At 39.6% G+C, this 67,913-nt stretch overlaps 2 protein-coding genes across 2 annotated transcripts; both read right to left on the reverse strand.

Annotated features, from left to right (window-relative positions):
* Positions 1-10,933: 10,933 nt before the first annotated feature.
* On the reverse strand, positions 10,934-43,834 carry SLC9A4 (solute carrier family 9 member A4). The gene is made up of 12 exons (XM_032681013.1): positions 43,479-43,834; positions 40,855-41,318; positions 35,285-35,544; positions 31,973-32,190; positions 27,548-27,750; positions 26,338-26,424; positions 25,038-25,108; positions 22,619-22,780; positions 17,671-17,767; positions 15,605-15,736; positions 14,794-14,881; positions 10,934-13,149 (listed from the first exon to the last, which is right to left on the reverse strand). The coding sequence occupies exons 1-12, from the start codon at positions 43,729-43,731 to the stop codon at positions 12,848-12,850; spliced, it is 2,337 nt and encodes a 778-aa protein (XP_032536904.1). The 5' UTR covers positions 43,732-43,834; the 3' UTR covers positions 10,934-12,847.
* A 1,828-nt stretch (positions 43,835-45,662) lies between these two features.
* IL18RAP (interleukin 18 receptor accessory protein) lies at positions 45,663-60,716 on the reverse strand. The gene is given in 12 exon segments (XM_032681014.1): positions 45,663-45,781; positions 45,783-46,117; positions 46,764-46,934; positions 50,698-50,835; positions 51,726-51,880; positions 53,632-53,752; positions 53,915-53,983; positions 56,127-56,301; positions 57,550-57,724; positions 57,829-58,096; positions 59,123-59,254; positions 60,380-60,716. Coding segments are annotated over 12 exon segments (1,845 nt in total). The 5' UTR covers positions 60,426-60,716; the 3' UTR covers positions 45,663-45,721.
* Positions 60,717-67,913: the final 7,197 nt, after the last annotated feature.

Here is a 67,913-nt window from a genome sequence, read left to right on the forward strand (position 1 = left end):
CCTTGTATTTTGACCTGCCTCTTATTACTTTCTTATGCAACAGGCTTTCTTGGAACATTGCATCATGGAAAAAAAAGGTGGAGCAGTTATATTCATAGTCATTAACTACCAGTATTTTTTTTAACTACTCCTGTGTGAGATTCCATATATATCTTCTGAGAAAGGAATATACTGCCAAAAAATGGAATTAGCAAAATTTCTAACAGAATTGACAAATCTATCATTTCTTGATACACAGAAATAAGTAAATCCCCTTTTCCATTTGCAGGTGCCTTGGAAAATGCCAGTTCTGAGGAGAGGAGCAGAGGCTGCATATCTGTCCTGTGCAATTAATCTCTGCTCGTCTTGTGGGGAAATAAAATTGTCACATAAGTAATTTGGTTCTCATCTTAGCTAGATCAGCATCTTGGTGCCAATCCTATAATGGTAGCATTAACCATCCCATAGTATTTGAAATAAACCAAAGTAGTTAGTAATCAGAAAAACCTTGGAGAGGAAAGAGGAATCTGTCTGACCTGTGTTTTCTATTGCAGAAGGCAAATACCTTAAAACTTGAAGCTGTATGAACTCCAGTAGTGAAGGGCTAACAATTTTTTGATCCTACATGTAGTCCAGTCCTAGCAGCAGGATTCCAAGACTCAGTACAATGCACATGTGAACAGATGCATTCTTTATGCAAAATAGCTGGGCTTCTTAGATGAACATGGGCACAAGGCTTATGATATAGGTGATGATACAGCTATTCTGATTCTGGAAATTGCTTTTTTAGAGTAAGTATTTGGGTACAGAACTACAGTAAAAAGTATCAGCATGCTTTTAACAACTGCTCACAAGTTCAGCCCTAGCATCACATAAAATGTATCCAGATGCTGATCACAGAAAGACCAAAATCTATTAAACCCCCTTCAACTCCTCATTAAACGTAGTCATAATTTTATTTTTAGGGTGCCTCATCTGTCCCTTAGCAATGGCACCCTGGGATCTATTTAGAGTTCCTAGAACACAGCAGGCACTTCAAAAGAGCCTACTTGTTGTTGCCCAGGCTCATTCAATCACTGCCTGTAAATGCTGCCTCACAGCTGAACATGAAAGACACCCCACCTTGATAAGCTGGGCACACATCTGAAGCCAGATGTGGTGGATTCCAATCCTATGTCTTCCCACTGCTGCTATTAAAATCACAGACCAATCTGAGCAAGGTGCCTCATCCCTCACTGGTCATTGCATGTACCTCTTTTGCTGAATATTTTCTTACAGTGCTGGAATATGGCTTTTGGTCCTTGCTAAGAGACTTGTAGTAGTGTGCATTCCCCAGGTATTGTCCAAGTGACTACTCACTAGAGGAGAAAGGAATCATGGATGAGGGACTGGACTGGATAACCTTCAGAGGTCCCTTCTCAACCATTCTGTGATTCTATCATGAGAAGGGACTTTCCCTATCAACCTTGCAGTGGTTGCCTCTATGGGAATTTTTGATGAAGCCTTCTCTCCTGGGATTGAGACTAAGGTTTCTCACACCTGCAGTATGCTAAAAGAGGTTGAACAGAGAGATAGAAATTGCCAAAATCACAAGGGTCAAAAGAACAGCAGGTTCAGATGCAGTTTTTGGAAGCGGGCATAATTGGTATGATTCAGAGCTGGCACTGAGCAGAGAAGCTGGCTTCTAACTCAGGAGGTCAATGGAACTCTGGGTTTGAACTGTCCAGTTTACCCCAAGAAATCATTCCTGAATGCTTCTGTGTCAGGCCAAAACCAGAAAGTATGTAATTCTCCTCACTGCAGAAAATCAAGCAATTGACCCAACCAGCAATTACTGCAGGATCCAGATAATCCCCACATACAGAGTGGAGGAGAATTTTGGGGCTGTTTGAAAGAGAAAATCCTGCCTTCTTGAACTCAATTGCAAAAAAATCCAAATACAAATGTGATTTCACCCTACATTATGCTATTGTGAGTGTGGAGATTTTTTGGTTATAGATAAGGATCAGCCAGGGTTTATTGCAAAGTTTATTTTGTAGTAAGCCTGTAGCAGCAATTAAAGTTCCAAAACAGTTTTCACATACTAGTAATTTAAAGAAAAGTACATCTCTGAAGATGTAATTTTCCATTTTTAATCTCTATCCAAAGATATTCATTAACTTTGAGCAAATTCCTGTCAAACAGTTATAATTGTATGAAAAAAGATACTTTTCCAGATGTTAAAAAAGATGACTGCTGACTTTTGCCTTTCTCTTCTATAAGATAAGCCAAAAGAGATGACCTTTGAAGACTGGTACATAAACACAACTCAGGAACTTGTTCACAAATGCACTATAAGATTAAACTGGTAAAGAACTAAATTATAAAACCTGAATGCTGAGTATTAAGAATGCACAGCAGAAAAAGTGACAATAAGGTATTTCAATTTCTTTTGAGTCACAACCTGCTTCCTCAACTATACCTGAGGTCACAAAACTAATCCATGTGGAACTGGGACTCAGCTTTAGCACAGACATCAGAGCATGGGTGATTTCAGCCTCAGTGCAAAAGCTGTAGCTATGTACAACCTTACAAATGTTCATTTTAGAATTATGTCAAGCAACCTAAAAAAAAAATTTCTTACCATAAGGTAAGACAATAATTGGCAGAAAATAATTATTCTTCATATAGAATGATTCTATGTGCTATTCTAACATAGAATTAATTTACTTAATATATAAACCTCCAGGAATAGAGCCTTTTCTTGGATTATATTTAGAAGAGTGAGTGTGTATCTGGACTCCTTTAACATGTAGTGATCTCTGTGGGATGATAATATATTGAGGAAAAGAAATCTTTTTTCCAACCTACCACCCAGCTATACCTCACATCCTGACCACTGTGCACAAAAATTTGTCAGATGCATGCAGAGAGAAAAAAAATGGACACAATTTCCCAGTAGTCAATGAAGATCTTTTCCAGGATAATTAATTTTATATAGAAGATAAATCAATAATTTCTTCATGCCTGGCAGCATATAGTTCTCAAATAGGCAGCTATAATATTTTGCTTTATGGCAAAAATTGTATGAAGATACCATTACATTTACAGCATCTATGACATGCAAACTAGGATTGATTTTAATTCTTTAAATTTGGTGTATCTTGATCTTCTTAGACTGACAGAACAAGTACACCTCTAATATCAAGTTAATAATATCATAATGTGCTGGTGAATTATTCTGGCTTTTAATTTTATCTATATCAAAATAAGATATTGCTTTATGTACAGCTTTTCATACTTTTTATTAAAAACATAATGAACTTGGTATTTTTCTCTCCTTACACTTGCAGAAATCATTCTCTACAAATCCTGAATTAAGATACCGTAGTAGATACTAGTAAAATGTCATTAGCAATATCCATTTGTCTCTTGTGAGAAGGATTTTTTAGGGACAGCAGTGGTTCTGGAAATATACTAAAAATAAAACTTCTCAGGCTTTGGTGAAGGCATTAACAAACTGGAATACCCGAACAGGGAAAACTTCCATCTTAGTGACCATGGCCAGATCTGCCAGCTGACACCTAAGGAAAAAGATACCCATTTGTATTCCTGTGGCTCCTAGAAAAGCCAAGCACTGTGGGTGCCAATTCTTTACTGGGCAGTTCAAAAACATAAAATAACTTTAAGAGCACAAAGCCCTATTCTTTATTTATGCCTTTGTTTAATACTGAGTAGTCCTTAGCAAAGGCACAAGTCTGAAAACACAGACACAATACTCCCATTTCCACATACTACTTAGCTCTTAATAGAAGATTTCTTATTTATTTCAATAACTTTATTCATATGGGACTAATTCTTAAATGCTTGCCTTTAATGAGACTACTCCCAACCTTGAAGTTAAGCATTAAGGTCCAGATCCTTGTGGGTATTTACGTGTTTAATCATTTTCCTGTATCAGAACTAGACCAAAAAGACATGTTCCAAATTCTTGGTCATAAAGGCATGACAGTTCCTAGATACTTCTTTCTGCCATAGGCAGCCTGCCAACTGGAAAGCTGCTTGGCCTCAAAACTTCAAGAATACCGTGTGTCAGTCTGGCACAGGGAACTGGTCGCTAAATTCCGATCATGTAATACATAGAGGCACAATGTTTTCCTTTGGTGATATAAACTCCTGGAATGCAGTATAGCACTGCAAAAAACCACATTTCCCCCTGTGTGTTACGTCTTCTGTCTTCATGCCAATGTTTTTTAGTTCCACACCAAAAAAAAAAAAAGGAAAAAAAATTTCAAAAAATAGTTTTTAAAAGGCAACTATCCTGATAAGGATTCTGACTTCAGTGAGTGTTGGGAAACAGCCTTTTTCATATGCAACATGAAAGCTGTTCCTTCTTAGCACAGCTTACCTTTGGTTCTATTAATATCCAGAAGGGGATTTGAAAGTGTCACCTTTCCCTTTTGGCTCTTTAAATACATTGCTTAATTCCATCAACAGAGGTCACTGCAGCACTTTTCCTCTTTGGTGAAAGCGTGCCTTTTCCAGCAGACAAAGCAGAATTAATGGTCTCATCTAGCAGAATTTTAGTTTATCAATTAGAGACTAGTACAGGAAGATTTACACATAGTGGGAAGCTGGGGAAAAAAAAAAAAAACAAACTGAAACAAACGAAAGCAAAAATCCACAAATAGTAATAACAACAATAATAATAAGGAGAGCTCATTTCAGCTTTGGAACTTAACTAATTAATGCAAACTTGTTTATAGTGATGTTTTGAGCTTTGTCACTATCTTTCTTTTCATTACCCAGAAACAAGACATGTACATCTGATCTTGGCACCAGCTGTTCTATTTGCTCTGTAGTGCTTAGTAAATCAGTATCAGGCATTTTTACATAAGAGAAAAATAAGAAAAAAAGCTCCTGAAAGATCTCCTTCAAATTAATAAGACTTGATTAACACATTTGTCAGCAGTCATGACTTTCATTTAAATCTATGTTTGCATACATATGGAAATGATGGGGAAAGATTTTGGGATATTTATCATTAAGAGGAACTCAAGCCAAAGGGTCCATTTGAGCCAGCAGTAATGTGAGCCTCTCAATTTTCTGTTGCTAAAGCCATTACAGCTGATAGAGCCAAATAAGTTTGCAGACAGAGTCTTTTAGAAATAAGCCAAACATAAGAGTTGTACACAGTCATGGCTAGGCTTCGCAAACAGTGAGACACTGTTTAATGTATATATATATATATATTCCCTTTTTATGTGTACACGTAGAAATAGCTTAGTTTAATGAGGAGGAAAAGAAGATTCATTTCAAAGCTAAACCAGTCATAATGCCTAGCTTTGAAAAGATGCTTTTCTTTCATAGGTGTCATAAGGATTGGGTCAGTGGAATACTGCTTCAGTGGAATACATTAAGCTGCACTCATACGTTCACCATTAGGGTGTCTACACAAGCAGTAGGTGTTTGAGCTCCCACTGGAGTCAGTGGAGGCTGAACTGTAGCCACCCACGTGTTCAACTGATTTATGCCCTAAGTGCCATTAGCTACCTTGAGCAGATCCCACCAACTTCAGCCCCAGGGGTGCCTTCCAGCTGCCGTAAAGGAGCTCCAAGGAGCCTCCCTAACCTCTGACTGCTGATCCAGGGAGTAAATGGCTCCTATGCCAAACCTGGCAACACAGATGGCTCGAGGCACCTGTGTATGACTTAGCCCCGAGTGTCTTTAGCCCTGTGCTAAAACATCTGCAGCCTGCCATCCTCATCAGATCAAAACAAAAAGGAGCAATTTCCAAGAGTTTCTGTTCCAGGTTCCAAGAAAAAAGTTTATTTACCATAGTATATTTACTTCTTAGAAGCCCCTACAATGTTACCAGCTTTTGGAACTAAACAAAACTTGCCAAACATATGTAATTTTTTAAAGGAACAACAGTGAATGTACTAGGGAAAAGTGAGTGAAAAAAGTATTTTTTTCACATTTCATGTGTTTTATACAGATATCTTAAATATGGCAACATTTTATGATATCTTTTAGGATACTGGGCATTTATAAACAGCAGGTCCTGATGTCTGGCTTGAAGCAGTGCATAAACAATACACAATTTTCTGTGCAGATTGTTTCGGTTTTTATGGTGAGAGATGAATGAAGACTTTCAGCTTGTTCTTCTGTTCCTTTCTGTAGGTTTCAGTCACCTGAAAGCTTAAAGGATACAAAAGAAGATTCTGGGTCAAGGAACCAGTGTCTCTTTTTCCTGGCACTGTTCCTGTAGTATGGGTACACATGTCTCATTTTCTTTGTGCAAGTTTTGCCACGTTACACATAGGGTTCTAACACTGGCATAAATCTCAGGATGTCCTGCTGCTGAACTGCCTGGACTTTGTCTTCATACAGCACCCAGAAGACACTGTGCAGCACTGCAAGTATTTTCAATATTCATCATCATGTAATATTGAAGCTGAATATATTTGGATAGCTGACTTTCATTTACATATTGTTTTCTCACCCATTGCAAGCTGCTGTGATGGGAAATTTACCCACAAATAAAGTAGTGAATAAAGCTAGCTAAAGGATTATAGGTTTTATTCCAAGATATCTTAAAAAAAAGTAAGAGCCCTTTTATTTTGACATTTGTGCATAACTCATTATTTTCACGCCGTATCACTGCTGATAGTATATTAGAGCAAGGAGCAAATGGTGTTAGGCTCAGTATCAAATAATGAGTCATAATTAATACTTGACATCAGTTTAACTTCAAGCTTCTTTTATGATAATTTTATATTTAGCAGAATAAGTTACTGATGGTTTCCCACTGAGCAGATGTCTAATGATCTGACTTGTGTTTGCATGTGTAAAGGGATGTTGCAGATGGCTAATACCTGTGCCCCCAGCTCACTGTGGCTATTCTTGACAGATACTTCCTTTTTTTCTAGCTTTCTCCTGCAAGACTGTAGAAAAAAAGTAAGGGATGATGTTCAGCTTGGATGTTTATTCCTTACCAGCTGTTCTCTATTGATGTGGTTGCAATCTGCCCTGCCAAAGTAAACTCTGAAAATCAGAGTTTGGCATAGTTTTCTTCAGTTCATATCTCATTTCTTATGACTGAAAGGTAGTCGAATTTTTCCATGCGGATGGGTGCATTAGAAGTAAACAAGAATCAATATTAACTTTTGAAATTTCACACCTGTGTAACCAAAGAAGGAAAGAAAAAGGAGTTTCACTTGTGATTAACATTGAGACAGATTCTCAAAACGAAATGAATTAGGAAGCTTAGCTAAATAGATTTCTAGTTTTTTAACTGGTTCAGAATATTACTCATATAACCTCACACCTTTAATTTTAAGGTTCTCCAGCATAGTGAGTTTGGCAAAACAATAAATGTAATTGTCCCGCCTAAAAAGCAGACAAAATATAAAGATAAGGTAATCTGGTTTTCCACTCTCAGTGTTTATATTTTATCCATATACAGAGAAAATTAGAAAAGGTACCTATAAAGAAAGGCAGCTTGGAAATATTTGTTATATTTTCCAGAGTCTCCCATAGGCTTCTAAATAGTAGTTTCCACAAATATATGACAATAAAATGTGAGTTTTGGGGATCTAATGGCTGCAGAAAAAAACTTTGAAAGTGTCAGTTCTCAAAACTGACACACCAGCAAGAAAGGCTGCTGGTGAAACACTTCACGATTATTTTCATCTTCTGTTACTTAAAAGTCATGGTTCTCATTCATAGCAATTTGACAATTTCCCCTGGAGAAATCATTGGTCATCTTTCTCTAACTACCTCTCTTATAAATATGGATTAAGCTATCCTTCTCACATTAAACATGGTCTTCTCTACCAGCCTCTCCAGCCTGAAATTCTGACCTACTTTTCTGAATCCCATATAACCTTCCCTAGCTGCTCTTAGTATATCTGAACTTCTGTCTTTCAAGCCGGCCTACTTCCTTGGCCCACACACACAGCACTAAATCAGTCCATCTAGAGCTCCCATTGGGACACTTGCTCTATTCCTATTGCAGCTCCTCCTCTCTGGCTCTGATAGACACATGCCTGCTCCACTCACTGGAGTTTTAAGACACGCCATGAGGTGAATTATCGCCCCCTGCTTTTGCACCAGTGTAACTCAGAAACTGCTTTCGAGTCTTTCATAGCATCCTTCCCCACCTCGCTTGCTGGCATTATTACATAACCAGCGTGTCATCTGGGTGCTGTACAGATGGCAGAGGCAGCCCTGACTACACAGGGGTGAGCACTATTGCCCCTGGAAGAGAGACCACAGCAATGCCATCTTCTGGTGCACTCTGGTATATCTGGAGGGCACAGCTTGGGTGCTCCCTGCGCTAGCTGCTATCATGTCCTGATTGCTGGCACTGCCCTTGCTGCAGTATCCCTGATGCTAAGCTCTCTAAGGAAGAGATTCTCCTTTTACTACACATTCTTACTTGCCAGGGGTATGAGTTGAAAAGCAATACCTGCAGCAAGACTAACAGGATCTAACAGTTAATTACACTGTGCAATAAATATGAAAGTATTGCAGGCTGCTCACAACATATTATTGACTTTGAAAACTCCTTCCTGTTTTCTGCAGTATTCTACAGAAAATATTGCAATATTTGACCATTACTGCTTTTACTACTAAACTCTTTTCTCATTATAACTGTTCTTATTGTCCTATTTCTCTCATCGATTAGCAAGTTCTGTTCAGGTGTGAGCTGGTTTAGGCTGGGATAGAGCTAATTTTCTTCATATTAGCTCATATGGTGCTGTATTTTGGATTTGTGCTGAAACAGTGTTGATAACAGAGGGATGTTTTTGTTGTTGCTGAGCAGTGCTCATGACGAGTCAAGACCTGTTCTGCCTCTCGTGCCACCCCACCAGAGAGCAGGCTGGGGGTGCACAAGGAGTTTGGAGGGGACACAGCCAGGACAGCTGACCCCAGTTGACCACAGGGATATCCCACACCATGTGGTGTCATGCTTAGCAATAAAATTGAGGGAATAGGAAGGAAAGGGAGGACATTCAGAGTGACAGTGTTTGTTTGGTGTTTGTTTGGTGTTCCCAAATCAGCATTACACATGATGGAGCCTGGCTTTCCTGGAGAAGTCTGAACCTCCACCTACCCATAGGAAGTGGTGAATTAATTCCTTGTTTCGCATTTTTTGTGTGCACAGCTTTTGCTTTACCTATTAAACTGTCTTTATCTCAAGCCACAAGTTTTCTCACTTTTGCTCTTCCAGTTTTCTCCCTCATCCCACTGGGGGGGAGTGAATGAGTGGTTGCATGGGGCTGAGTTACTGGCTGTGGTTAAACCACAACAAGGTTGTGGTTTATTTTGTCTGCTGTCAAAGGCAGAGGCTATTCATTATTATTCCTTCCTGAAACTCACCTGTCCTGCACTATCCTCCTGCCCAAGGAAATAGTCTGAATTGTTTGAGTTCCTGTTTCCTCTCTAGATTTTGAATAATAATTCTTCACCTTCTGGGCATAAATTTCCTGTTCTAGTTCACCTTAAATCAGTATACAATTTAAATTCCAGAGTACCAGGATAAAAAATAGGAGATCTTGAATTTACCTTTGTAAATTATCAGCACAAGGTTCCTGGATGTGACCCAGGTTAAAGAGTCTAAGAATGTGCACACACAGTGAATTTAAATTCATTCCCTAAATCACTTCAGTTTTCTTTATGGACAGGCCTGAAAGCCTATAGACATGGAGTAAATTACTTGTAATAAGATATTGCTGTAGTTATTGCTATTTAAAACATACGTAATGTGCTTCTTTAAGGAGAACTTTTTTGTCCACAAGTATGAAATAACAATGAAAAAAAATAAAATGTGTAAGTTTATATTTTAGAACATATTTTATACAGGCATCTGCAGCATTGCTTCTTGGCTGTTGGCCAGCAAAACCATTAACATCAATTAATGGCACAGAAGGAAATTTTCTTCCAGTCCTATTTACTAATTGCTAGGAAAGAAAACTAAAAATAGACTTTACAAGTTTGGGGGCCAAACTGAAAAATCTGAGAGCACTCTATTAACTTCTAGTTGCTCTACAGCTTTACACTCTCTGAAGTTCTGGCCCATTGGTTTCATTGAAGAAAAGATTAGAAATTAAGCAGAAGAGAGAGATTAATCTCCATCTATGCACTATTAGTATTTTAGAAAGATTTAATTATTTTTCTCTAATTCTAATATAAATCAGTCATTAGAAATGGAATGCTTTGCTGCCTACTTACAATGGGTAATTATATAATGGTCTATGACTTTTACAATATTTAAGGAATTTGGGAGTCAATTTTGAGTATGTTTGTCAAACATATACTGACCAAACTGCACAGACTCCTCTTTTCCAGGATGTATGTCTAGTCCCTTTCTATTCCACTCCAGACATTAATCCTCCTCATCTCCCAGAGTTTGTTTCAGTCCAGTTCCCCCAGACAAGCCGTTGATTAAATCTTCTTAAAGAGGAAATGCTGAATTTGCAGCTCACAGTAATTCCTCTGTTAAACCTCTCTCTTGAGCCTCCTTTTGAAGATGACACACTATATCTCTTCCCCCTCCTTTCAAATTTCCACTTTCTCTCCATCACTGTCCCCAAGGATTGCCAGCAATTCATATCACCCACCAGCCACTTTTGGAGATCCCACATCCTCACAACTCTGCAATGCAGAAGCAGGTTCCACACCTCTGCCACCCTACTCCATACACCTCTGTGGCCTATGGACCACATCTTATAGGTACTAATTTTGCCCTTAATTAAATATCATGTGGCAACTGAGTGGCTCACAGTGCAATTTAAGACCTGATTTTGTATGATAACTGTTTCCCTTAATATCACGTTTTAATTTAGATTTATGATATGTCAATATAACTTGCTATAGGACTGAGATCTGGCACAAGGCTTTTGTTTAAAAACTCTGTAGAGAACTTCCTCCTTTGGTGGAGCTGGGTTTATTTGTTGATTTTCAGGTACATAACTGTATTTAATTGCTAATTCAGTGTCGATACAAAAGCAAAATCCTACCCTGTTTTAATAATGTACCAGTGTTTTCATAAAAGGAAGTTGTATAATTTCTCTGGCACAATAAGGAAATACAAACAGAACTTGAGTTCCATAAAGCTTTGTACAGTTTCAATACAGATGATTCATTATGACCTGCTAAGCATAAAAGCTGCAATCATGAGAAAAGGGGGGAAAGGGCTTTTATTTTTTTCCTCTGGTGGTGCTTTTTAAATTTCTTAGTTAAATTCTACCTGTCCTGATTCAGAAATCCTTTGTAAGAAATGTGAAGTCATAACTTACGCTTATAAGTTTTTTATGGACCAGGACATACAAACGCTTAACAACAATAGAAAAAAAAAAAAGAAACATACAGGTGGCACCGCTCCCTCTAATTCATATCTCTCTGACTCTTAGACCTCGAGTTGGGCATTTACAGACCTCGAGTTGGGCAGCGAAGCATGCTCTGAGTGGAGGAGAGAGAAGGAAACTTGACAAAAACATGTCTGACCTTGGTGCATTTCTTAACCATAGATTTGAGCTGTAAGGGTGGGTTTATGGACTTCTGGATTCAATTCATCCCTCTGGATAAAATCAGCTCATGTACAGTTTCAAGACACAGGTGACAGTGGCAATGCTGCAGAAAAGAGCTCCATCAGAGGGACTAGGTGTCTTGGACTTAGCATTTATCTAAAATTACTCAAGACCATACTTCTTGCTTATCCTACCACTAGGGAGACCTACCACTGAGAGTAGAGCATGGGCATACTGAAACCACTTGGAAGGGAGCTCCGTAGAAAGGTTGGGAAGTCATGTGCTTCAGTGCATGACCTTCTGGTTATTTCTGCTTTTTTGGTAAATTCTTCTCTGTACAACATATAGACAGATATATTACAAAAAGCTGGGAGCAAAACACAGGGCCTCTCTTTCCTGCTAGCCAGCAGGCTACAAGGTTAGGTTCCCTTTACCTTTAATCCCAGTTTCTTACTTCCCACCTGCAGTGCTGGTCCAGTTTTAGTGTGAAGAATGGTCCACCCATTTTGGGCACACAAAGTGGGAGTGAGAAATGGAGATTAGATACTCTACAATGAAGCCTCCCACTTGCTGAATTACAAGAATATTGTGTATGTTCTTGCCATGCCACATTTACAAGTAAAAGGTATCCTGACAGCACCCTGCCTGAAGAGTCCTCTGGATTTGTGCATACAAGGATACCTCTTTTATTCATCCAGTGTAGGCGGGTGATAGGAAATTGGTTTAAGTAGAGGGAGTTACAGACCATCACAGCAACTAACTAGGCACTTTTTCAGAGCCAAAATCTGAGCTGACAAAAAATTCCCAAGTGCTGAAAATGTCCACTAAAAATCCTTTTGACTTAAGGTCTTGTTTAGGCACCTTCAGTTTAAAAGCCCTAAAAATGCCTTTCTGCTTTTAACTTTTTCCTGGAATATCTCAGCTACTCTGAGGTCAAAGGCTCTGTGCAAGTCATCAATCTATGCATTCGCGTGTCAAGGATGCCTTTACAAATTTCTTTTCTCTGGATGCAGGCCATAATATAGAACAAAGGCAGTATCAGCTTCTACCCATAGCATTGCCTGAGCCCTACTACTGTTGCTTAAATCCAGGTTCAAACCTCTGCAAAGATCATGTTCTCCTCTTTCCTGCAGTGTTTTGTTGGAAAGAAAGCTTGATATAAACATTTAAAAATTTGAGTCTTCTCTGAGCCACTGAGTACCTTGATACAGTGCTTGAAAGTGATACGAGAACAAGGACACTGGTCCCAAAAGGAAAATCATAGTTTGGTACATATAAGAAGAGCTTTGTTATTTCTTTTGGAGCAGTGCACAAGGGGCCCTAGAGATGCAAACACTGGTCTTCTCTGCTCCTCATATAACTAATGGCCTGGCTGGTGCCATTGTTTCTGTCTCTTCTTCTGACTCATACTCCTCTACTTCTCTCACAGTGAACGGAGACTTTGGCATTAGAGCTAGATTGTCTGCTCTGGTGAAATGATGATGGCTGATTGAATTTCCTCTTCGACCTGACAGATTGGATGGACCTGCTTGTCTATCTAAATGTGCCATTGGAATCAGCTCTTCTTGGTGGTGCTTTGCTTCGAGTGGCCGTAATCGGGGCTGGGGTCTGAACATTAATGGTAATGCAGCATCAGAGCCACTTCTATGCTGATCTAAAGGAAAATAGACAAATAATTAATATTTTAAAGAAGAGAAAAGAGAACTGCCATGGTATTGGCAAGAGCATTCAATAAAATACAGCATTATGGTTTTAAACTCTGTAACCGAAGCATTTTAAATAATTACTATAGAATAAGAAAGAAGTCAAGAACTAAAAATAACCCTATTTTTTTATTTCCATCCCAAAGCTGATGTTTAAAAGATTTTATTTATCTTGCCTCTACTCTGAAACCCCAGCAAATAAGCACATTCTGCTATCTTTTGATGTCTCACAGACCTGCCCAGTGCCTTCACAGGGCAAAAGTGCTCCTTTATGTAGTTCTCAATTTTCCACAAATTTCACAAGTATACATAGTAGGTACCATGGTTGAAAAGCATTTTGAAACTCACAGCAGAAAACAAAAATGTGACAAAGGAGAAGACTCTAGTGCCATCAGATATCAAGTTTACCAGTGACCTGTGATTAACAACTAGGAAGAAAAGAGTTTCATCCGAAACCAGGAGTTTGACTCTAGGGTGCATTGATTACACTGGGTGTGTCAGACCTGCTCCTACCAGCAATATGGTTTGCCTACACAGATCTCTTTTGCTTTCATCTCTTTCACAGTAAAACAAAAAGGCAGGAAAAAAAATTTGCACATGCAGAAGTTGTCCAAGTTTTTGATACAAATGTGAAGATAAAAATTTTGCCAGAAATTAAAAGGAATTTTTATAAGAACACCAATGCCTTTTAGGTTCACATAAATAATGTGTCCCTGTGTGTGAGGCAGGAGGAGACCAGGGGATCCAGGAATCTGCTACAGGGAAGACTGGCTGCTCAAGGCCAGCTACGGGAGGGTCCTACAGTGCACAGAGTGGAAGACTCTGCACGTGTTTGTGTGTGTGCATGTATGTAGGTCTAAGCACCAGCAGCTGCTGTGTGGCTGTCTCCCTAGGGGTTTACATGCCCAAGTGACATCAAATGGGCAGATGGAAGGTCCAGGGCCAGCTACTGAGCAGACTGTCTATCTGAGGCCAGCTACTGGGGATTCAGATAGCATGTTTGTATTTATAAATTTTCACTAATAGTCTATCAGCCTGATCAGCCAGAGACAGGACCAAAATGTAGCCATTGGTGCTGTTTACTTGTGTGTGAGCACTGTGCCTGGTCAGTGCTGCTGTTTGTGTCTGGCCATGTGTACATGTGCACATAATTACGGAATGAGGAGGCCTGCTGGTAATATCTGCCCAGTCTTGATACTTGGAGCACCTGGGGGCATGTGTCAGCCTTGCCTGGACTGGGCTACAGGTCCAGCAGCTCCTAACAATTTTGCATACAGTTGTGTCTGTGGGGCTGCAGAGAACAGATAATTTGCATTCATGGGCTTACACAAATGCCAGGTGGAAGTGCAGGGATCTCAGGAATATTTGTGCAAGAGGGAAAAAGAGAAAACTAGGAGGTGCTGGAACAAGACAGAAACTGCTGCAGTAATGACCATAAAAACAAGATAGATAAAACAGAAAGGAGAGAAGTGTGTAGCTCATTTAAAGAGGTGAGGGACTTACATGCGAGTATTAATTTAATACTGTTAAGGCCACTGAACAACTGCCCCAGTTTCATTACTGGAGTAGAATACAGAGTAAAGCAGTTCCATTACCTGTAAAAGTAACGTGCCTGGCTTTTCGCCTAGTGGTCTGTCTGGGGCCCTGAGGCAAAGAGAGGTAGCGTACTTCCGTGGTGTTAACCTGTGTATGACACAGAAGTGTGTTCAGTGTCCACAGCTGCCTCCACTTGGCATTTATTTGGTGGAATGGTAAAGATGGATGATTATATGCTGCACTTCACAGCCAGATTTTGAGAGGTATGAATAAGACCAGTGCTTGACTTGGATGGTTGAACTCAATGTCAGCTCCAGTGAAAGTGTCTGTCTGATATAATAGTCCTAGAGGGTTTTTTTACAGCCAGCAGAGAGAAATATGTTCTTCTAAGATTCACCTTTCCTATTTCAGGTGAGAAATTTAAATAAAATTAATCTATCCAGCAAAAACTTATTTCTTTTCCTTAACTGTGATTATCTCAGGTATAAATGTTTATGCTGTCCAATGCCTACATTTGGTCAGACAAATCTTTTATTGATCAAGAGTCCAAACTGTCAGTGCAAGGTGTCAGGGGCTTGGCATCAGGCTTTCTTTGATTATACTCTGTTTTGCATATGCAAAACCAATGCAAATTCTTTTACTACCTGCAGCCAGAGCAGCAGATCTCTGACCAATGTATAGAGGTAGGACCTAAAAACATTGCTGTTCACATGCGAAGTGAACCCCTTTCTTCTTAGGTGCTGCATGAGCATACTGGGGAAAGTATCCATTTTGATTACAGCAGAAAGCATATAAAAATGTGTATCTCTTTCCATATTTACAGATAAGCAGAGGCATTTTTACATAAATGAGAGTTTACACAATAGGTACCGGTCTACTCCAGGGCAAGCTGTTTCCCTTCCTGCAACTCTGCCTCAGGCTGTGCTGCCGGCGGATGAGGATTTCTTGTGCTTGTGTCTCAGTTGTGTTGGTAGGTAAGTTGTGTCGGTTGTATGGTGGTGCCTGAAACAGAAAGTGCACTCAGCTGATTTTTGTTGCATTTGCAGTGTTAATAATTCTGGTCAGTCACAGGGCCAAGGGTACATCTGCCTCAGCTCAGGCACCAACTGATCTCTTTGCTAACACACGGGAAAATGCAGCCTTGCACAAACCTCACTGCTGCACAGTAAGATGGGAGGAGGCATGAACACAGCTGTAAGTTTCACACCTCAAGGGTTACATTTTGATGCCATTTTTTATAGACTCTTGCCTGTTTGAAGTCCAGGTGTATAAAAATATAACCACCTGTTAAGAAGGCTGTTAACATCTCTGGGCTTGTCCTCCCTTTTTCACCCCTTCACACAAATTGGGAGCTACAGGTATGAGGCAGGTCTCAGAAGAGAGATAACTGGCTAACTCACCTCTGAGCTTTGGTACTAATATTACTGAGCCAGAAGCAAGTTGCAGATGTGCTCAGGAATGAAGAATACGTCTTCAGAATGAGGTGCACAGCTGAGTTTTCTTTCCATACTTTGACAAACTACAAATTAATATTACCCTAAAACTGAGCATCTTTTAAGGCAAACATTTTAATTTATCACATACATCTACTGAAATGGGGGAAATAATTATCTGCCTTAAAGAGAAAAATTCACTGAAGTTTATAAGCCCTCTTAGAAAGTAGAATCTAATCTCAGCCTCATTTGCAAGGCTTCATGTAAAGGTGGTCTGGTGAGCCAGAGCATTACCAGGCCTTCAGAGCGAAAAGGCACACATTTCCAAAACCACACAGTTCTCAATACCACATAGGAAGCAACTGGTTCAAATAATCATTACTGTAATTGATTTTGAAGAGACAGTTCATTTCAGTAATCTGAGATAACCATATATGCCAATTGTTTCTGGTAAGATAAGAAATTAATATCATAAGGATAATTAGCCAGGGAAAAATCAAACAATGCTAGGAATGAATATCATATTAATAATGCCACATTTAAATGAGCGGGCCCTAGCATTTTCTAGTATATGTGTCTTAGATGGGTTAGCCTCACTTATTGGTGTCATTTCAAGGTTACTATAATATATCCTCTACCACTCATTGCTGTGGGTTATTTGTCTATTCAGGGCCCAAGATTGGGTTAAAGTCCATACTACACACGGGGCTGCATCAGGATCAGTACGAATTTCTGCAAAACAAATCCCTACTGAGGTATTATCACACCAGCTTTATGGGGGCAAAGAACATCGATTGAGTACAATGAAGCTACGGAGGACGTGGAATTTTTCTTTTTCCTGCCGTGGTGCGGGTGAGCTGCTGCTCTCACGCAGGGCTGCGCAGTGTTTAGCGCCGCCGGTCCGCCCACCTGCGCAGGGGGGCTTCGCTGCCGCTGGAGCCCCGGCAGCCGCTGCCTCCCACGGGCGAGGCAGCCCTCCCCGAGAGCCGGGAGCCCAGGCGGCCCTCCCCGGGAGCCCAGGCGGCCCTCCCCGAGAGCCGGGAGCCCAGGCGGCCCTCCCCGAGAGCCCAGGCGGCCCTCCCCGAGAGCCGGGAGCCCAGGCGGCCCTCCCCGGGAGCCCAGGCGGCCCTCCCCGAGAGCCGGGAGCCCAGGCGGCCCTCCCCGGGAGCCCAGGCGGCGTCGTGGAGGCGGTTTCCCATCCGTATAGCTGTGCAGCGAGGGAAGCCTGACCTCTACAGCTCAGTCAGAGATTTTCCTGGCTTTTCGCGCTGCCATCAGGGTGAAAAGCTGATGGGGAAAAAAAATCAGCTTTCCTTTATTCCGCATAGATAGGGGGCCCAAGCGCAGGCTTTTTCCCTCTATCCCTTCCCCGGGCAGGTGCCGGCTCCCACCAGGTGCCCCTGGGGCCTTTGCTGGTGCTGCTGCCGCCGACGGTGCTGCGCTGCGGGGAGGGCAAACAGGGGCTTTGATTCTGCAGTGAGCAGCAGCCCGTGGCTCACCCACCCTTTGTCGCACGTGGTACAGATTGTGTGCCAGGACATCTCTCATGGACTCCACCTCTGCGGGGCACAGCCTGTGTGCACGGCGGTTCCTGCCACTCCTGTAAATAAAAGGGAAAATTAAATATGATGTTAATGAGCTGATTAAATACTGATCTCATGAAATAACACACAGTCTATTTTCAATGCTAGAACAGAAGGCTACAAAGAACCTTTCAGTGATCAGCAACACCAGAAAATCATCTAAAGATGAATAAAAAAAGGTCAGATTTTGCTCTTTCACAGATTTTATCCATATAGTGGGTAGTCAGATTGGGCCCTAAACCTCATACTCCTGGCAGCAGAAACTCTTCTCTCTCTAACCCTCATAAGGAAGTTCTTATTTAATTATTAGATTGGGCCACAACCAGCTGTACATTCAGGAAGGCACTGCAAGTTTCCTCCTGTCTGAATAAAGACCTCGGTATGGTCTGGCAGTCTGGGTTTAGCCATACTACTGGTTTTAACTCCTTTGAGAAAGTGCAGAAAATCCCTAAGAACTAAAGGATATGCCAGTTGTGGAGCCTGAAAGACCTGCCCTGTTGTGAGGAGAATGTATAGGGTTTCCTTTCTGATGACCCTGTTTCCCCATTTGAAATGAACTACCTAAAAGATAATCATCTTTGTATTTTTAAAAAAACTTCGACAAGAAGCCCACTGTCACTTGTAGCTGCCCAGTTTTTTTCACTAGCAAAACAATGGAGGAGGGCTGCTGTGAATTGTTAACTGGTTTTATTACAGTGGTCAGTCTCTGTGAGAGTTAGCATTCGGATGAATTCCCAAGGAAAGAAAGGGAAATAGATAGTGATCCTCCAGAATAAATCAGTCTGACTTCATCTTGTTGTTTCTGGGGTTTTTTTCCTTCATTTTGCTTTCCTGCCTCTTAAAAAAACCAGAAAACCAAACCAAAACAAAAAAGTGATTGCAAGTCTTTGTTTTCAGCTAAGTGGTGTCCTTAAAGTGTTATCTGTAAACTGCAATTAAAAAATTGATCATGATCAATGTACAGTATTGCCAAAGCTTTGTGTGCATTTATTTCATACTTCCTCTAAAATAAATTAAAACCTTTTAATGACAAAGGAAGATGGATTCAAGCTAATCTGAGATTATGCTGTAAACACAGGAAAAAGATTGGAATTTGCAATTACAGGTACTTTAACAATATTACCACTGTTTTGTTCTATGATATATCATGAACATCTTGAAAACTTATAGGACCAACATGAACTGCCTGAATTTTACATTTTACTGCCTCTTACCATCAAGTAGACAGTAAGCCTTGGTGTCCTGGCCCTGTCCAAATTCCCTGGAATATAAGACTTAATTTCTCATATATTTCAAGGTGCTGGAATGTGTTTTCATTCTGCATCAGACTAAAACTGAATCTGACAATTTTTTTGTCAAATAAAAACTAAGAGAGAAATTGATTATAGGTGAAGGTATAGTATTAGAGCTAGGACATACCCGACCTCCTCCACAAGCCAGCACAGAAGTGGTCAGTTCTAAGTCTTTTAAAAGCTTATTATTTTGCTCTTAAAATGAATTAAATAGAATAAATAAAATTCCCTGAGTTTCAGTTAAGCTGACGTAGCAAGAGAACAAACAGCATGAAGATAATCTGTATTGTTCTGCAGCACAAATAAAAAAATGTGTATTCTTTTCATAGAATTGGATATGAACCTACCCAACAGATAACAATGCACATATATAGTAATAAGGAACAGATTGCTTTTACAATGTGCAATATACAATACATTTAAAAAGAACTTTAAAAAAAAAACCAAACAAGTTTGGTATGTTACCAAACCCATAAAGTAATCCTTACTGAAAGTATTTCTTTGTTCTTATGGAAACTTCCAACATGTTACAACAAAGCACAGCACAGGAGATATATTTGTGGAGAAAAAAACCTGAATTTACAATACGACATGAAAACTGACTGTCTCTCTGTAATGAGTACCCTGACAGTACTTCTTTCTTTAGATATGGAGATGTGTAGTTGATATGATACATTATACTTGATACATTGATACCTCTACAAATGGTTTAATAATATTTTTTTATATTATATCAGAAATTTTGAACTTTGTAAGCTGCTCACCAATTTTTACTAGTCCTGTGAAGGAACTAACATTCAACAGGCACAGCTCTCTCACAACTACACCACCACAAATGACAGCACAACACTTGGTTCTCATTTGTACTGTATTGATTTTACCAAAGTCAGTATTGCACTAATATAAAGCCAACAATAAGTAAGCTCAGCATCAAACCATCTTTCTCTCTAATGAGCATACGTCCTCCAAAAAACAGCTGTAAACCCACAGTTTTGATAATATCTGTATGACTCTGCTTTTACCATTTCTCTCTTTATTTCTAAGGCTTATATTCTCCAAAACATCATAACCAAACGCTCTATTTTCATTCAAAATGGATTCTTTGTTGCACAATCCATAGGCAAATTTTTTTTCAGTATGCACTGAAAATACTTGCTGGACACCCATTCCAACAGCAGGAATCACGCCAGCATGAATGCAATTTTGCTAATTCACAGCAATGGAGATCTGTTTTGATTCTTGTAATGCAATTCCCCTTGTGTACATAAAGGCTGCAAAACTGATCAGAAGTGCAAGTGAGAGTTTTCTCACTACTCTGGCACTGCTAATAATGTTTTACATGCCATACACTGGAATTTCATTTCAAACCTCATCTTGTTCATGGCCAGAGTTTGTATCCTCACAGAAGACAGGGATTTTAGGTACAAGCTGTTTCAACAATAACAGTCAGACATTCTATAAATACATTTAGAAACCTTTTACATAGGTTCACTTAGTTGCTCAGGAAAATGGTGACAAGAACTTCTGCACTGGCCCTGACCAAAGATCCAACAACTAGATCACTATACTGTCTCCTGTAATGCTCCTGACAGCAGACATCTATCAATTAACAGAGTTGGGAAAATATGTCTTTTCCTAGAACACTCACAGTCTGTGAGAATCAGAATATTTTTGAGCCACAGGCTATAGGGTTTTTTTAAGTTGACACTTCACTTTTAAAAAGGCTTTCTCAGTAGGAGAAGCTGTGCATCAGAGATGATGCACAGTAAAATTGAATTATATCCAGAGTAGAGCTGGCAAAAATTACTCCATCATACCAGCCGTTTATTATAGAACATTTTTCAATCTAAATTCTCTGCTCAGGAGAGAATTTCTGAACTACACTGGAGCAATTTGTTTTATTTTCTCTCTCCCTCAGGAAAAGAAGAGGGACATGGTTTGATTGCCATGGATTGTCTAATAATTTTGCACATTTTCTCTTGGCTCAGAAGAGTTAAGGGAATACAGCAGACAGAAAGGAGTCTGACAGGCATGAGGTCTTTTAATATCATCCATTGAGCGAACAATGATTTAGAGAGAAAAGGGCTGGGTGTTACACTGCATGCTGACATCAGTTTCAAGAAAGCCGAAAGATCTTGACGTGATTAAGCCAAAGTTTCAAGAAGGATTTTAATTTAACATCCAGTTGGTATTTGGACTTTTGGGTATGGGTAGAGATGACCATTCACAAAGGAAAATATGTTGGACCCTGCCAGAGACTGCTGCAAAATGCAGCAGGCAAGAGCAGGCAGTAGCAGCAACAGTGGTCAGCAAGACCCCAGGAAAGAGTTTGTGAAGGCAAATGCCTTCAATACCCATACTCTGGACAGCGTGTTGCAAAATGAAGAGAAATATATGCATGTCAATTATAGCATGCAGGAGTCAAGATTTGTGCAGACTTCTCTCCTAGAGGATAGTTTCCTCATTGATGGCTCTGGTCTGTCTGATGCCAAATTGCATTACTGTTTCCTAGAATCATAGAATGATTTGCATCTACTTCCAACCCCCCTGCAATGAGCAGGGACGTCTTCAACTTGATCAGGTTGCTCAGAGCCCCATCACACCCAACCTTGAATGTTTCCAGGGATGGGGCATCTGCCACCTCTCCGGGCAACCTCTTCCAGTGTTTCACCACCCTCATTGTAAAAAAGTTCTTCCTTGTTTCTAGTCTAGTTCTCTTTTAGTTTAAAACCACTACTTCTAGTCCTATTGCTACAAAGGCTACTAAGAAAGCCCGTCCCCATTTTTCTTGTAAGCTCCCTTTAAGTGCTGAAAGTTGTAATCCGGTCTCCCCAGAGCCTTCTCTTCCCCAGGCTGAATAACCCCAACTCTCTTATCATTTCTTCACAGGAGAGGTGCTTCAGCCCTCTGATCATCTTTGCTGGCCACACTCCTTTTGATGCAGGATATGGTTGTTTTTCTGGGCTGCAAGTGCACATTGCCAGCTCATGTTCAGCATTTCATCCACAAGTACCCTCAAGTCCTTTTTGACAGGGCTGCTCTCAATGTTTAATTGGACAAATTTGTCACAGAAGTACCAAAATACGGCAAGATGGTTTGAGGGACCGCAAACTGGAGTAGCAAAAATTACAAATGCTACAAAGAAATCTGCTCTCAGCAAAAATTTGTGATTGGGATAATTAAGTCAGGGCCTGTGTGCTAAGACATCCCGTAGGTCTCTCAGCACCTAGCAGGGATGAGCAAAACCCACTGGCAGATTAGTGGCAAATACAACCATCTTGATCCACTGCTGTGATTTAAAGCAGCTAGAGTGGCTTCTGCACCAGACTCATGATTCCTTTTCAGAACTTTGCATCACTGAAAGGAAACAGAGAAAATGTCCATTTTGATTTTCACTCTCTGAACAAAGAGACAAAGTGCAAATATAATGAACACCAAATTACAACTACTCTTTTCATAACTGTCTTTTTTTTCTTACATTCCTATTGAAGTCATGGAATACCTTGAGTATTTCCTCATTTTTGTCCCCCTCCTTCCTCTCCCTACTCTGCAAAGGGTCAGGAGGTTGATACTCACTGTAAAGAAGCAGTGGATGGTTTTGAAATTTTCATGCCACTCTCAGCCATCTCTATGGCAAGTTTTATCTCCATCTTTTTGTATAATGACAAAAGACTGGATTTGGGCTGGTGTTGCCGAATTAAAATTTTCTTCAGATACTTATTGTCAAACTTCTTAAATCTGCAAAAGAGATACCAAAATCAAAGTGTGAAAAAAGGGAATGTGGGGTTTTTCTGTAGTACAAGCTAATCTTCATTCAAATGCACATACATGTAATTCGGTGGTGCAAACTGAATCCAAATTAGAGGCACCTGTGGAGGCTCCTGGAGGCCTAGTGAGTAGAGACCTTTAGGGGGATATTTGGCATAGTCTGCTGGTCCACAGAGATTTCAGAGCCCACGAGACAAAAGAAAGAAACAAGCTGTAATCAGAGCAAAAAAAGAGGGCTGTGTGTGTTTGAATATAACACCACCACATTTGTCAGAAAAGAATATGGCCAGTCTCCACGCTTTTGTACTAATGTTGTATTATAGTAGGGCATAACAGCGGCAGCTGCTCTTACAGTAATCCTGGTCTATTCAGCCAGCCACCAATGAGGCTCTAAATGGCCCAGTAGTTACAGTAGTTTGAGCCCATTATGTTGCTGATAATTTTGAATCCTGACAATTAGAGCAGAGAAAATACATTTCTTTGTATTCTGAATAACAGAGAAATTGAATGGACCCCAAAATACTATGTGCTTGCAGATTGTAAAATATCACTAATGTGTGGCATAATTTGAATGTGAATGTGTGCGTGTGCCTTGGAACAGGTATGTGCTTTCAGGCAGCATTTAGCAGAACAACAGTGAATCTTTAGCAGAACAACTGGTCTGTTTCTTTCAAAGGAATAGTTTATCGCAGCGAGGTAATGTGCTCCACAATGCTAAGAAAAGCAATACAGAAATCGTATCTTTTTTTCTTAACAAAGGCTATTTTTTATTCCTAAATAGCAGAGGTAGGTATACAAACGTTTCCACTGGGATTAGATTTCTTTATGTTTTTCTGTGTAACAGAAAGCCTCCTGGATTGTCATCGCTGAAGTAATTAATTCTGATATACATCTTTAAAGCTACATAGAAAAGTTTAGGGAATGCCTCTAATACAGTCTTCTTACATTAAGTGTCTTCAGACACAGTGTGTTTTTTGAATCTGTCCCTAAACCAAAACACTACATTTATGGCTAGTATGGGCAAAACTCTCTTTTCAGAGCTATCAGGTAGATGTGAGACAATGGGATAGCATTTACTCGAACATATGTGTCAATGCAGCTACTTCAGTGAATTACTGCTCCAACGGGGAATTGTTCTATACAGACATTGGTGTGGTCCCAGCAGATGGGTGTCCTAAAGCTACCTCTGTGTTGTCAGAGCCAAAAAGACATTTTAGCTTCCGGGTATGCCCTAGTACATTACATCATTACTCTCCAGTAGGACAAGAACTGGATTCATAATAGCCATCTTCTTCCCACTCTTAATTCCTGGTTTCGATAGGGAGAAACCCAGTCATGAAAGGAGTTGCCACATGTCCCAGCAGACACCCCGGCTGGATTACTGGAGTCCAATGCTGAAAGGTCAGGCAGGATTAGAGTACAGAAACCTAGGCATAGCTAGAATAACTAGGGGTAATTTTTAGCCCACAGAATCATAATAAGATGTTGGGGGAAAAGAAAGATTAGGCTTTCCCCTACTTCTCTTCATATGCTTTGGTCGTGGTCAACATGATCACAGAGCTCTCTTAGGGAAAAGGTAAAGGCCACAGCAGATCCATCTCTTTTGGGCAGTGCTTGGAATCGACCCAAAGCTCCACAAAACCACCTCGTCCTGCTTATAGAAGAGACAATGCAGATCCTGCATTTCTGAGTGAAGACTAGCTTGAGAACATCTGCTTATGCTACTGAACATTTGAATGCAAACATTCCCTTCAGATCTCTTATTTTAAATATTACTGAATTGGTCACCTGTAAGGACAGGTGACCAATTATTACTGAATCTGTACTCACCAAGAAGGGATCATATTTGCTATGGAGGCTTACAGCAGAAGTCAGTGAAACTACACCTTATGTAGCTTATGTTCGAAATCCAGAGCTAAAGGAGCATTGCCAGGGATCTTAGATTTGTACCAAAACTTTGTACACAGGCTGATGTTTGCAGCACGAGTTCCCGTGCTTTGCTTTTCTTTTGGAAGCCTAATTTTTTGCTTCTTTGTGCAGAACCAAATTAGCAGGCAATATATGAGCACTGCACTCCCAAAAGGCAAGGGTTGCTCTGGAGTTCAGTTTTTAAAAGGAGATATTGCACATGTACCCAGTATTTTGATTTCCTATTCTATTTACCTATTGTATTTTTTATGGTAGATAGGTTATTTTATTATGTTAGGCCGCAATAAGAGATACTTACTTATCTCTCAGCTGATAATGACTCCAATGTCCACATATGTCTTCAATACCAGCCTTCAAGTGATCCATCAACTAGAGAAAAAAACATGTAAAAATTTTAAGTGGCCATTATGAAAAAAAACGTAACCACAAACACACACTTAATGACAGAATTTTGAGGGCTTTTTATTTTTTTTTTTATTGGAGCATGTGAGTTAATTCTGAAAGCAACTACATTTCTCAAGGCAAAGATCCCACTGTGTCAGCTCCTATGCTTGGCTGCAGTGGCAATATTTTGATGGAGGCAACAAATCTCCTGGTTCTTTTTGCCTACTGAGCCCAAAAACTAAATTCTTGGTTCTGTCAACCAAACTTCCCTTCTGCCTGTGTGACCTCTCCAAGAGGGACACAGCACCAGGTACTCAACACCTTTGCCTTGACTGACAAGTTCTCTGAGGATTTTTGAGATTGTTATGAGGCTGGTAAGTTTATGACTGCTGACTACAATGTTTTTCAGTCATTTTTTGTGTATTACTAGCATTACAGAGACAGACAGAAAAAGGCCAGTTCTTACAGGCATATTGTCATAAGTGGTGCTTTAAATGTAAATTCTTTTCAAGGTTAAATGTAAAGGCTGAAATACTAAGAATTAAATTCAAATTCAAATCAGTTGATATGCTCTGCATCTTGCTAATGTCTCTGCATATGCTTCATTTTAAGTCAGTATTTCCATTAATTTCAAATTTATTTCCTAATGGGAAAATGAAAGAACGTGCATACTTTTTCTGTAACATTATTAAGTCAGTTTGAGCATCTTTCTGTTATATTATGGTAATTCGAGAACTAAAGTAAATGTTTGCGAGGGGAAAGATCATGACTCAGAATAATTTGAAACTAAATTTGAAGTCCAATGGTTCAACTCATTATAGTTCAATAAAACTTGATTAAAGACTTTGGAGGTGTCAGTCTGTCTAGAAACAGTCAAAAGATGGCAACAAATGTATCTGACAAATCTATATCGGAAGGATTGTGAGTTCATTCTGTAAACTTTACCTTTCTGCTTCTGTCCTCCCATGGTCACAAGAACCAAGAAGTAAGGACTTGCTACACCGTGACATTTGTGACTTGATCTTATAATATGATAGTCACTATGAGTATAAATGAGATATCATATTTTAGAAAATTATGCCTAGGGTTTCCTCCATGTATCTTAAAAGCACTGAGTGTCCAAATCCAGTGAATGCCAGCGCTTCCAGGTGCCTCCCTCTATCCACCCTTTCTCTTCTTTTTTGGGATACCAGCTACTGATATAAAAAACTTACTCGCACATGTATTTCTTCATTGATAGATTCCTTTTTGTTTGTCTTTTTGACATCCAGATATCTGACCAATGGTCCAATTGTGATTCCCTGCATTTGGAATAGTGAGTTGAATTATTAGTTATCTTTCAGAAAAAAAGGGAAAGAAAGCAAAATGGTTTACTTTTAATAAATTAGGAAAGCTGTGTCTTAGACACACAAATGAACTATTAGTTGCATGGAGAGCTATGAAAGAGAGCTTTAAAAAAGTTTTCTTTAAGGGTTTTCTTTAAGCAAGATTATATTTGTTGGCATATTCTAACTATGTAAAGTAACTGACTCATTGCCAATTTTTTTTTAAACAGGACTAATTTGAAAGAAAACATTATTTTTGTGAAGTCTTGCAATCTTGAAGCTGTTTATTTTAACATTTTTAGAAGTAATATCTTTGGGGAGGGGTTCACTTAGAAACAGTTTTCAGTTGTTCCCAATTCTTTACTGTACTGATACAGAATAGCATTTTAAAAGGGGAAATAGAAACAAAATGTGGGGTTTTTTCCTGAAACATTCTGCTGAAGTCTAAGTGCTTAAACCTATCACAAGTGCATAGTGCCCCATTGGCACCCTATAGTATCTGAGATCTCGGTGTGGGAAAATATAGAGCATGGGATGCAAGACCTCTGGAAAATTCAGTTCTTCCAGGTACAGCAGTGTAAGCTAGGTGGAATAACCCAAATATCTAAAGTAGACACCTATACTTGCAAATATTAATTATTCACTTTATTTTTCTTTAGTATTCTTTTAAAAAGGATTTCAAAATATTCTTATTTGGTCTCCAGGATGGATGAAGATAAAAGTATAAAATCCAAAATCCGTCTCAGAAGAGACATACTGTTTCCTGGTCAGTTTGGGATACATCACTGGTAAAGAATGATTTGGTGTAAAGTTAAAATACTTCTTAAATTGGAAGCATCAGAAAATGCATATGGAGTGAATATAACTTTGAACACAGAGTGCCCTTTCCCTTGAATATTTTAGAAGACACATTTTTTCAGTACAGGATTTCTGTAATACCTAAAATTTCCTGAAAGGGTAATTACACATTGAAGTGCTAAATCTGGCCATAAAATGCAATAGCTTGTCCTAGTCTAGAAGTAAATTCAATGCAATTTTCACTATGAAGCTTTCAGACACCTCTATTACATGAAAGCAATCCATTAAGAAATATACTTACTTGGATGAACACAGTGAAATATATAACTACAAGAGTAGCAGTGATGAACAGGTTTTTTCTGGGGAAGAGATGCACTGGAAGCAAGAATGCAAGAGAGAAGCTGCTGGCTCCTCGAAGGCCACTGTAGGAAATAATGAGCTGGTCTTTGACAGTAAAGGGATATGTTCGGAACTTGTTACTGATGTAGAAGAGAGCAAACACACCTAGGAAGGGAAAAACCCCACAACTATTATTATTAATCAAGGAGCAAATGAAAATATTAAAGGCAAAATGTCTTGGCTCAGGGAACTGTTGACAGCCCGTTTTTTTCAGTTTTGTTTTTTTGTAGCTTCTCTTTGACCAACTGCTGAATCTGGTTCATGTGAAATAACCTCATATAAAAGATGGTGGTTCATAACTGCTTCAGGATTTAAATCCATTTACACAGTTTAGTAGTGAGATTATGGCAAAAGATTTACTTTCTATATTTATGTCTCATAGTTTTCTCCAAAGTGTTCTGGAGACAAGAAAAATGACTGGATGAGAGTTTCTCCTGTGCCTACCCTTGCAATGTTTCCTGCTTTCTGCACAGTGTCTGTACAAAGTGTTTGAACAGTGCTTTACCAATAAGTCCTGTGGACAGGTTCACTAAAAGGCAAAGAATAATAGCATTAATTTTCAGTCCCCTGGCTTATTGTGTCTCTACTTCTCTGTTTAATAAAAATTAAAAACAGTAAGACAGTGTAAGAATTGCAACTTTTCTTTATAGAGTACTTCCAGCAATCTGCTTGATTTACTCTTAATCTTCATTGTCTTCCATAAGAAACATGTATCCTATGTTTTGTGTGGAAACTGGTAAATTACTGACATAAAAGCTGACAAATGCTAGTAATTGCTGGTGTTATTTTACACAGCTGTCATTGACAAACTCAGATTATTAGCGGTAAAGACAATAGCAGTATGCTGTTATGTAGGTTGCTGGATACCACTTTATGCAAGACCTTTTTTGGCTGTTTATAACTGTGCTAGACATCAGGTACTAAGACTGAAACTGCTTATGTGAGGTATCACCCTCAGGTGATACCTTTATTCAAGCTTCAGAAAAAAATGTGTAATCATTTTAACACACAGGTTTAGCAGAAAATATTTTGGCCTTCTGGAAAGCTCTAGCACTCCCCTTGGTGTCTGAGAGAAGGATGGACGTGCGGCAGGAAAATACCTTTTATATCAGGAGAGCACTGTTTCTGTCTTGATTGGAATGATATTTCAAAATGGACTCCAAAAGCAAGCCTTGAAAATCTTAGAGGCCATGCTTGGTCCAGAAATAGCAAGAAAATATGTAATTACTTTGTTTTTGCTGTCAACCCACAAGAATCATATCACCTCTACTGTCGAGTATTTGTGTCTTCCCTGTATATAATAGAGTTGTTCAGAGGCACATACTTGAACCTTCACAGGTTTCCTCTTCTCTCTTTTTCCTCTGTTAAATGTCTTTCTTCAGGGCTCCCAGACAAAAATCAAAGTCTTGAAGTGTGTATGGGCTTTGAAGTTCAAACCATCATCTTCTTCCTGCTCTGACATTCTTTTTGACTGAGGGATAAACCACCCAACAGATTTAAGAAATAGGACCTTAATCTCAGATGTTTGACGTATCTGGTCCCAGATGTTTGAATCAGAGTTCTGTAGGCTGGAAAGGACCTTTGGAGTTCAGTTAGTCCGAGTCCCTACTCAAAGCAGGGCTAATCAGATCAGGGTGCTCAAAGCTCCTTGAATGCCTTTAGGAATGGAGGGCTGGTCCAGTGTTATAGTAATGGATTACCCTCATGTTAAGATGCGGGTTCCTACTATCTAATTAGAATTTCCTATGTTATAGGTTGTGTTTGTTCCCTGTGCCCTATTGCTGTACACCTCTGAGAAGTGTCTGGATCCATCTTACTCTCTGTCTCCTCTGATGAGGTGCTTCTAGAAAGTAGTAAGTTCTCTTTTGTGCCAGATCTTCTCCAGACTGCATAGACTCAGCACTCTCTGACATTCCTTGTATGTCCAGTGCTCCAGCCTCTGACCAGGTTGGTGGCCTCAACAGCACTTGATCCAGAACTGTCATATTCTTGTACAGTGGGTAGCCTGGAACTGGAAAGCACTCTGAAAGCAGCACACATTTTCACTAGTTCTGAAGAGAGGATAAGAAACATTTTGCTGGGCCTGCCTGCTACACTTGCTAATGTAGACCAGGACACCTCTGAACTTCTTTGTCACAAGGACAACACAATTCTGGTTTGTGTTCAACTTATTCACTACTAGACCAGGCCCTTTTCTGCAGAGCTGCTCATTAGATTCCAAGCCTATACTAGTGTATGGAGTTATTCCAACCCACATGTAAGTCCTTGCATGTGCTCTTCTTGAACTTCATAAGCCTTCTGCCTATTTCTCCAGTTTGTCCAGGTAACTTTGAATGGAAGCCATCCAAAATATTGACTACTCCCTGCAGTTTTCTATCAGCCACAAAATCACTTGGTGTGCACTCTGTTCCTTCATCCAGGTCATTAAAGAAGATTTAAAAAGTTGATCTCATCTCCCCAAGGGATGCCATTAGCCACCAGCTCCAACCGTAAAGGGAATATAGGTGGGGCAAATGGCTGAAGGAGGTGGTGGCAGGTGATCAATATAGATTTCTGCCCCACTGGATGCTCCAGAGGGTACTCCTTTGATTATAAATGAACCATGGGGGAATCAACCTACTAACTTAGCCAAGGTAGCCTAATTTCAGTACTCAGAATATCTCCTCCAAGGCTTCTTGATAGAATATTTGGATTTCTCATTTTCTTTAAATTATAAACTACCCTGAAAAAAAGCTACTGAAATTCAAAAAGAATGCTCTTAAGATGGAAAATTCAGGTACTCAGAAGTTAAAAAATGTCAGAAATAAGGTTGCCTACATAATTGTATTTTTGACCCTGTTATGTGTACTACTTCCAAAATATCATTAATTTCAAAAACATTGTTCACTCATATTTTTAGCTAGTGGCAAATAACAGTGGCTCAGTAGAGTGTATTCCATAATTCATCACCTCTCCAGGAGTAAATGTGTTTACTTTAAGTTGTAACTTAACCTGATGCAGCCAATCAGCTTAGGTCAGTCAGTTAGAGCATGGTGCTAATAGTACCAAGGTTGTGGGTTTGATGCCTGTATGGGCCATTCATGTAAGAGTTGGACTCGATGATCCTCGTGGGTCTCTTCTAATTCAGAATATTCTGTGAAATTCTGTGAGAATACAGTATTAGGGCTCCAAAAAAGGAAGTCATAATCTCGTGGGCTACCAATCAAAAAGAGACCTCTATGTGGCACGGGCAGGGACTGTACCCTCTCACATCTCTATCATAGAGACTGTAGGATCCTGGAGAAGTAGAAGGTGAAAAAAGCTCAGAAAATGGCAAGGCTTGTAATTAGCGTCTCCTGCAGGATCCATTGAAGACACCAGTAGATGGTTGGTCTGACCCAGTAGGTCATTCCTTCTTTCTTCATGTCCTCTAGAAAGTTTGGCAGAACAGTACTAGTAGATGAGGGAGAAGATGGCAATGTGTTGCCTCTCTGCTTCCACAGTTGCAGTAAACTCGCTAACAGGCACAAGAGCAGCTCTTGGTAGAGGCGTACCAGGATTGCTACCACCTCCGGAACACCAACCACCAGCTGCCTTATTGCTTCTCCTTTTTCAACATAACTTTCAACCCATGCTGGACATTAGGAGGAGATGAGCACCTGTATCCCACAAGTCATGTGAAATTATCTATAAACTGTCCTGCCCATGCTGCAGGAACCCCAGTCTCACAGATCAGGGACTAGGAGACATTTGCAGGAGTGGGAGATACCATGTGTGAAAGTGCAGTATTTTCATACAAGCACTATTTTCTACCAGTTTAAAACTTCAGAGTTGACTTGTGAGGAGCAGTAGCATAGTTGGTTGACCTACATATGGTATAAGTCCCTGTTCAGTTATCTATCAGTGCTAATTTTCACCTTCCCTCTTTTTATATGTCTCCAGTACTCCTGGTCCAGGACCTGTAGTAGGACCTATAGCACTAGAAGTGTGATGATATACATTATCTAATTAGTTAATGCAAGCGTGTGATGAAATCATTATGAGGCCCACTTACCAAAGGCATATAGTTAACTAAGATACAAGCATCTCTATAAGCATAATCATGATAATATTTTATTTTGCTTAAAATATTCCATTCTCACCTAAACATGAAGTCTGTGCTTGGAGACTGACATTCACATTTGTTTGGGGCTTTTTTCTATTTTTTCTCCATATGTAGATTTGTGAAACATGCTTGTCAGTAAGATAAACCAGTTGTGGCAGTCTACACAGACTTTTCTAACATACCTTTGCACCCAAGGGTTTCTCTCTGAGGTGTGGAGAAGGTTTTCTGCAAAAGCTGACTTACTCAGTGTCCGCCAAATGAGGCAGAAGAGCAGAGTGAAGCAAATGAAGGCCCAGTTCCACTCATGGTTTTTCCCCACTGTAGAAACTCCCATGAACACAAAAATCAGGGTCTCACTGATGCTGCTTAGCATCTTCATGAAATATTTTATTGTAGTATAAGAATTCTGGGACACATTCTCCTCCACATATTTTTTCATTGTCACTGCACATGCTGTCATCCTGTATCAAGAAAAACATCAGAAATCAGCCTGTTTTTCTTTTCAGTTAAGAACAACCTCAACCATCATTACCTGCACTCTCCATCACCAGATTCTGACCTTCCTAATATCAAGAAGAATTTTATTTCTTCAGTTACATTAGCTATTTCGTTAGATAGAAAAGCATCTTCATTCAGCTTTACAAATCAGTTTTACATACAGGATAAAGGAAGCAAACCAGTCAGCCTTCCTAATGAGGAAGTGAGGGTATCATGTTCCAGTTCAAAGTCCATTTTATCCTGAATGCCTAACACAGAGTCACCAAGCACCAAATATTTGTCTCAAACAAAGGGCAGGTTGGTTTTGTACCAGTTAGAGGAACATAACTTGCCTCTTAGTGATCTTCCCCTTTGAGGTGGGAGAAAACGGTGGTAGTGCCATGCCAAGGCCAAAGCTCCCAGTGGCTCCTGGACAACTGACTGGTAGATCAGCAGTGCCAGACCAAGCTTCAGGACTCTCCACCCACAGTAACCCATTGTTGTACAGCAGGTGGAAATTCAGTTGTCCTACAGAAGTGTCCTTCCCCTTTTAGTTACCTAGGGTGTGAGGAAGGTGCCTAAGGAAGCAAAGGGATGTTTTCCACTTCTTCACTGTTAATGAAGACTAGAGCTTGCTTCAGAAGTATCAGCAGCCACCCAGCACAGACACTGGTGACATTCACATGGAGCAGCAGTCTTCAAGCAGTCCTACTGAAGGGGATTCCCTCTTCTCCCCTACCTTTTGCATAGTCATAGGTAATAAATAGATTGAGTGCGATGCTAGTAACATATTCCATCACCTATCTAGTTCCCACTGATATGATTTTATTCTTTGGGGGCTTCTTGTGATTATATTTTTTCAAACTTCTGAATTCAGAGACTGCTGACTACTCATTAAATAACCTCCCTCTAGTTTCCACTCATTTAATTTCCACTGAAGAAATCTCAAGGGTATCATGGTGGAGCTGAGTCATTTAGCATGTCCAAGGACACTCCAAGACAAGGCCATTAGGCATTAATGATTAATACTGTTGACTTTCAGTTACACATGCATAATAGACTTTCACGATCCAAGTGAAAGATGAATGAATCCTCAATAATTCAGAAGAGTGACAATAAGTTCCCATCTCTAAAACAAGCAATAATTTCCTTAATGAAGCGGTAAGAATAATAAATCCTAATTACATTAACATTCTTATATTACTAATAATTTCAGAACTCTAATAAAAATAAGAATTTAAAAAATTAAAGAGCTGTGTAGTCTAGTGCAATGGGTAGGCAGGCAAACAGTATTTTGGGCAGTGCAGGTAGGAAAGGGTACATAAGGTATTAGCACCACCTGCATAGCACAGGAGGTCTCACCCTGCTCAACTAAAGTTGCCAGTCACCTCAATCTGGGCAAATATGTTGGATATGCAAAACAAAGTACAAGACTCATCTGTCTTGTCTAATTTCTCAAGATAACCTATATCCTGTATAACTACTTATTTAGTATGTTTAAATATTCAAATATTTCTTCCCAGGGTCATCCTGCAAAGGTAGTTTTTTACAAAGCCAGTTCTGCTCTGAAGCTGAACAAACTGGCATTGTTCAGCCTGGAGAAGAGAAGGCTCCAGGGAGACCTCATTTCAACTTTTTGATACTTAAAGGAGGCCTATAAGAAATATGGGGACAAACTTTTTAGTAGCACCTATTGCCATAGGACAAGGGGTAATGGTTTTAAACTGAAAGATTTAGGTAGATTTAGACTAGATATAAGGAGAACTTTTTTACTATGAGAGTGGTGAAACACTAGAACAGCTTGCCCAGAACAGTGGCAGATGTCCCAATGCTGGAAACATTCAAGGTCAGTTTGGATGGGGATCTCAGCAACCTGATCTAGCTGAAGATGTCCCTGCTCATTGCAGGGGTTGGACTAGATGACCTTTAAAGGTCCTTTCCAACCCAAACCTGTTGCTCTATGAAATCACTATTTCACAAGTGGTGGTGAGTAAATGCACCTGTCTGGACATCAGCAACTATATGCTTGCATTTGTTATGTTTAAACTGGTTTGTTCTCAATAAAGGGATGTCCTTTCTGGAACAGCAGATCCTCCAAGACCCATTATGAAAGCTCAGAGCCACCACAGGCCATGCAAGGCTGCTGCTATCCACCAGCTGGGCACTGAGCCTACAGTAGCTAGCAGCACCATCTGGAGCATGTAGCACAATGAGGTTCCCATTTCTATATCCTCTACCCTGCTCACAGCCTGTTTGGTGTTGTATCCTCGAAAGTCACCTGACATCAGTTTTCTCCTAAAGTCTCTCACTTCCACCCTTATTCCTTCCTTTCTCTTCTGACTCCCTTCCTGCCTCCACCATTTTTCCTTTCCACAGTACTCACTCTCTCTGCATCTCCAATTGACAGACCTGCCAGCTTTCTCTCTGCAGTGGGCACCCATGCTAACACAGTACTTTAAGGAAGTGGTCCCCAGCATTACAGCAGTATCAAACTATCCTGACCACATCAAAATATGATTGTCAATATCCATATACATGAGTGTATGTATGCGTGTGTATTTGATGTTCTCAGTTGTCTGATTTTGCCCAGTTTCAATCCCAGTGATGCTGTCCAAATGTAATGTAATTCCAGTACATTGTGTTAGAGGTGATGTTCACATCTGTATACAAAACCAAAAACTATGACATTCTTTATTATGTTTTCCATACTCATTGCTTTATATCTCTCTTGTGATCTGATGGTGATGCTGCTTAGAAATAGATACAGATAAAGTGGTGTATTATCAAATCATTCTCTCCTCCTGCTGATCTTATCAGAAGTAGCAGACAGACGGTAGCAGCACTGGTTACTTTACTCACAGCTTGCAGTACTTTTGCCAACTCTCCTTGGTATCACATCTATTCCTACACTAACTGTAGGCATTTCCTAGTTACCACTGCATTTTACAGATCTCTTAGAAGCTGTCCACTGCAGACCTCTAAGCCAGAGGCTGAATGCCTGTGTTGTACCAAACCACCTGAACAAAACCATGCCACTCCCTTCAAGAGGTCATCCAAAAAGCCATAAGGAATACTCACGCCAAAATGCCAGAGATGTAAAGGGTTTCAGCAGACAAGTATGACAGGTAGCTGAACATGAAGACCAGCAGGGGCTCGATTGCAGAGACGTTGTGGGTGAATCGAGTCATGAATGCTGAAACAAATCCAAATACAATCCCAAACAATACACCACCCAGTCCCACCACGAAGAAGCGAGCGAAGCCAGCGAAGATGTCGATGGATTCGATTTCTTCGTACCTGTGCATCTGGGTGAAGGCAATGAAGATGTTGTATAAAACCTATGTGTGAAAATAGACACAGTAGTCAGGCATCTTTCTGAACCTGGCTGTCTTACTCATTTCACAGGTGAGAATGTGTGTCTATGTATACCTAAAATTGCTTTAGACAGACAGCAAAGTAACAATCGAAATCTCAGCTGGCTCTTAACAAGTTCCAGGATTAGGGCCCTGTTAAACGAGCAAAAAATGAAGGGTAGATGGCTGTGCAATAGAAGTAAAACATTCAGGGACCAAATGCCATTGATGTAATCAAAAATACTCTTTTTTTAATTGTTTTCTGAAGGTGAATTTAATTTTTGATCTTTGTAGCAGATGTTGAAAGCCCAACTGGGTACCTTAAAATCCCCAGGCTCTACCCTCCATGTTCTCTTTCTGACTCAAGATGAGGCAGGGCAGGGACTAGGAATCACACATTGGATTTATATTCCATTTGGGTTTCCTATATGATCAGTAGACTGGACAGACTTCATTAGATGGACTCAGGAATCTTAAATGTTTTTCAGTAGTACTTGACACATAAAAATCATGAAACATCACTGTGAATGGAAAAGAAAGCATGAGAGAGAAGAAGGGGAGGGGAGGGGAGGGGAGGGGAGGGGAGGGGAGGGGAGGGGAGGGGAGGGAGGGGAGGGGAGGGGAGGGGAGGGGAGATGATTGCCTCAGTTTCATATTGTCTCCAGCTAGATAAATGAAGTCTCTCTATCCTCACGTGATTTGGGTTTGATGCCACTTAACCTCCTCCCCGAGGAACAATCTCAAAGTAAGAAACAAAAACTGTGGCACTCTAAATGGCCTAAAGACCCTTCACACATGCATATTTTGACTAGAAATCTTGAAATGACAAAATTTAAAGGAAAATAATGTCAGATTAGAAGAAAGGTTGAATTTACTGCAATTTATAATTTTTATATAATGTATTATATAATTGGGTCTGTAAAGATAATTTCTTTAATTTAGGGCAGAAAACTTTATCATACTTTTATTATCAATAATTTATTTTCTGTGGAAATTGGTGATGAAAATTTTCAGCACATTCCACTTCCACTTATCTTTTAGAAACTAATAGAAAGTTTCCATAGTAATAAGTGGTATAGTAATAAAAAGGTCCTAGAGGTTGTTGACAATTGGTTAATATTAAGTCCTGTCATGTCTGTTTACAGTGAGTGTGTAACACATGAAAGTCACCTTTCCGTTTTCAAGAGAATTTGGGAAACAACTAAAGACACCAGCTCTCCAAAGCTGTTCCATCAAAGCATTAGTTCAAAAACAAAAAGTAGACCAATATAATTTGCATTTTATGGTTTTCTCTGGTCTTTCTTCTTCATTTAGTTAATTCCAGAAGGTTATTAAGAAGATTAAAGCAGGTGTTTGCAGGTAGAAGAGTCAAGTTCATTAGGATAATAATTACTCCCCAGTTACTATCTAATCTTAAATTGCTGCTGGGGACATGTGACCTTGAGGCTGTCACACAGCCTGTTCTCCAGAAGGCTCATTGCTAATATTTCTGGGGGACAGACAAAGCAAAACAAAATATTTCATGTGAGAAAATACACAGAACCACTTTTTCCTAATGCCAGCGTATGAAATTTGACTGTTCAGTGGAAGATAATGAAAAGAGGGTTCATTCTCCTCAGTAAGCAAACCTCATTGAACCTACCATATAGCTTTTAATTACAGAATCTGTTTTCTCTCTGTATCCCCTTCTTGTAGACTTTAACCTATTCCTAAGATTTGTAGTTCTTTGTAAATGATACCAAGGCATGAATCTATGCTGACTTACGAATAAAGCAAGTTATCCTCAGCAAGTGACTTTGCAAGGTTTTTTTCCCCTTTCCTAGTTCCTGTAGTGTCTGTATGATTTAACTGAGTTGGCATCAAAATCATCATCATCGTCAAAATAGAAATTGTGGAAATATGACATAATTTCCATTTTTTTGCAACACACTTCTTGAGAATAAACTGTTTTGTATAACAATCTGCACTGTGTCATACAAGTAAGGCTCCATGTAAGTGCAGCTCAGCTAAGTTACACTGCAGTGTTTATGCAATGGAGTACTATCATTCTTTACATGGTAGGAAAGCCTGAATCAGCTTAGGATGCTTTTATTCACTCAAAAAGAAGGGGTGGATTGATATTTAGTGTCATTTAGCAACTCTGAGAATGTCTTTTTTGGAGAGAATGTTACTGTGTGGTGGTGTACCAATGGGCGGCTCTTAGCCAGGAAGAGGAAGAGAGAGCATGACATTGTCACCCACAGGGGACCCACCAGGGACTGCTCTGTGCTCCAGCTGTCTATATACAATTATTGCACATGCCATCCCCATCAGAAGCACTGGAAAAAAAATGTTCAAGTGACTGCCTTACCCACCAACACAGGCAGTCTTGGTAACTTTTTCTTACCACCCAGATGATTCTTAATGACCACTGTAGTTAGTTTTACTCTAAATACAGTGGATCAAGTTTAACATCAGTAGCAGAGACTATCTCCATCCTCCCTCCTAGCACCCATATATCCCAGTTGTGAAAGCCTTCCTCAGTGACACCAGATGGGCAAATTCAGATTCCCTCAAATAAAAAAATAATTTTACTTGGGTCTTCAACATGTATTAGATTAAACTGTTCTGCTGCATACAAAGAAGAAAGGGTGCCATAAGAGAATATAGTCACTTGCACTCTTTTTGCGTACAGCATGATATATAGATGTTCTCAGTGTTTCTAAAATCAAGCCTCAGAGATGAAGCAGTCAGGGAATATTCCATTTCCTGATGCATACATACGCTCAGCCCCTGTTGAGAAACAAAATGATATGTGTATATGCGGGAGCAGAGCTTCAGATGCCTGAAACATTTTGCAGCAAAATCAAGTTGCTCCACCTGTGTTCAGGTTTGAATAAGATCTGCACTGGATTTACCAACATCACTATTTCAAACAGGGCTTTGAAACTCCACTAATGTATGATATATGCTAGGACCAGTCCTGTTGCTGTCTGAGCTGTTCTGATGCGGTCAGAAACAACTGGGTGCAACTAACACGACTTGGAGCATTCTTGTTCCATCCACAGACATGGCCCTACTGAAGAGAATAGGAAAGAGTACCAATGGGTAAAAAGTGTAAATTATCCACTTTCTCTCTTTAAGTCAAAGGCATAACTTCTAGATCATAATTCTAATTCCACAGCCTGTTCTTTTGAGATTTTTTAAGACCAGGATATTAAACTAAATATAGGAGACACCTGTTGTTGCCTCAAATGTCATACACAAGTTCAACAAAATTCATACCAGTTTTTCCTGCTGGAGAAAAAATGTTCTAGCTGATAAGCATACTGGAGAGAACCAGGGCATATTTGTAATTAAACAATAAAAAAAAATGTATGCTTAATATATCTTGGAGATATTATCTTTTTTAAACACATAGAGTTAAATGAAACGGTTATGAGAGAAAGAGAAGGAAATGGTGAGATAAGACACCTGAGATAAATAGTTTTAGAGTCGTTAAAGCAAGTGGGATATCAGAGAGAAGAAAGCCACCTATTGGACTCCATTCAGGTGACAAATACTTCAGTCTTCTCAAGCATGAAGACAGGTAGAGATTTTGAAAACTAAAATGCCCAGAAAATGGATGAGCGGCAGTTGATGCAGAGACGCAATAGCAGGAGCTGACAAACTGCTTGCAACACAGCTGCTGTGAGAAGAGCCCCAAAGATAAATGGGGGGGGCAGTGGGAACTCACAGTGTTGTAGCCAGCATACTACATGTACAGCCCTTTCATCTCTTTTACTAACACACCTGTTGAAGCTGAGGAGTGCCTAAATACCACTGTTTTAAAAGGCTTTCTGTCTTTCCACATTTATGCTGTAACAGGATCCTGTCTGCAAGCTCATTTAAATACCATCAGGAGTTGGACCCTGGACATAAATAACAGCTGCGAGAAAAGGCAATGCAGTGAGCCAGTCAAAAAAAACATGAAACAAGCTTTTTCAGAGTGAAGAAGAGGTATTAATTTTTTGAGGTTTGCAGTTGAAGGAACCAAGACAAGTGTAAGTGATAGATGCATCCTGGGTTTTTCTGTCACAACTATAGCACACAGACAGTTTGCATGTAAATGAAGTAACATTTGACCCTTAGTTCTACGTCAGCCTTACATCTCTGATTCACCAAGAGGAAGGATTTATGATCAATATGTTGTGGCTGCAAGAAATTACTTTGTTCTTTTTCCTTTCCTCATCACTCATAAACTACACTTCTCCCATGAAACCTTTCAGCAGTGAACTTTATACAGATTTTACAAGTCCAAGTTTTGCTGTACCTCATGTATAGCATTATCTGAATAGTTTTTATGTGTTTTAGATTCCTGTGATTTAAATTCTGTAAAGATCTTATCAAACGAAACTCCTTAATCTGCCATTAACTTGTAGCACAGGAGCAGTGCTGTTGGTTTCTGAGCAATAAATTTCCTGCTTGAAATTTCTTCCTTGAAAAATATGTGTGTTTTAAGTGTTCTTACCACTTCTGCTTTACAGCTAGAGTTTCAGATTGCTCCAATTTTAGCAAAACTAATGAGATATGGGGGGAAATATTAGCAAAAGAAGCTCTGTAAAAGCACTCTTTTCCTATTAAAAGAGAAACCCAACAACAAACAACAAAGAAACCCCAACCAAACAAACAAAATCTCTCTTATTCTGGAAGCATTGTCTCTGGATACTTGAGATAAGACTGCCAAAATAGGTGAGCATTTGTCAGATGTCATTTTTTTTACTGATAGAAACATAGTTATGCAATGTTATTAGTGACATTTAGAATTCCTCTCGAAGGTCTCTGGCTGGAGGATGAAGTGTGGCTTCCAGAGGTTGTCCACATTTGATTTCTCTTTTTTTTCAGAAGGCTCTCTCAGGCATATGACAAAGCAGGGGCTCCCATATTTCTACCCCTGCTTCCTTCAGTTTCTAAGCAGTACAATTTTCTATTTATTTCCTTGCATATTGCCAAGAACATTATCCTATCCTATCCAAGAACACTGATCCTACCGGGGATATCAGCTGTAGCTCACCTATTCATTTCAGTGAATGCAAGAGCAAGATGAGTTCTCATGTGTATGTATATACTTCCCTCTTCCAGCAGCTCTAAAATACATGCTTTTGAAAGAGTTAATATAAGATGTAATTAAAATCTCTTGTGGGTAATCGAGTGGAGTATCTATAAAATAAATAATGTATCTAGAATCTCCTTAAAGCTGCAGTTGTCCTGTGCCCAAAAACCCTACAAGCCACAAGAGCCCAAAGAAGGGAAGACAAGGAGTGGAAAGAAACTCACCACAGTTATGCCATCATTTAGCAATGACTCTCCAAAGATCATCATGTAAAGCTGCTCATTAACAGAGGCTTCTTCAAAAACTACCAGCGCTGCCACAGGATCCACTGCTGAAATCATACTGCCAAAGAGCAGATTCTGCAGCAGGTTCAGGTCGGTCAGGCCGAAGGCTTTGATCTGGCAGACTCCATAGAGGGAGAGGCCAATCCCAAATGAGTTTAGCAGAGATCCCAGAACAGACCACCACAGAATGGACCCAAAGTTTTCAAAAAATGGGCGAGTTGGCATGAAATAACCCTCCTCCAGGACAATGGGTGGAAGGAGATACAAAAAGTAAATACTTGAGTTCATCACTGGTGGAGATTTGTGATGCGAAGCAAAGATGATTGCTCCTACCAGTGCTCCAATGGCAATCAGGATGCAGCTTTCAGGCATGAGTCTTGGTAATCGGTGATAGATATGAAAACCTTGAATAAAACATTAGGATATTATTCAAGTTTAAATCAACCTGTTGTCAGAGAGATGTTTTGCCGTGTTTGAATACTTTGTCTTCAGGCAGCTTTTGTTCTTGGGATTATGAATGTAAAACCAGGCAGCACTGTTCCCCTTGAAACTAAACATTCCCAGACTTGTATCATTAGAGCAGGGCAAGAGTTTGGCCATGAATCTCTTCTCTTCCTGCTTCCCAGCTTTTGATTTTTAAGCAGGCATGCCTGAACCTAAGCTCCACTTCTGGGAAGGCAGAAACTTCTTTGAAAAGATTCTCCGCAATTTGGAAAGAAATATTCTTCAAGAATCCTTAATGCCCAACTGCTATTAGGTTGTCTACTCACTATACCAGGAACTGTGTAATCATATTGTGAATTAAAGGTATCTCTACTAGAAATGTGAGGAATTTTTCAGAATTTGCAATAATGAGAATGAGGCAGACTAAGAAACCTTTAAATCCAATGTCTCTTCTCTATGACTGAGGGCAGGTCAGCCTTCATCTTGTAACTCTAGAATGTAATGCCATGAGTGTATTTCTGTGACCCTTGAATTACCGATCTTCAAAAGTAAAGGAACAGAAAAATATTTTTATGAAATTTTCAATAATATATTTAGGACACCATTTTTTATTTTTTTTACCAAAAGAAATGTTAAGATCATAACTTGACTCATCTCCCTTTTAATTATCATGCTCAAGTCTTCTGTCAGTTTTACAGAATAAGGGGATTGTTTTGCCTTTCAAGATCTCTAAAGTGTTTCCCAACCTGAAATATTGAAATCCACAAAGATAATACCTGAATAAAACACTGAAAAAGTTTAACAGCTTGAAAATCTTTTTCTCTGGGTAACCAGATTATTCAGACTAACTCTTTCTTCCAAGTATATTTGAAATCACCAGCTCCACACTTTTCATCAAAAATAATATTATTTGAAAATTCTCAGTAGAGGGAACAGGTTCACTTGGAAGGCATCACACAGTTCTTCTAAAGTATCTATTTCTTGCTCAAAACAAGAATATTGAGTAGATGTGCCATATGGCAAGTCCTGTGCTTTTATGGATGATGAATAAAGAAATTGGTCAATATGCTTACTGCTAACACACTCTGCTGATGCCATAACAACAAATTTTATTTGAGAAAATTTTGATTATTGTGCTAGCAGTGAAGACGTTTATAGGAATTGGATTGAGATCATCAGCTATAATAAAACTGGCAAATCATGGTCAGTGGTAATGACTTCTGTCAGCTGGGTGACTATGATATGAAAAATGTTTTTCTTCAGGCCACCTTCAGATAAATATCAGTCCCACCTACTAGCCTATTCTATAGTAATGTCTGAAAAACCCATGGAAAGATTAAAAAAAAAAAATTACATGTGTCAGTTCTTCATATTATTATCATCTTCTTCATTTATTTGACATTGCTGCATTAATTCTGAGTAGACAAAATAATTTGAGCCCAGCTGTGAAAATGCGTAAGACATGATGAGCCATTTGCTGTGTTAATTGCAGTCCCTACTGTTCAATGAGTTGTCTTGCTCCATTCAGATACCGACATGGAGCTATAATAGAAGATGGATGCATTGGTCTGTATTCAGAAGGTACCCACCCTACATCTCTGATGACCTAAACCCTCTTAGACTCTCAGTCTCTCTCCTCTGGTATTACTTCCTGAGCAACTTCAGAGTGCAAACATGTAAAACAAAGGCTCAGAGGGAAATGTTTCCTATTATTCACACAACAGGGGAATTCTTTCCACTTTTGTCCCCCAAATTCAATATGTTGAAATCTCAGTCTGGTGTAACTGATTTCTGCAGTGGTGTCAGGTTGCAAATTCTGGTATCTTGTGATGTATAAACACTAGAAAAAGGGATGGACAGCACTGTGTAGGGGAGCTGTGTTGCTACTCAATAACATAGACAACCCAAGAGACATAAGGTCATATGTTTACTTAAGTCAGCTGGAAGCATTCAGAGATGGAATATTGTTACTGCCATAGTAATGAACATACCTGTTCTTTTGAGGACAGAAGCTGTAAAATCAATCCCAACTACAAAAATGCATGGAAGGTACTTGGCTACGGGGTATATTTTTAACTTCTTGCCAAGGTAGGAGGACCCAAGACCCATTTTCTACTTACCTATTTTTGCAAGAGAGGCAAGGAGGATCCAAAGAGTAACTTCATAGGGAATTTGCACATAGTCATAGTCCACTGTGAAAACATGTAGCCTCGTATCTTGTGAAGAGTCAACAGTACCCCCAGGATCAGGTTCATGATGAGGCAAGAAGCTCTTGGGCTCATCCACATAAGCAGCAGCAGAACAGGCTATGAGACTCAACAGCAACAGCAACCAGTTCAAAAGCTTTGCATGTTCAAGTGCAGCAGAGCCCATGTCTGGGGCTGTGACTATTTTACGACAAATACAGAGTATAGAGAGTGCATGAAGGTGTGTAACACTCACTTCTGCTGATTCATGCTGCTCATAGCCACAGTCACTTCTTCCTCGGGGCTGTTTCATTTGCCTGTTAGAGGTCATTTTAAAAGCCCTAATGTGCCTGTCCTGTTCCTTGTGTTACAGACGGACCTGGAGTTTGCATGAAGATACCGGTTCAGCAGGTTCCTCTGACCCAGATAAACCTTGGCTACAGCAACGCCCTCTTGAGGAATAAAAAGCTCTTTCCAACCTCTTGAGGAATAAAAAGTTCTTTCCAACTACATTATTTATCCAGCCATCTTGATTTTTTTTCCCACTGTCAAAAATATATTAAAAAAAAAAGGCAAAAAGCTGCAATGCTCAGAGTTCAGGCAGCAAGTGCAGCACGAGCGAATAGCATCAGCTGGGAGAGATGCTTGGTGGCAGCTTGGGCAGCCAGGATAGCCTGCTTCATGCCTTCCTCTCTTGCCCTCGCTTCTCGTCTGCCTCCCCAGCACAACTGGAACCTCGGGCATCACACTTAGCACTGCTCACTGATCCCGTCGCAACTGGTAACAAAACTACTCGACGTGTAAATAAAGGGACTGTGGCAGGGCTCGCGGTAGGGACATCTGGTGGGGGACCACGCAAATTGCGTCCTTTTTCGGAAAGGGGTTCTCTCTCTTAAACGCGGGTTTAAACTTAACACATTTTATCAAGAGAAAGAAGAAGGTCTGGGTCACATCACATGCCTAAAACTGGATTTTGAGTTATCTTGTTTGGCCTTTGTTTTATTCATACCACCAAGGCACTTATTGGGCAGCCACATTATCCTCCTCCAACAAAACATTCAGCTTTATGGAACTTTTTTTAAAAAGGTCACCATCTTTTCTCCTCCACAGCACCACCAGTCCTTCCACTGAAATTTTTGAACCCAATACAAAATTAGGCAGATAATGCTCAGCCTGCTTGCAGAAGAGTTGTTCTCATTTTCAGTATACCGGTCTTGTTAACAGCAGTATTTCTTGAAATCCCTTTCCAAAAAGGAATCTGGAAGATGGGATATTCAATTAGCATTATAAAACAAGGATTTGTTAACTGGAAGGCCAAATGAAGTCAACAGAACAACAAATCAGTGGCTGTAGTACTCAGATTTTCTTAACACAGAGCACTGCTTTTCACTCATCTACAGCCATACACACAGACTGCAAGATTCCTCAAGAGTAAGTGTATGAACCCTGGAGAGTTGGCAGCCAGAGGATCGCAAGGGAAAGACTTTAGAATGCCTAGAAGTGTGCTATCTGTGACAACCAGGGCTTTGATTTACAACTGCAACACACCCATAATGCCAACAAGTTCAGCAGGCATTGAGTGACCAGCATCAGACAGGATAAGCAGTGTGCATGTGTCTATGAGTGTGAAATGTTTCCCAACTGGTAGGAATTCTTTCTCTCACTGCAGCAAGGATGGAGGTGCCTGGGATCAGCCCTGAGACAGCGATCCTTCTTTTCTGAATCCCTTAGGCATACCCAGTTGTAGCAGTCTCCCATGGTGTTTTCCTGGTGCTCCCACTGGAGGAGGTAACTCACTTAAAGAGTCTGAATTTTTCCCACTAGGCTGCATTGGAAAATTAAACTACAAGCTTCCTCTGGAGTTCCCTTTTTTTAATTATTTTCTACAAAAAAACTCTATAAAAACATTCCCAAAGGAGTACAGGGAAAGAAAATTTTATGTCTCAACATCAGAGCAAAGGAGTATAATAAATATAATAAAAATAGTAATAAAAGAAAAATTTATGAAAGATAGCTCAAATTTATGGTTGCATGCAGTGAAAGTTTTACTGTGGGGCTACAGCACTGTCACACTTCAGTCTTTCTTACTGTTTTGGAGTGAGCTATTGCTGACTGTAGTGAGAGTTCACAGTCGTCCGATGATGTAGAAAAAGTCTTTGACAATCATGTCACCATTCCTAAGCCCTTGTGAAATTTCTGCTATCAATATCCCAATCTGAATAACCTTTGGAATAAGCCCTTTAGGCTGCAATTTCCCAGCATCTTAGTAGTTTTCACTGGCATGTGGTAACGCATATATTTCCAGAACTTCTTGTCTGAAGGGGCAGAAATAAAAGACTTCCAGGTAACAACTGGTAAAATCCGAAGAGCTTTCTTCACTGCTGGAGGTAAAGTCTCTGGCTCTTGGAAAGCTTGGAACTTTATTAATACCAGTTTGATCCTTTTATCTTCCAATGCACAGTTCACTGCTGCCTGCAGTTCAAAGATGCTTGGTCCACTGACATAGGCTGGGCTCAAGATAATAATTACCCTTCTGCTTTGTTTAATAGCTGTTACAACTTCATCTGTGTATGCTGGAGAGAAAATGGTGATAGTTACTGCATTCTACAATGGAATTTTTATCTTATTAGTTCCTTTATGAACAGCTAAAACCCAGAAATAAGGAAAGCCAAGAATTGGAATGCTGACCAATCACATAATCTCTAGAAATGTGTTTGCTACCAGAGGGTACCATGGCTGTTTTTACATAGCCTTGAGAACACAACTTTCTGCTCAGGAGATGAAGGGCACAGCTGAGACCTCAACACACTTTGTTGCTACTCAAACAGGGTCTCAAGGGACACTTGGACTTGTCTTTGTCTCTCCCAAGAACAGGAACCCACAGCTTTCTAATTACTGCAGGTAGCATAGACTAAAGTTGCACAGAAAGTAACTACTGAAATATCTGGGGTCTTCTTTCCAGGGAGTAGAGTCTGCTTGCAAATAAATTCTTGGATAAGAGGCTTTGTCTCAGCCTAGTAACTCCCAGTGATCACACTCAAATGTATGTATGCCTCAGGCACAGGGATCAGATATAAAGAACAAAACGTTATGAGATTTGAGCATAAACTCCACTACTAAAATACACAATTTGTTGATCTGATGCATAAAGATTTTTTTGGAAAGTGAAACACAACTTTATAAAAACTGAAGAATTTCTACCATCCACAGGAACCTTACCTCCTCCTGGAAGAATATCTCTTTCAAGAATACATAACTTGTATCCATATTTATTTTCTAGCACATCTGGAAGAAGCTCCAGGGCAAATTTTTCCTCACTAATGAAAGTAGAGTCCCTTTCAGAAGAGTCTAGTTTTGCATAGGACACAAACGCATCAAATTCCTTGCCATCTAAAATAAATTAATAAAGAAATAACAGTGTATACATTGTATACATTAGCAAGTCTGGCTGAAGCATTCAGCTTCTTTCTTAATGCTCAGTTTCCATTTATATCTATTTAAGTAGGCACAACACAAAGCTAAAATTATAACCTGTTGATGGAATACAGCTATCCGTTTACCAAATCCTTGCTTGCTCTCATTGTCCTGCAAATTTTGTAGACATACTCTACCAAAGCAAAGGAGGAAGCTATAGATGCAAGGTAGTTTAAAGATCTGGCCCCTTCCATGCAAAATCCATGTGGTAGGGATTACCTGTCTTTTCTCTCATTTGCCCAAATGCTACTTCCAGAAATTTCTCATCAATGGCCAACCTTCTTTAAAAATATAATTAGTTTTAAAGTAACAATGTTCTTAAATATTAGCTGCTTGCAAAAGATTTTTATGTTTACTGTTATGTTTCTAAGTAGAGACACTGGTGTAAGGAGTAAAGCCTAATTCTTATCAAAGTATCAGTTCAGACACCAAGTACTGACCTGCAACTGAGCTTTGTTTAAGTTTCATTAAAAGAATGTTTGTAGAGTGCAGATGAAAAATATATAAAGAACTTTCCTTAGCTTTCAGTCACTCTGGTACCAATGTCCTGAGTTAGGCCCATTCTTAACTACAAGGCAAAAGCAATCATATCTCTTTGTTGAATAAAATTTGAACTACATCTGAGGGAGAAGGAACAAAAAAAAAAGGATTTCTGGTGAAAGCAAAAGGCACAGTGGACTCAGTACATTTTTCCCTATGTAGTTGCTTGAGGCCATTTAAGGTGTCCTAAGATTGATAGAACTGCCAAATTTGACAGGGAAAGTATTGGAGACTCAAGTCTTTTGGAATGACCGTACATCCTCAGGCAGCCCAAATTACATCGGACACCTATGACCAATTAGCTGAGTTGTATCATATGTCAATACAGGTAATAGAAACCAGAAAGAAATTCAGCAGTTTAGAGCAGGGTGCTGCTGCAGGGCAAGCTGAGAAGCTCTATAGATTTTACTGTATTGACTGCATCTTCACTGCTCAGGAACTGAGACATCTACCTCCAGCACAGACACCCAGGTGTTGAGTATCATGATCCACATGCCTTCATGTTAACCTCCTGATTCCTATCCCTACATGTAAGATTAGGATCACAAACAAGAGCTAGAGCCACCAAGTTGCCACAGAATCTAGAAGAGTTCATATGGAAAGGAAACACACAGAAAACTAATGACATGGATGAGCTGGGGTGGGACACCTACATTCAGAACCAGCACATAGCAGAAAATATGTCATCAAGACAAAACATAGGTGTGCAGATTAGGTTTGGATGCCAGTGATGTGATCAGGCAACATGTTGCATCTCTGTTCCTCCCCTCTGCTCCTGGCCACACACTTTCAACCACTTCCTTCTACTGTAGTAGCTCTTGTGGTAACAGAGGAAACCGATTCACTTTGCTGGCTACTCACTGTCTTTTATTGAGTTATTTTTCTGCCAATCTGAGCCAATTTAAGCCCACAAGAGTGAATCACTAGCAGCAGGCACACAGGACTAGTGTGGGAATTGAAGGTGGTGCAGAGGGTCACTAGATTTATTTAGCTGAACATCAATTCAGCTGCACCCTAAATCAAAGCTTCTTTGAAAACAGTTTTAAAATGGCAATAAATTGCACTACAAGCCAGCTATTCCTCATTTCACCCATAGAGGTCACTGTGATTTTATTAGACAACAACCATTAGCGAACACATTCCTTTATAATATTACTATTACAATAGCAAGTTAAAACCAAATACACAGTAAGCACCACTGGGACTTTTTTTTTTAACCCCATAATTGTACAAGACAGTTACAAGCTGAGGAACTTCTGGTACAAACATTTAAGATCCTCAAAGTGTAGGAAATGAAGAATACCCGACTAAAGCAAAGTGACTGTATGCATGATCTATAAATGTTAGTATCAAAGCTCCTGCATTATTTCTTTCTTCTTGTGGAAGAAGGCAGGGGGTTTGTATCTTAACAGGATAAGGAGGAAGCCCAAGGGTTAGAGAGGCATGAGAAAAAATGTGACCTTGCTGAAGTCTTCAACCATCAAATGAGAGGGTACAAAGATGATGGAGACAGTAGTAGGTGAGAAGGCAACAGACACAAGTTGCAGCAAGGAAAGTTCTCATTAGAGGTTAGTGAAAAAGTTTGCAGTGTGACAGTGGTCAAACATTGGAGCACATTCTCCGAAGAGGTTGTGCTTTCTCTGTCCACAAGATCCTGTACAACCTGGTCTAGGATGGTTCTGCTTTGAGCAGGGTGTGGGATCAGATGACTCCCAGGGGTACCTTTCAACTTGGTAGGATTCTGCAGTTCTCTGATTCTGTGCTAAGGGAGGTGTGGGAGAAGAAATGATGGAAAGGAAGAAGCAGCAAAATCAAGTCATAACTGCTGCTTTGCTGCTCTATGAGCAAGCCCTTTCAGACCTCAGGTGACTTGATATGCATCCACATGAAGTGAGAACGACATAATCCTGCAGGTGAGAATACATTTATCCTTAGGCAGAAAACTACCTGGGTAAGCACAGTTGGTTTGCACACCTCATATAGACCCAACACTGCAAAATGGTGCTGTGTGCATGAGGTACATGAGGACAGGGACTGCCACTGTGGAACCCAAGTTCAATGCACAAGTCTTGGCATTTCTGCCTCTGTCCTACTGACACAGTGGGTGTGCTCTAAGGGGACTTTCCAGAGGTTCTTAAATCACTTGGTTACCAAATAGCGGGGAATTTTTGAGTGATTTCCCAAATCGCTTTTGCCAAGTGCTTTAGGGCTCACAAAAATGTTTTCCAAAAGGGCAGTTAATTGTCTAATTGTGTATGTATTTATAGGTACCTACATACAGTTATTTCACACTCACATATAAGCTACATATTCATATGCAAACACAAAAGCAGACTCAGACACCTCTATCTCAAGCTGCATCAAGATGTGAGAATTTTTAGAATTGGGCACAAACTATCAGAATTTAGTTTTTGGGCACAAAATATCAGAATTCTTTCAACTCTTGTAAGAAAATTATAGGTTAAATTCTTGGAAGCAGTCATAGTCATAATAATTTCTGATACATTGTTACACTCTCTACTGTTTCAAAGGTCCGTTTTAGCTGAGATGATGGAGCAATGCTACTACAGAGACTTGAAATATCGAAAGCTAATGACTCTGGTGTAAATGTCAAGACTGTTTCCAAAACTTTTAAAAAGGAATATGAATTTCCCAAACATACACTTCTCCGTTGGTGCCCTATATCATCTTATTTCTCTCTTTTGTTTATTCTTCTGAGAAATCTTTTGCTTTAAAGTGAAAAAAATCAGTAGACTTTGGAGTCCTTTACTTTGTTATGCAAGGACATTTCATTCTTGTCCACAGGTGCTGTTGAACATTTTGGGAGAATGATGTTAAAATGTTAGAAATGTTAAATTATTACCTGCAAATGGACTGACAAAAGTCAACTTCCTACTCTAATTTTCCATGGGTAAATTAGGGTAAAAGGCTAACCGTGACATTTCAGTTGGTGTTAGATATTTCCTTCACACTACCTAGCTTTTTTCATCTGCATTCACTGAGCAAATTACTAGGTTGAGTCAAAGAGAGCAGGGTCATTAAGAGAACTTAATTAAATGAGTAATTCATACCAGATTATCCCACATGGCAAAGGCAGTAGAAAAACTGGAGAAAATTAATATTACACAAAGTTTCTTACCTCCTGAACTTTTGTTGTGGGCCAGATAACTTCGGTACATCAGCACTATTTCAATCCAGTGCTGATAAATAAAGGCAGTGCACAAAACAAATGCAAATAGAGTAGAAACAGCACTGCATAGTACATATAAGAACAACACTGTAGAAAGAAAAGATTCTATCATAACTCATGCTTCCCAAAATAATATTGACACTTATATAAAAAACTCAGTCCAGAAATGGGGGCAAACCATTTCTGGACACAGAACACAATCTTCATTCTTACTCAACTGGCAAAATTTAGGGAAGTCAGGATTTCATAGGTAGCTGCAAACTTTAACATAGAGTTTCAGTCTACTATCAGGTATCTCTTTTTGAATGTCATCTCTTTGGTGGTATGAAAAGCCAATCTATGATAGTAGGCACAAAGAACACAGTCTCTGGTATACTCAGTAGTGCTGAAAGTAGTCATCGCCTGAGATGGAAAAGTCACATCAGAACTGATATAGCTGCACACAATGCCCTACTGGCAGCTTCCTGTACCACCCAATGATGAATCTCCACTGTGAACTATGGTTCAACAGTTTAATTTCCACACTGATTCTGGTTTTGACCTTGAAAGGCTTGAAGGGCTGCCACATTCATATCAGTTATGGTAACTTAACAGAAACATGCTGCTAACAACTGGGAAAACAAACAGAAATGTCCTAAGAAAATCGAGGAATACTGTTGCTTTCAGCGGCCTCCTTGCTTCAGTTTAGTAGATTGTCTTTTAATGTTCAGAGATGCTACTCTCCTCTTCTTCCTCCCAGTTACTCTCCAGCTTCCACTTGGCTCACCTGCCTGCACTAAGTCCCCAGATAACCTTGTCCTTTTGAGTAGTCCTCATAATACTGTGTCTTTCAAGACATCTGACAAATCAAACTTTTCCCATCCAGCTTCAACTTCTGCTACTAGCTAAAAAGCCATTGTCAAGGTGGAATGAATTTGTAGCAGTAGAGTAAATCAAAATGTCTTCAGGGGCAAATAGTCACCAATTGATAGTTTTACCTCTCTGCTTTCTTTTCAGCTGAATCACAGCAGTGGCATTCCCCACTGAATTCTCAGCAAAGCACGTGAAGTTGCTTCTGAGGTCCTTTTCAGTAACTTCTTTCAGCGTTGCAACATGAAGAAGTGTGTGCCCCTTCAAACCTTTTGGATAAACACTAGAGAGAAAAAATTGTGTGTTTTCATGATACCTTTGCTGTTCATTCACACAGTCTTCAAACATCTTACATAAAAAAAGAGGAGCCTGCAACTTTTTAACATTCATCTTTTAATAGAACTTTTAATAACAATGCAATATTCTGGTTTGGAACTTCCATTTGGTTTATATATCATAAGGAAAATACTAACATCAAGGGCCTGAAGACTGAAAGGTTTATTCTTAATTCATCAACTCAGCAAAATACTTACCATTTGCCTAGTTTTCAATGTATAGTCCCCTTTGACTTCTACAAGATTATTTGTATTTTTCTAAGATGCAAAAAGTTCCCCCAGCAGAAATGCAGATAAATGAAACTTCAAAAAGTAGTCCCAAGAGAGAACTAGCTGGGCAAAAAGACTGAGCAGCACAGCCTCTTGCAAAGGGGTAAAAGGCCCAAGGACAGAATAGGCAAACAGAAGAAGATAGACGTAAGGGACAGAAGTATAGGAAATGAAGAGGTAACAGAGGAATCCCTTTGGGGTTGAGTGAAGGATGCGGATAACAGACTTATGTCTGCAATCACTCTAGAATGCCCAGGGTTTCTGAGTTTCAGCACTCCCCTTTGAAAGCCTCAAGTACAAGCATCTTTGGGTCATCCTAAAGGCACCTTACACCATGGCCCTGCAAAATGACAGCCTCCTATGGCCCCACCACTGGTAACTCAAGATATACAAGCATGAGCATGGGCAAGGATTCAATCTATACTGAAAGTCTGTTGGGAATGTTTAATTTATTTCTGTTTTTAAAAAATACACAAACAGAAATTTTACCCATGTAAAAAGCTAAAAACTTGTTAAGAAGAACATTACAGAGCTAAATATTCAAAAGTTAGGAAAATCCAATTTCCAATCTACCTCATGAGTGAGTTTGTGCATGCGTGTGTGTGATATCATAATTTGTTATTTTTTTTCCCCTATGACTCCTATTATGAACTTGATTTTAGCAGTGACAGCAGGTTTTTTGCTTCCCTCAGTGTACAGAAAAGCTTACCCATAAAGATGACTCAGGGCTATATGGTGAAAGACACGTTTGCCTATGTTACCTCCACTATATTGCTTGCCCAAGTTGAACACTGCATAAATGAACAAGAACAGGAAGGAAAGGGAAGCATGGTGACTACAGGGGTTGTCCCCAAGTCATAGAAAACCTTTTCCCCACATGTTTCTTCTCCGCAGGGTCTGGTTAATTCTTGCCAGGGAAGACTCCTAAAAGTCAGTGCCCTGAAATCCAGGGCTGCACGTCCTCAAACTGGGTCTGTAAACACTTCAGTGTTCACTCCTTTCAGTGTCCACAGTACTGTTTTATTGATCTGATTTATTCCCCACTCAGAGACAGCGTCCAAGGACAGACTGTGTGAATTGCTAGCAAGGCACAACAGAGACACTGTTTTCAAGAACACTTGAAAACAGCTGATGGCAGCACAGGCAACCAAGGACCACTCATGTTGAAGCTGTCCATAAGCTAATGCTTTAGAAAGAAGAGTTAAGATTGAACAGAATGTTTGCGTTCTTGATTTTATAGCCATCAATATGTGTTTCTGTATGTTACAGCATGTGTCTGTCTCATGCTCATGGACATACACATTACTAGGTTGAAGAACAGAGACTTCTGAGTTTCTTTCAAAAAAACATATTTAGTAAAGTTGTTGTAGAAGGATTTTTACAGTTGCTGGCAGTGGTAGTAATAAGACTACTGGGAGAGGTTTCTCACCTTGTTTCCTGATTCAATTTCTCATTTATATTTTCTTCATTGTTTCGTTTCCATGTTACTCTCATCGAAGAAACTGTTTCAAACCCAAACTGTACGCGGCATTCCAATTCAAGTGGCTTTCCTGGAATGAATTAACATAGGAAAACTATGTATGGAGGTCACCAGAATATTTTTCTGTTAACTAGTCTAGAAAGCAAAGCTGTTTTGCTTCATAAAGATTTATCTTTATCAATACCTAATTTAAACATGTTCTTTTGCTTTTAGATGAGGAATTGAAACTTACCAAGTTCTACTTCAAGGATCACAACACCACTGGGATACAAAAAGTTTGGTGGATGAATAGTGTTTTTTGCTGCAATTAACAGGAATATTATTAATAAGAATAAGTAGCTATTGTGAGTACAGAATACCAGAGAAAATACCTTACAATTTATTTTTTCAAATGTTAGGTGGAATTTAGACACCTAAATCCAAGAGGATGATTAACAGTTGTTGAGGTATCTGAGAGTACATAGATAAGGGAGTTTCGACCACAAAACTTATCCAGCTACTTACACACCTGCTATGTCAGTTACTCTGAGACATTGTCAACATATATGAGCTGAGGAGCTCAGCATACAGCCTGCACTCAAGATTATTTAGGATTCAGAAATTAGGACCCTCCCTTGCAAGACCACCTGAGGGATGTAAACCTCATCCCAGTTCCTTGCCAAACCTTTTTCCATGCCCAGTAAGCACACATAGAGTACATACACACCTCTTTAACAAGCACAGGTACTTGCACTAAAATAGCCATGTTGTTTTCAAATCACAGGCTGTCAAAGGGCACAGAGAATGACACCCACAGCTCATACAATAAAACCCGCAGCTCTGATATTCTAGGAAAGTCCCATACTAAAGGAAATGGGGCCACGTAACACTTTTTTTTCCACCAAGCCACAGCAGAGAAATGTATGCAAGGTTCCGGGGTAGTATATGTGTGTATGTCACCTTATAAGTGTTTTTCTGATTGTGCATGAAGTGAAGGAAAAGAACTGAGGACAGTGTGTCAGCTCGGGTTCAGCCAGATCAGAACAAAAGCAGAGCTACTTCATGGGTGCTTGGAAAATATTGTGGCAATATAGCCAGAAAGAAGAGTGAAAGAGCATCAGATACTGCAAGCCACCATGTAGAGCTCTCAAAAGTTGGTGAGACATGGTTTCCTGTCCTAATGGGATGTATACATTTTTTTCTTTGAATTCTTAGCACCAAATGCATAAAACATCTAATGCAAAAAATCACCTATTTCAGAGAAGTGCTATCCTCACTAGACCATAGAAACATGTTGCCTCACCAGACACCTTTCTCTTGCTACCTCAATCTTGTTTTCCCTTCCACAGAGTGGCCCACTTTCCACCAGGATTCTGAGAACCAGTCCTGTGCTGTTGCCATACAGAATCAGCAGTACTGGTTCCATACAATTCAGGATATAGAATAGATATATATACTTTCCTACGGGACCTGTGATTCACTGGAGTGACTGCAGTGTCTTACAGCACTCAACCATAGATATCTGGAAAAAAGCATAACCACATTTCTCCTTTAGCAAATCAAATAGTCTCCCTCAGTACTGATCTTGAGTTGCTAGCATGCTCCCTTGCACAGCATTGATGTAGTCCAAAAACACTGCCAAGGCAACATCTAAACTTCGCCTGAAGGCAACTGTTACAAAAAGGGTCACTGTGGTTTGAAAGAGAATATAAGGCCATGCCACATGGCTTGGAGAGTCCTAGCCAGTTTTATTTTGTAATGCATACAAAGCCTGGAAGAATGGATCATGCAGGCAGTGATGCCTTTCCCCAGATAGCACATGCAACAACAGCTTGTTAGACTGCTCACAGCTCTCGTGTTTGCTCTGCTGCTAAAAAATTAGGAATTGTGGAAGAGAAGCACTGATCCCACCAACCTCACCTTTCTTATCACTGTCAAGAGAAAAAAAATGAAGGTTTCATCCATGCCACAAGGAACTATTTTTTTACCTAACTCATACTTTCTCCCTCACTTCAGGGAGACAGGTAGGGTTGAGATACAGTGCTTTTGTGCACATTTTCAATGTAGGATTCGCACTGGTTCCTCTTAGTATGCAAATATGTTCCTAACACTCCTCATACAGTACATGGAGAACACTGGCACCAGTTGGTATTTCATAAATTCTACTCCCAGATCAAGAGATCTAAATCCTTTTTTAGATTTTATCCCCAATGGTAGGAACTACAATAAATCCAAGGCAGAGTTAGATCTTGAAAATTATGGCATTGTATGATACATGCTATTACTGAACCTTGAAGGTTCTAGTCAATGTCCCAAGATGTCCTCAGAATACTTGCATTTTAATGGTCCTGTAGCTAATTCAGATTATGGGTTTTTCAGAACAAGAGCCTGAACAAAAGACATAAATTAACATAACAGAGAAAACAGACTTTGAGTCATTTATTCTGAGTTATTATATTACTCACCAGTGACTTCTACTGTTACTGCTGTTCTCATTGTCCACTTCGTAGTGTTGTCATACAGAGAGTAATCACACACATATATTCCAGCATCTTTGTCATAGGTTGGATTCAAGTAGATTTCATTATGCTTCAGCTTTAGGCTTGGTCTGCTTTTCCTAAGTTTTATCTGATGACCATCCTAATGAAAAAAATTTCAAGGAATTAAAGTTCTTTTTTTATTGCTGTTGTTGCTGCTATTAAATTATATTTTAAATATACTTTGATATGATTACCATGGCAGTAGGGCTAAACCAAAGTCTTTTCAGTGAAGCTCAAAAAGGGATTTTTAGGAGTCTGACGACATTTTTCAGTTATACTAAAAAATATGTGAATACCATTGTCTTTTTAAAGATCAGTTAAAATTTATGGTTGCTGTGAGAAATGTGAAATCATAAAGCTAATCTCAATTAAACTCGTATTACTAAAGAGAAACAAAAAGGACAGCTTTTTCGATGGATTAAGTATATTTTATTTTGTAAAGAAATTATTTTGAAAGCATTTTCAAGTTCTTTATTTAGAAGTAAATCATGAGTTTGGATTGTCTGAGACTGAGAACACTGTCACTACTTTTAAAAGAATGAAAATGGACTATTTTTTGAAAAGCACCTCTATTTTTCATCTTAATATTATTTCACTGAGACCGTTAAGAATTTTCTTTAAATCAAGTTCCTGAAAAAAATCCATTAATACAAATGGGAAGAAGCCCCTTAACTTCAGTGGACTTCAGACCAAGATGAAGGTAAAGATATACATCCTTTAAAATTTGGAAGTAAATAAAGAGTAACTTGGACTAGATCATAATCCTGCTTGATAGAACAAATAATGTAAATAATACCAGGTAGTAAAATACACAATTGAAAATTTAGTCATTTTCCTTTGTTAATTTATACAGGTTTAGACTTTATATTACAATCCTTACAAACAGTAAATCAATAGTGTTTCAGTGGAATAGTGTTTCAATAAAAACAGGAGTCTTGGAAAGAACAATTTGAAGCATTAATCTTAAAAGAATTTAATTTCTAACAAAGATACTTTTTCTTTGGTATATTTGATATTTTCAGAATTTAAAATGTCAAAATGAACTTAAAATTTTAAATTTAAATCATATGTTAGTTTCGTAAAGAACCTATTCTGATTCTCAATTACTTCAGTTTCTTAGCTGAAGAGAAAACATTTCTTGGTTTCTGTTTCATGTGGCAAATTTCTTCAAAACTCTTACTTAAAAACTTGATATATAGCAATTCAAGATTTCACTTTTGGGTTGAATTTCTCAGGCTGCATTGCCTGTCAAAGTGCAGTTCAAGAACCTATGGGACATGAACATTAACTAGACCTAAAGCTCTACCTCCATTCAGCTTTTTTGAATGCTAAAGAGACTGAATCTTACCTTGTACCATTTTACATCCGGCTTTTTTATATGGCTGTAACATTTTGTCCCAGGACAGGTTATTGAATTCCCACTGCCAGCAAGCAGATATAGCATATTTGTGTCATAAGCTGAACATTTTGCTGCCTTCTTTGTTTGAACCTCCAAAACCATTTTAAGACATGGGATTTTTTCCCTGAGTGATGCAGGGGAAAAAAAAAAGTTAAACACTTAATACACAAACCAAAGCAAAACAATAATTCCCATATAGAAATATAAATCTTTTGCTCCATTACTTACCATATAGTACACATGTAGATTCCAGAAGCACTGTCCCTTACTGGTTTAAACCAAAGAGCATCCCCCTGGAGAGCCAAGTTAGAGCTTTCCTTGATAACCCTCAGTGTCTCTTCATCTTTCTGACGCCAGAACCACTTCACCTTATGTTGATTTGGAAGTGAGTTATTATAAATGTGGGTAGCATCTCTATCTGGTAAGGCACATTGTAGAACAAACTCCTCGCCATTAATTGCACGATACCATATTTGAGGTTCAACATGGGAACACCCTAAAAAGCAGAATAATAAGATATCAGTACCATCTGAGAGAATACATAGTCATGGTGAAAAAATAAAAATTAGGAATACTACATAAATAGAACTTTATCTTTTTTGTGTTAAATATGTTTTTATGTGGTCAGATGCTGGACAAATAGGAAATAGATTTCCTTAAACATGCAATTTGCCAGTGTTCTCAAAAGTTTATTCAAAGGTTTCCAAAGGTTTAATAGACCTTTTTTAAAAGTATCTGAAGATTTTTGCATGGCTGCTAACCTGTTAAACCTCAGCTCTGTAGAAAAGCAGATGCAGCGCTTCTAGATCTCCTCATATTAATGGAGAAGGGACTGAAATAAACCTGAAGAAGCATATCCTGCCCACTACATGCCCTATTCAGGTTGAGACTGACAAACGTTATTGTTTCACTGCTTTTAAATCCTTGCCTTCCTATGTTTTAGCAGCTCTCACTAAAATTAAACACTTTTTTGGATTCTGAAAGGCGTGGTCAGCCATCCTAATCCTCCTACTGCCACTCAGGCTGTGGTGACCCTTGAAAGTATGGTAGGATTTCATTCCAGCAGAAAAGAAGGCATGAAATCTATTCCTCACCAGCCCAATTGGGGACTCTTTGCAGTTTCAGCTTCTATCTGCAAAATGAGTTGGATGAAGCTTCTCCAGATAAAGGAGAAGAAGATTTTGATAGATCAGTGTTGTTCTGCTTTTTTCTTCCTTCTCCCCATTCCCTACCTCCCCAAGAGGCTTGGACCAGCTGCTGGATACTTCAAGGAGTCACAGAAGCAATTTATTTGTTCCATGTGGGTCTCAGAAATTCTCCTTTACATTTGTCCTTTTCATTAGGGAATTGAATTTTGAGTCATATTTAGAGTAAACTGTACTACCAACATTTTAAAAGCTTGCAGTGAGGCTATTTGTCTTGGACAGGAAAAATTCATAAAGGCAAGGAAAAACAAAGATTCCCTTTTCTCAGCTTTCAGAAAGCACCACAAACAACAAACATCACTGGAGCAGACTCTTACCTGGCAAGTTAATCTCTCTAACTTCTACCCCACTGACAAACAATGTTAGTATCCAGCACGAAGTGAGCATGATTTTCTTTATCAATTTTGGCTGATATTCTGAGACATTTTCTTTAAGAATCATCTTGCTTTCTGTAAAAGAGGAAAACATTTTTTTTTTTGTGGATAAGAGTCCAATAAAATAGATAGGTAATTCCACATTTTATTATGTACCTCTATAAAAATTAGTAGACACTATTTCCCGCATATTGTGTTTTTCAAAATTGGTGTTTGCGGCACTTTTCCTGCTCTTACTATTTCTCAGAAATGCAGGATAGATGATACTCAAGAATATGCAACAGTCTCTTTAAATACACCATCCATAGAGTTGCTTACAGATAGATTTCCAAGTCATGCCTACAGCAATGCAGAACTCCACACCTGGAGTGAAAATGCAGATCCTTCCTCCTTTCATAGGAATATGTTCTCTAAGATGAGAGGTAAGATACCAAATAACAACATCAGTCTTCATCTAATGACAGCTATCAGCAACAGACTGAGACAGGCATAAAATCCATAAAGATCTGTTGTATCTTGAAGGTCAATAGGCCCAGAGTGTGCTGACTGGATTTCTTTGGGATTAAACCAAATCTGAAGATGTGCTGCAGCTGCAAATAGGACTGAAGCAAAACTATGCAGGAGTAAAACTACTCAGAAGTAAAACCCTCAAAGCATGTACTGTGTGGATGTACATCTTTGATTCTAACTCTTTCACCCAAGAGACATGCTCCCACAGGGCTTTGTTACCAGATAGAATAAACATACCCTAGGATGTCCATTAGGGTTGGCAGAGCAACCTAAAACCCCCTTCTTCTCCTCCCTGACTTACCTGGGTGTGCAGCATCAGGCCTTGCTTTTGCACCACAATGCTGTGCTGCACTGCTTGAACGACCCTGAGACAGACAGAGTAACATCTACACCATCATAAGGTACCAGCTCTGTGGTGTGCCATCTGTAAGCTGAGACTGGGAACACCCAGGGGATTTGGAGCAGGTCCACAAAGCGCTCAGCTGCATCCAGACCTCTATGTGACAGTATCTTGTCCAAGGTGAAACCCCAAATCCTGTTGTATGAAGTGTTTCCCCTCTTCTAATAAGAGGTCTGATCTGCATCCCACAGCCTTCTCAGCCACAGGGCTAGAGCAAAGGCAGGCTGCCCAGCATGCATATTTCACAGCCATGGCTTAATCTGGGTATTTAGTAAGAACATATCCAACACCTGTGACTGACACGTCTGCAGTGTCTGATTCCGGAGTAAAGGTCATGTATTTTGCTGATGTTCACTTTGTGCAACTTCACATTGTGCAACTGAGACCACAAGAGGTCTTTTTCTTTCCTTTGGCCACAGAGTGACTCTGTATTTGCACTGCTGTCAGAAAGACACTGAGTCAACCCAAGGGAAAAACAGAAAAGGTTGGGCAAAGGCTACAGTCCCTTGACTGTTGGCACTTCATGCAAATCAGACACCACACATTACTGGCAGGCATCAAGAGAGCATCCAGTTCACACTGAGCTAGCTAGAGAGGTGATAGGAACTCCCACTTTGCAGTTTTTCAGGCAGCTATTCTGTGTAGAAGGGAGCACTTTAGTCATCATTCTCTTCAGAATGTTTGTATTCCTTGCAAGTGAATGGAATGGTCTATTTTTATGCTCAGAGGTCACAGAGAGTTAACACATTTGCCTGAACCCATTCTGGTGCTTTGTTACAGTCTGGCTGCTGTCCACTGTCATCACCCCACACATCTTTCAAAATCATCTTGAGACTCCAAGCCAGTATGTATGTCTGAATAAAGAGAGTTTACTACCAGCACTGGGGCCTTCCTTAACTTTACCCACTCACTATCCACTGCAAAGGGATCAATGGATCCTGACTCTTGTATCTGGGTTTATGACAACTGTAAAGACCTTGCTCAGGCATTCATTATGGCTGCATCTCTAACTACGTTAATTCTGAATAAAACAAAGGATGATGTTTTGAGTTACATCACCCAACAGCCCACATGGCAAAGGTGTACTGGTGCCAGTAGCAAGCAGGACCCAAGGGCCTTGTGTGTGATTCAGTGCTGCACTCCTTTGAGCAGGTGAGCTGATGTAATGGGTTGCTCTTGTCAAAAACGGAGGGGCAGGTACTGATCTCTTCACTCTCATGAGCAGTGACAGGACTCAAGAAAATAGCAAGAAGCTGAGTCAAGGGAGGTCTAGGTTGGATATCAGGAAAAGCTTTTTCACCCAGAGGGTGGTTGAGCACTGAAACAGGCTCCCCAGGGGAGTAGTCACAGCACCAAGTCAGTTTGAATTCGAGAAGCATTTGGACAGCACTCTTGGGCACATGGTGTGATTCTTGGGGTATCCCATGCAGGGTCAGGAGTTGAACTTGATGATCTACTATGATCTACTTCTCCATCCTCCCCCCTCCCCTCTCCCTTGATCTCAGGCAAATGGTCCAATCTCTTTCCTGTGACAGCTCTTGTCTTTTCTGGGGACTCATTCAATCTGTTAAGCCATCAGAAGCTACTTGAGGAGTGCCTGACCTGCCACAAGATAAGCAGTGGAAGCATTTACTTCCCAGCTTCCCATATGTGTGTAACTGGGGACACAAAGGCTGCATGTAATGAAACTACATCAAGTGACCATTCACAAAATATTTAATAATGTCAGTGATATACAATCTCTCTGACCTCCAATTTACTGCCATACTAACAGTACCCTCTTCAAGCTTAAAAAGGTCACCACAAACAGGGAAGTGTGAAAGGGAGGGTTAACTAATGAATGTTACAGCTTTAGTTAGCAATCTGCATAATTGTTCTGTTGTCTTTAACTAGGTATGGGAAAATACACCACTGCTATTTTTTTCTTTTTCTGCTAACTGATAACACTTTTATTAGAGAATCTGTTATCTTTGCATTCCTATAGTGTTTAAAAACTATGGTAGTGTGTGAAATTAAGAATTGTCATGTTGCAAGTGTGCTTGACAGTAACAGGGAAATTCACAGCAGAAACAGACAGCAATCACCATTCAGGTATATTTGCACTGCAAGTGGACTCAAGGTGATTAAGTAACTCGGTTTACTCACTGACTCATTTTATCTTGGTTGGTGTCTGCCAGAGAAAATAAGTACTCTACTCTAGTCAACTTATTTCAAAAGTCTCTGCCTTCTGCCATGTACACACCCATATTATCATATCCTTAGTCTAGGGATTTAGGATGCCATTTAATTGGAAAGTATCTTATATACAAAGGAAATTAATGTGGTTTTGTCATAAGTTCCTGTGATAAAAAATATGAGAGAATAGGAACTGTATTATTTTGCCTATGTTTCAACTCCAAAAGGATCTCACAAGAAAACAGTAAATTTCTATTCCATAGCATTTGGTATGTATTTACATAAAATATAAGCAAAAGAAATCAAAACCAATTTCTTGAGAGCTGCACCAAGTTTCATATGTCTGAAGTCTAGTAAAGACTGTCATTCCACAATCTTACAATCTACTATTCTGATTCTGATGAAAACCACTTTAGCATCAAAGCTATCAATTCCTGTGTCTTCTATTAGACTTATATCAATGGAAAGGCAAACATAATCTGATACCAGGACTAAGATTAGTAATAACCACATAGGAGATGAAAAAAAGCTTCACCATACCTACAAAGCAGAAAAAAACAATTTAATGAAGCTAGTTACTAAGACACTATTGTTTGTCTGACCAAGTAGTTAAAGCCAATTTACTTCAAAATGCACATTCAAAGGCAATGAAATGAACTCACCTTCAAGCAGATGGGGTGAGGGAGGGCTAAAATCAGAAGGTAAAAGATATATTTTTTTAAAAAAATTAAGTCTGAAAATCTTACCTGCACACCCTATACAATATGATAAGAATTGTGGTTAGTTCTAGCTGTGCACTATGTTGAGTCTGTTTCCTTTACAGGAATTTCCTCTACCTCACTGCCATCATCCCTTCCTTTCTCAGTTTAGTTGCATTAGGTTTGAAATTTCCGGATCACTTTCTTGTAAAAAGAACAGGGGAAAAACCTCCTAGTAAAAGATCAAAGCCTCTCAGTTTCTAAAATCTTCTATTTGTATTGTGTGCAAAAATGTGTTGGATTTTTTAGTTTGCTTCATTTAAGAGGAGAAAGGGTAAAAGTTTCGTTGTCTTTTTTTCCCCCCATATGCTGTATTAAGATGGTTCAAAAAATCTGTAATATCTGAAAACTACAAGATTATTCCAATATGGAATAATATTCACTCTGAGAGTCAAGGTCTCCTTATCCTTAATGTCCCCAGCTACCTTCCACACCCACTGCAAGTGGGCGCTAATACTTCCTATCTGCGTCTTCCTAGTTAAGGCTCATTAGTTACCCAAACACAGCTTTGGCAGAAAGAGAAGAGGAGCCCTGATGAATCTGAGCCATCTATGACTTGCTTCTGGGACATGCTAGGCAGGCAGAGCACTTCAGCAACATAGTCCCACACAGCCCAGGCCCTGTCCCAGTCTTCCTACATGGATGCAAAACCCATAAAAGACAGACTGCACAGTGACTCAAACTATATTAAAGCATCTGACAGCACTTTGCCATCAATTCAGAATCCAGTGCTCCCTGTTTCAATAGAGGATATGTAAATCCATGTACATCAGTTTGCACCAGACTCATTTCAATAACAGCAGGACTTGTTTTTTTCATTTCTTGCGTGAAATTCAGTCTCCTTACTACAGATTTCATCAATTACTCAATTTCTTACAAGAAGGTAAAAAAGGCTGTTTATTGCATAACATGGGGTTTCAATGTTGCCTCTGTTTTTGTATACATTCCTTTATACAATGACCTACTGATGCTTGACTCTGTTGTGTTATGAGCATTTGGAGATAGAGAATTTGTATTCTCAGCTTCCACCATGTATTTAGCTCTCTGCTCATTCCAGAACAGAGCCCGCTGATGATCAAACTTGGTGTTTGTCTCTTAAGGTATTTTCAATGTTTGGCCCCAATACAAAATATATATTTGGTTTATAAGTTACAAAAGGCTTCAATGTATCTCTGGAGATTTCAATATTAAGAATTAAGCTTTTGAAGGTATCATTTCTGACTAGGGAAAAAAAAGAATTTAATTCCCTCTTCCCTGAAAGAAATTACAGACTGCAACACAGATAAAGTCATGTTTTCAAGCTCAGACTATCAGAAAAAGATGGGTCTTTCCCGGAGGTGCATCTTTGCATCTTAAAGACATAAAATATACTTCATTCATTTTAAGTATTGTCATACTCTCCAAGTAATAGGCTTATCACATTCAAAAAATTCAGCATAGCAGTCCAACTGTTACCTCAGAAATATAACTTAAAAATACATCTTAGAAATACAACAGAAGCACCAGTTGGTGCTTCTGGTGCATATTACCAGAAGGCTGAGAGGTGTGTCATACTGGTTACCATACCACATGCCAATCTTGTATATAGTACCAAATATTTGGCTAAGCCTCTTCTCCAATTCACTCCTTTCTAAAACTAATACAGATGCTAAAAAAGCAGCCTCACCCATGTGTACTTCCCAGTTTCATATTTACCCTTGGCTACTGGACAAAGTGTAAAAAGGAGAGGGTAAAGGATGAACCTAGAATATCCACCCTGCTTCCTCTCTCTCCCCACCCTCTCCTCCCCCTCCCTCACTTACCCTCCCACTCTGCTAGAATTTCACATATTTTACACTACAGCTCCAGAAATTTGTGCCTCCGCCCCTGTGGAAAACCAAGGTGGGGGTCCTTATCTTACCTTGTCCATCTCACTTCTGGTCAAGTGGAAAAAATGTACTGTCTCAGTGCGCATGCAGTGTAGTCTTATAGTGCTGGAAGGATTACATCTCTATAGTATTCTGGTACTATTCTGGTTTGACACATTTATACATCACCTCCTTCTCTGCCCAGTACGGTTAACACCCAGTGGGTAAGAAATTTTCCTCTCCGATTATCTTCTACACTGAGTTGGTGGTGTTGGTTCTGCTGTTACAGGACGTGTATGAACAACCATAATTCACAAACCCTATGCATTTATAGACCCTTATACTGTACATCCCTACAGTACCAACACTATATGCAATAGTCCCAACTCCTCCCTACATTTATCTTAAAACTATTAATAGACAAGACTTCTTTGATACTATTTTTCTTCCACCCTGTATTGTGCATACTAGAAACTGGTCACCCAGAAAAAAAAATGCAGACACAGCGTATGTTCTCACAGCCCGTTACTCTGTTGTGGTATGTGCAAGAAAGACAAGAATCTTCACGACTGGTGACTTACAACAGCTGTCTTCTCCCTGATCCCATCTGTGTCCTCCTCAGGGAAATTACATATTTCAATAGGTTGTTTGGATTTGGCTTTGTTTAAATTGTTCTTCACTACAAATGAGACATTCATTGCTTGTGGAGAGCTGGTCTAACCACAGTCTTGCTTTTTCCTGCTTTTTTTCTTCATACTCACTTTGACACTTACTTGTGGTGGTGCATCCTTCCCTCCCCTCCCTCCACCTCACCCCTCAGGCCACACTATGATCTGACAAATGCTCGTTTGGCAATGCCTCGGCCTTGATGAAGCACCTGGACTAAGCTCCTCCTGAGCTTATTAGAAATCCTGTCTGTTCCCAGGAACCAGTGCTCCTGTTTTTAAAGAACAGCCTTGAAAACTCCTTGCCTGAATAATACAAGTGAAATAACATTTTCATTATCAAACTTTCAAAGTCAGTTTCTGACCCGAATTGTGGCCAGGATGGAAAATTACTATGACTCCTATAAACAGTAGTCCAAAATGAGACCCTTTGAGCTTTCCTGGACCGAAGTGGGCTGTCACCAGCAATCTCCCTCTGAGTGGTGCCTCTCAGAGACAGCCAGCTCTCACGTTCACCACACTTGAAGGACCATCACCAAACAACCACAGATCCTGGGCTGATACCCCTACTGCTTGAGACTCAACCCTTTGTTTAGAAGATGCAAAATCATCTGACATGAGTACTTCACTGAATCCTGGGGAATTTTTCACATAAGTACTTCTCTAGGTCTATGCACCTAGAGTGTGAATATTCTATAGCAAATGTACTACAAATGTTGCTCTCTCAGATTCTTAAGTACTTCAGATTTGTAATTTAGGCCTGTAAGTGAGATACTGTTGTGCTATAGTAAATTTTACACAAATCTTTTGTTAAATTGTTTAAGTTAAGTTATCAATTAAGTGCTGTTAAGTGCTGTTAAACCTTTAGGTCTAAATTGTTTGTCAAGTGTGGGGCCCAGTTTAGCAAAGAGGTCTACTCTGAACCTTGTAAACCAATGGGATGGTTTTCCTTATTCATTTTTATCCTTACCCTTACCCTTTTCTTGCCTTATCCCCCACCCCACAGCCTCCACATATAAAATTTTTGGGTTGATTTTGGGTTTAGATTGATTTATTTTAGGTTTTAGCCTGATTTTTCTCTGTCTGCTTTAGCCATCTAGCAAATAGTAGTGTGAATCTTGCCAACAAACTTTGTCACACTTTCACTTTTATATTAAACCTGTTTTTGCTAATATATTGGCCAGTGATTCTTTAAGCGACCTTAAAACACTCATTCACGACATTACTTCTGTCTAACTGCAGCAAAAATGGAAGCCACGGAGTGGAGAGGGAGAAATAAAGTTTTATTAAGTGAAAAATGATACAAAAACGATACAAAAACCTCAATATAAATCACAGACATGACCTATTACCTCAAATCGACTACCATGTAAATTCACTTCTACATTGACATATACATGATCAGGCAAATCATCACAACTATAGTCTATAAAAGTAGCATTAGCAGTTAATTCCTTTTCTCTATGGACTGGCTGCTTTATGCTGATGACGCCGCCCTTGTTGCCCACACAGAAGCAGCCCTGCAGCATTTAACATCCTGCTTTGCAGATGCTGCTGAGCTCTTTGGGCTGGAAGTCAGCTTAAAGAAGACAGAGGTCCTCCATCAACCTGCACCTCAGGAAGTCTTCCATCATCCCCACATCACCATTGGCCAATCAGAGCTCAAATCAGTCCAACAGTTTAACTACCTTGGTAGCCTCATCTCCTCAGATGGTAAGATCGACGGAGAGATAGACAACAGGTTAGCTAAGGCATATAGTGCCTTTGGAAAACTCCACAAAAGAGTATGGCGTAATAAACACTTGAAGAAAAGCACCAAGATCGGTGTTTACAAAGCCATAGTGTTGTCTACTCTCCTATATGGTTCTGAATCATGGGTCATCTACCGCCACCACCTGCGTCTCCTAGAACGTTTCCATCAGCGCTGCCTCCGTACAATCCTTAACATCCGCTGGTCTGATTATGTGACCAATACATCTGTACTAGAGCAAGCAGCTGTCACTAGTATTGAGGCCATGTTGATGAGAACACAGCTGCGATGGGCAGGGCACGTCTCAAGGATGAAGGACCACCGCCTCCCTAAGATCCTGCTCTATGGTGAACTTGCCACTGGCTGCCGCATGAGAGGAGCCCCGAAGAAAAGATTCAAGGATTCCCTGAAACAACATCTCAGCCTTGGCCATATTGATCACCATAACTGGTCTACTCTGGCCTCAAATCGGGAGGCCTGGAGCCATACCATCTATGACGCAGCTGTCTCCTTTGAGAACACACACAGGATCACTCTCGAGGAAAAAAGGCGTTTCTTGCAAAATACACCATCTAAGGAGTCTTTCTGCTGTGCCTTTTGCAATCGGATATGTCTGTCACGTATTGGCC

This window comes from Chiroxiphia lanceolata, chromosome 2, assembly GCF_009829145.1.
Source record: "Chiroxiphia lanceolata isolate bChiLan1 chromosome 2, bChiLan1.pri, whole genome shotgun sequence".
NCBI lineage: Eukaryota > Metazoa > Chordata > Aves > Passeriformes > Pipridae > Chiroxiphia > Chiroxiphia lanceolata.

Excerpts from the sequence above, each read along its gene's own strand:
- SLC9A4 (XM_032681013.1), bottom strand. The coding sequence starts at position 43,731 with ATGGGCTCTGCTGCACTTGAACATGCAAAGCTTTTGAACTGGTTGCTG. Across the intron at positions 26,425-27,547 it reads ATTTCACTGTGTTCATCCAA|GGAATCACAATTGGACCATT; the intron begins GTAAGTATATTT and ends TTCCAAATGCAG. Across the intron at positions 17,768-22,618 it reads CCATCCACTGCTTCTTTACA|GAGTGGCAGGAACCGCCGTG; the intron begins GTGAGTATCAAC and ends TTTTATTTACAG.